This window comes from Salmo salar, chromosome ssa17 (genome assembly GCF_905237065.1).
Source record: "Salmo salar chromosome ssa17, Ssal_v3.1, whole genome shotgun sequence".
Classification (NCBI taxonomy): Eukaryota; Metazoa; Chordata; class Actinopteri; order Salmoniformes; family Salmonidae; genus Salmo; species Salmo salar.
In genome coordinates this window covers 67,899,557-67,971,645 of record NC_059458.1, presented here as the reverse complement: position 1 = coordinate 67,971,645, position 72,089 = coordinate 67,899,557, and positions in this window count along the sequence as shown.

Genomic DNA, 72,089 nt, shown 5'->3' with positions numbered 1-72,089 from the left:
TCACAATTACTGTGTAAGTCTAAAGAAGGGGGTGAGAACCATGAGCCTCCTAGGTTTTTGAAGTCAATGTACCCAGAGAAAGATGGAAGAAAGCTGTCCTCTGGCTACACCATGGTGCTACCCTACAGAGTGCTGTTGAGGCTACTGTAGACCTTCATTGCAAAACAATGTGTTTTAATAAATTTTTTGGTGATGTGAATATATTTAGTATAAGGATAACTTTTTAAATGTTTCACCATTTCAATATCTCTGAAATTCACTGGAGGAGGATGGTCCTCCCCTTCCTCCTCTGAGGAGCCTCCACTGTCCTCAAACAGTGGTTGATGTGTGGAGTGAAATGTCTTGTTATATTTATTTCTCAGTTGCTCACATTAAGCACAACTCAACTATAAAACCCAAGTAGCCTATCCAGCATCATTGAAAAACGTACCGGCGGAAAAGCACGCGGCCGCCATTCTGTTATTCGAGTGCATATGGAATACATGTGTTACGGGCGTTGTATAGAGGAGACCAGGGCGCAGCGTGTAGAGTGCTCATCGTTATATATTTTATTGGAAACAAACACTTGACAAAATAACAAAATGACAGCCAACAGTTCCGTCAGGTTTACAAACTAAACAGAAAGCAACTACCCACAAAAAAAGGGAAAAACAGGCTGCCTAAGTATGGCTTCCAATCAGAGACAACGATAGACAGCTGCCTCTGATTGGAAACCATACCCGGCCAAAACATAGAAAACAAAACATAGAATGCCCACCCACCTATCACACCCTGACCTAACTAAACAGAGAAAACACAGCTCCCCTAGGTCAGAGCGTGACAACATGTCTTTTTTCCCTGCCACTGCTCCTGCCCATTTGATAATGCGTAATTCTAAATCGACACATTAGTAAAGACGACATTAAATTGAGAATAGTCTGATGGTTGAAAATATGATAATGTGATGACAGAACAGCTGTGAAGCCTGAGCCAATGAATGGAGTGCAAGCTTTTTTCCCCGACTTTCTCAAATCATCAATAGCCTATAGGGCATCATGCAGCCCATATATGTTTTGATTTCTAAGACATTCTAAGATTTGTATCATTCACAACTAAAGTTGCCAAGTAACTTTAAATCTAGCATATAAGACCTGTTTCAAATGATCACTTTTAGGACCAGTTTCTAAGTATCATGTATTATGCTCAACATAGCCACTTGCTCCGGAATGAAAAATGTCCTTTCTATATGATTCAGCTAAGTTCAATGATATTCTTCTCACTATAAAATCATATAATATAAAATAATGGCATGGGATTTATAAGCATATCTTGTCAGCTAAATGAACAAGCCTACAGCCTATGGCATGGAGCATAGCCAGATAACATACAGTAGGCCAACTCATATTCTGTTCTTCTATAATGCTATTCATATCATGTTTCTTTAGACCTGACAAAAATAAATCATGGATTTTTTGTGATGGTGTATATTAAGTTGATTCATCAGACTTTAAATGTAGATGAACCAATGGCGCATATCAGTGGCTTGAATGCAGCTTGTATGCGTGGAGGCCTTGTTTTATAGTAGGCAGCAGGCCTATGTGGATTTTTTCGACAATCCATTATGTTTTAAATGCCAGGATGTTATACTCATCTTAGCTCTTCATCTAGTACAATTAGATGCTCACTTTTCCCCAACGCTTTGGAAGAGGTGGGCTGCAGGCTGCGAGCCATAGGCCCTTGTTCTCTTCAAGTTGCAAACAACAAAACTACTCTACGTAATTGGGAAGATGCCAAATAGTAAAGTTTCAGCGGTGGTGTTCAAATGTAGGCTAAGTAGTTTTTGTTCTCTTTAAAAGGATCACAAGTATTGCTTCGTAGTCTACATGTTTGAAATCAGAAGTGTTTTCTTAATTTTTTAAGGTGATTTCTTTTTTTTCATTGAAAAGTGTTTCCTGTTCTCTTGGCCTTTGTTAGAGCTTAAACCATAATTTGATTTCTGAATGTGTCAGCACCGGGGACTCGGGATGTGGCTGTGTTACTGATGTCATGTTAATCAGGTCTTTTGATTTGAACACATGGATTGTTTTATTTTGTAGACTAGGCTCCCAATTTAATTATTGCATTTATGGATCAAGACTTAGCATTCATTTTGATCTCGTTTCCAATGATCAGTGCTTTAGTTTATTATGTTGCTGTCCAGCTGTTCTGAATTTGTGATGCACCCAACTGTCCACATTCTTCTGTGCAATAGGCCTTTTGATTGAACATTTGAAAGGTTTTGGTGTACTTGGCTATTTGATTTAATGTACAGTTAAAGTCAGAACATACACCTTAGCCAAATACATTTAAACTCCGTTTTTCACAATTCCTGACATTTAATCCTAGTAAAAATTCCATGTCTTAGGTCAGTTAGGTTCACCACTTTATTTTAAGAATGTGAAATGTCAGAATAATAGTAGAGAGAATTATTTATTTCAGCTTTTATTTCTTCATCACATTCCCAGTGGGTCAGAAGTTTACATACACACAATTAGTATTTGGTAGAATTGCCTTTACATTGTTTAACTTGGGTCAAACGTTTTCACAAGCTTCCCACAATAAGTTGGGTGAATTTTGGCCTATTCCTCCTAACAGAGCTGGTGTAACTAAGTCAGGTTTGTAGGCCTCCGTGCTTGCACACGCTTTTTCAGTTTATGGGATTGAGGTCAGGGCTTTGTGATGGCCATTGCAATACCTTGACTTTGTTGTTCTTAAGCCATTTTGCCACAACTTTGGAAGTATGGTTGGGGTCATTGTTCATTTGGAAGACCCATTTGCGACCAAGCTTTATCTTCCTGACTGATGTCTTGAGACGTTGCTTCAATATATCCACATCATTTTCTTTCCTCATGATGCCATCTATTTTGTGAAGTGCACCAGTCCCTCCTGCAGCAAAGCACCCCCACATGATGCTGCCACCCCCGTGCTTCACGGTTGGGATGGTGCCCTTTGGCTTGCAAGCCTCCCCCTTTTTCCTCCAAACGTAACGATAGTCATTATGGCCAAACAGTTCTATTTTTGTTTCATCAGACCAGAGGACATTTCTCCAAAAAGTACAATCTTTGTCTCCATGTGCAGTTGTAAACCGTAGTCTGGCTTTTTTATGGCAGTTTTGGAGCAGTGGCTTCTTCCTTGCTGAGTGGCCTTTCAGGTTATGTCGATATAGGACTCGTTTTACTGTGGATATAGATAATTTTGTTTCCTCCAGCGTCTTCACAAGGTCCTTTGCTATTGTTCTGGAATTGATTTGCACTTTTCGCACCAAAGTACGTTCATCTCTAGGAGACAGAACGCGTCTCCTTCCTGAGCGGTATGACAGCTGCGTGGTCCCATGGTGTTTATACTTGCGTACTATTGTTTGTACAGATGAACGTGGTACCTTCAGGCTTTTGGAAATTGCTCCCAAGGGTGAACCAGACTTGTGGAGGTCTACAATTTTTATTCTGAGGTCTTGGCTGATTTCTTTTGATTTTCCCATGATGTCAAGCAAAGAGGCACTGCGTTTGAAGGTAGGCTTTGAAATACATCCACAGGTAAACCTCCAATTGACTCAAATGATGTCAATTAGACTATCAGAAGCTTTTAAAGCCATGACGGAATTTTCCAAGCTGTTTAAATGCAGTCAACTTAGTGTATGTGAACTTCTGACCCACTGGAATTGTGATACAGTGAATTATAAGTGAAATAATCTGTCTGTAAACAATTGTTGGAAAAATTACTTGTCTTGCACGAAGTAGATGTCCTAACCGACTTGCTAAAACTATAGTTTGTTGACAAGAAATTTGTGGAGTGGTTGAAAAATGAGTTTTAATGACTCCAACTGTATATATATTACAACACTTTGGTTTCACTAATAAATATGTTGAAATGGAACCAAATGATCTGTTCCCTTCCTCAGTCCTTTTTAAATAGCATATATGGGCTTTTGGGCTGCGGTATACAGTGCCTTCAGAAAGTATTCACAACCTTTGACTTTTTTCACATTTTGATGTGTTACAGCCTGAATTTAAAATTGATAATATTCAGATATTTTGTGACTTGCCTACACACAATAACCCATAATGTCAAAGTGGAATTATGTTTTTCGAAATGTTTCCAAATTAAGTGCAAATGAAAAAAAAGCATTAGCCTACTGGAGCTAGTTTCATTCATATACCCAAGAAAGCATATAGCTAGCTACATCTATGGGCTTTTATGTTTTTCTGTCGTGTAGTAGCCTATATCAGCGGTGGAAAAAGTACCCAATTGTCATACTTGAGTAAAAGTAAAGATACCTTAAGTAAACGTGAAAGTCACCCAGTAAAATATTATGTGAGTAAAAGTCTAAAAATATTAGGTTTTAAAAATACTTAAGTATCAAAAGTAAATGTAATTCCTAAAAGTAAAAGTACAAATCATTTCAAATTGCTTATATTAAGCAAACCAAACGGCACCATTTTCTTTTTTTTCTTTATATTTACAGATAGCCAGGGGCACACTCCAACACTCAAACATATTTTACAAATGAAAAAGCATGTGTGTTTAGTGAGTCCACCAGATCAGAGGCAGTAGGGATGACCATGGATGTTCTCTTGATAAGTGTGTGAATTAGATAACCCCATACAAAACAAACATACCTCTGCCACGCCCTGACCAAATAATACAAATAATCCTCTATACTGGTCAGGACGTGACACGGGCAGAGAATTTCAAACACAGATTGAACCACAAAGACCAGGGAGGATTTCCAATGCTTCGCAAAGAAGGGCACCTAATGGTGGATGAGTAAAACAAACAACAACAAAAAAGCAGACATTGAATATCCCTTTGAGCATGGTGAAGTTATTAATTACACTTTGGATGGTGTATAAAATACACCCAGTCGGTACAAAGATACAGGCGTCATTCCTAACTCAGTTGCCGTAGAGGAAGGAAACCGCTCAGGGATTTTACCAAAGGTGACGTTAAAACAGTTACAGAGTTTAATGGCTGTGATAGGAGAAAACTGAGGATGGATCAACAACATTGTAGTTATTCCACAATACTAACCTAATTGACAAAGTGAAAAGAAGGAAGCCTGTACAGAATAAAAATATTCCAAAACATGCATCTGTTTGCAATAAGGCACCAAAGTAAAACTGAAAATAATGTGGCTAAGAAATCAAATTAAATCAAATGTATTTGTCACATACACATGGTTAGCAGGTGTTAATGCAAGTGTAGCGAAATGCTTGTGCTTCTAGTTCCGACCATGCAGTAATATCTAACAAGTAATATAACCTAACAATTTCACAACAACTACCTTATACACACAAGTGTAAAGGAATCAATATGAATATGTACTTAAAAATATATAAATGAGTGATGGCCGAACGGCATAGGCAAGATGCAGTAGATGGTATAGAGTACAGTATATAAATATGAGATGAGTAATGCAGGGTATGAAAACATTATATGAAGTGACATTGTTTAAAGTGGCAAGTGATACATTACATCAAGATGCAGTAGATGGTATAGCGTACAGTATATACATATGAGATGAGTAATGTAGGGTATGAAAACATTATATAAAGTGGCATTGTTTAAAGTGGCTAGTGATACATTTAATTATATCAAGATGGCAAGATGCAGTAGATGGTATAGCGTACAGTATATACACATGAGATGAGCAATGTAGGGTAAGTAAACATTATATAAAGTGGCATTGTTTAAAGTGGCAAGTGATACATTACATCAAGATGGCAAGATGCAGTAGATGGTATAGCGTACAGTATATACATATGAGATGAGTAATGTAGGGTATGAAAACATTATATAAAGTGGCATTGTTTAAAGTGGCTAGTGATACATTTAATTATATCAAGATGGCAAGATGCAGTAGATGGTATAGCGTACAGTATATACACATGAGATGAGCAATGTAGGGTAAGTAAACATTATATAAAGTGGCATTGTTTAAAGTGGCAAGTGATACATTACATCAAGATGGCAAGATGCAGTAGATGGTATAGCGTACAGTATATACATATGAGATGAGTAATGTAGGGTATGAAAACATTATATAAAGTGGCATTGTTTAAAGTGGCTAGTGATACATTTAATTACATCAGATGGCAAGATGCAGTGGATGGTATAGCGTACAGTATTTTCATAAGAGATGAGTAATGTAGGATAAGTAAACATATAATATAAAGTGGCTAGTGATAAATTGATTACATTAATTTTTACCATTATTAAAGTGGGTGGAGTTGAGTCAGTATGTTGGCAGCAGCCACTCAATGTTAGTGATGGCTGTTTAACAGTCTGATGGCCTTGAGATAGAAGCTGTTTTTCAGTCTCTCGGTCCCCGCTTTGGTGCACCTGTACTGACCTCGCCTCCTGGATGATAGCGGTGTAAACAGGCAGTGGCTCGGGTGGTTGTTGTCCTTGATGATCCTTTTGGCCTTCCTGTGACAAATGAACTTCATGTCCTGAATACAAAGCGTTATGCTTGGGGCAAATACAACACAACACATAACTGAGTACCACTCTTAATATTTTCAAGCATGGGGTTATTGGAATGCCTGTCACCAGCAAGGACTAGGGAGCTTTGTTATGATAAAAGAAACAGAATAGATCTAAGCACAGGTGAAATTCTAGAGAAAAACCTGGTTCAATCAGCTTTCCAACAAACACTGCGAGACAAATTTACCTTTCAGCAGGACAGTAACCTAAAACACAAGGGCAAATATACACTGGAGTTGTTACCAAGATGAGATTGAATTCCTGAGTAGCCTAGTTACAGTTTTGACTTAAATTGGCTTGAAAATCTATGGCAAGACAGGAAAATGGCTGTCCAGCAATGATCAACAACCAACTTGACATAGCTTGAAGAATTTTATAAAGAATAATGGGCAAATGATGCACCATCCAGGTGCGCAAAGCTATTAGAGACTCACCCAGAAAGATTCACAGCTGTATTAGCTGCCAAAGGTATTGACTCATGGGGTTGATTACTAATGTAATCAAGATATATTAGTGTTTTATTTTTCATAAATGTTTTACCAAATGTTAGAATTTTTCTTCAACTTTGACATTAGAGAGTATTTTGTGTAGATCATTTTAATACCACATTTTGTTACGTTACAGCCTTATTCTAAAATGTATTAAATAGTCCCCCCCATCAATCTACACACAATACCCCATAATAACACATATAAAAAACATGTTTTTAGACATTTTTGAGAATATATAAAAACTACAAAACTGAAATATATGACATTTACATAAGTATTCAGACCCTTTATTCAGTACTTTGGTGAAGCACCTTTGGCACACACTATAGCCTCAAGTCTTCTTGGGTATGGCACTACAAGCTTGGCACACCTGTATTTGGGGAGTTTTTCCCATTCTTCTCTGCAGATCCTCTCAAGCTCTGTCAGGTTGTATGGGGAGTGTCACAGCACAGCTATTTTCAGGTCTTTCCAGAGATGTTCGATTGGGTTCAAGCTGGGGATCTGGCTGGGCCACTCAAGGACATTCAGAGACTTTTACTGAAGCAACTCATGCGTTGTCTTGACTGTGTGATTGGGGTCATTGTCCCTTTGGAAGATTAACATTTTCCCCAGTCTGAGGTCCTGAGTGCTCTGGAGCAGGTTTTCATCAAGGATCTCTCTGTGCTTTCCCTCAATCCTGACTAGTCTCCCAGTACCTGCTGCTGAAAAACATCCCCATAGCATGATGCTGCCACCACCATGCTTCACCGTTGGGATGTTGCCAGGTTTCCTCCAGACGTGACGCTTGGCATTCAGGCCAAAGAGTTCAATCTTGGTTTCGTCAGACCAGAGAATCTTGTTTCTCATGATCTGAGAGTCTTTAGGTGCCTTTTGGCAAACTCCAAGCGGGCTGTCATGTGCCTTTTACTGAGGAGTGGCTTCCGTCTAGCCACTACCATAAAGGCCTGATTGGTGGAGTGCTGCAGAGATGACTAAGGCCCTTCTCCCCCGATTGCTCTGTTTGACCGGGCGGCCAGCTCTAGGAAGAGTCTTGGTCATTCCAAACTTCTTCCATTTAAGAATGATGGAGGCCACTGTGTTCTTGGGGACCTTCAATGCTGCAGACATTTCTGGTGCCCTTCCCCAGATCTGTGCCTTGACACAATCCTGTCTCGGAGCTCTACGGACAATTCCTTTGACGTCATGGCTTGGTTTTTGCTCTGACATGCACTGTCAACTGTGGGACCTTATATAGAAAGGTGTGTGCCTTTCCATATCATGTCCAATCAATTGAATTTACCACAGGTGGACTCCAATCAAGTTGTAGAAACATCTCAAGGATTATCAATGGAAACAGGATGCACCTGAGCTAAATTTGTAGTCTCATATCAAAGGGTCTGAATACTTATGTAAATAAGGGTTTTCAGAGTTTTTATACATTTGCCAAAATGTAAAAAAATCTGTTTTCGCTTTGTCATTATGGGGTATTGTGTGTAGATTGATGAGGGAAAAAAACAATTTCATTTGTTTTAGAATAAGGCTGTAACGTAACAAAATGTGGTAAAAGTCAAGGGGTCTGAATACTTTCCAAATGAACTGTAACTCCATTCCTATTATATTCAGAGTTTAGAGAAATTAACTGAATTGGTAAGGAGCTATTATCAGGCTGATTAATGCAATACATGTCTGTTGAATTTGGAAAAATCCACCTGCACTAGGTCCCGCCCCACATACTCAGCCAGTTAGGAGCCGCTACTGTAGTGCGGCCGTGGCATACTGCATACTTTTAACTAAACGGTACGTGCTAAATTGTATGCTATGACGAGTACATATTATGCAGTTTCAGTATGTAGTACGCTAGTATGGACATTCGGACACGGCCTCTGTCTATATGTGTACAGTGGGGGAAAAAAGTATTTGATCCCCTGCTGATTTTGTACGTTTGCCCACTTACAAAGAAATGATCAGTCTATAACAAAAAAATACAGAAAAATGCATGTCAAAAATGTTATAAAATGATTTGCCTTCTGCAAAACATGACTTAGTACTTGGTGGCAAAACCCTTGTTGGCAATCACAGAGGTCAGACGTTTCTTGTAGTGGGCCACCAGGTTTGCACACATCTCAGGAGGGATTTTGTCCCACTCCTCTTTGCAGATCTTCTCCAAGTCATTAAGGTTTCGAGGCTGGCGTTTGGCAACTCCAACCTTCAGCTCCCTCCACAGATTTTCTATGGGATTAAGGTCTGGAAACTGGCACTCCAGGACCTTATTGTGCTTCTTCTTGAGCCACTCCTTTGTTGCCTTGGCCGTGTGTTTTGGGTCATTGTCATGCTGGAATACCCATCCACGACCCATTTTCAATGCCCTGGCTGAGGGAAGGAGGTTCTCACCCAAGATTTGACAGTACATGGCCCCGTCAAATGATGCGGTGAAGTTGTCCTGTCCCCTTAGCAGAAAAACACCCCCAAAGCATAATGTTTCCACCTCCATGTTTGACGGTGGAGATGGTGTTCTTGGGGTCATATGCAGCATTCCTCCTCCTCCAAACATGCCAAGTTGAGTTGATGCCAAAGAGATCCATTTTGGTCTCATCTGACCACAACACTTTCACCAGTTGTCCTCTGAATCATTCAGATGTTCATTGGCAAACTTTAGACGGGCATGTATATGTATTCTTGAGCAGGGGGACCTTGCTGCAGGATTTCAGTCCTTCACGGCGTAGTATGTTACCAATTGTTTTCTTGGTGACTATGGTCCCAGCTGCCTTGAGATCATTGACAAGATTCTCTCGTGTAGTTCTGGGCTGATTCCTAACTGTTCTCATGATCATTGCAACCCCACGAGGTGAGATCTTGCATGGAGCCCCAGGCCGAGGGATATTGACAGTTCTTTTGTTTTTCTTCCATTTGCGAATAATCACACCAAATGTTGTCACCTTCTCACCAAGCTGCTTGGCGATGGTCTTGTAGCCCATTCCAGCCTTGTGTAGGTCTACAATCTTGTCCCTGACATCCTTGGAGAGCTCTTTGGTCTTGGCCATGGTGGAGAGTTTGGAATCTGATTGATTGATTGCTTCTGTGGACAGGTGTCTTTTTTACAGGTAACAAGCTGCGGTTAGGAGCACTCCCTTTAAGAGTGTGCTCCTAATCTCAGCTCGTTACCTGTATAAAAGACACCTGGGAGCCAGAAATCATTCTGATTGAGAGGGGGTCAAATACTTATCTCCCTCATTAAAATGCAAATCATTTTATAACATTTTTGACATGTGTTTTTCTGGATTTTTTTGTTGTTATTCTGTCTCTCACTGTCCAAATAAACCTACCATTAAAATTATAGACTGATCATTTCTTTGTCAGTGGGCAAACGTACAAAATCAGCAGGGGATCAAATACTTTTCCCCCCCACTGTACTCTCCTTTGATAACAGATAGACTACTTGTCTCATTCTCCCACTAATGGGCAGAAGAGGTGGTCTCTCGTATGAAGAGTGTATGTGAGCACTGAATCTGCTCTGGTTAATCAAGGACAGATACAGTTAGGAGGACCTTCTGCCTGTGTGCGTAGTGTTAATCACACTCAATACTATTAATTATAATCTCCATCATGTCAGACTGTACACCCTGCTGTTTTGTATAAGTGTCAGTGGATCCAGAGTGGACGCGCATGCATTCTGACACTCACATGCTAATGACGACATACGGAGTTTTGAGAACACACCGATACATGTGTGTATGCGCAGGTAATGTAGACCAACACCTGATGGGCAAATAATGCATGCACACTCACGTATGACACACACACACACAAACTGCCCTTTTGCATAGCTGCAATTCATATTCCAATAAGGTGGAAATATACACTGAGTAGACAAAACATTATGAACAGCTGCTCTTTTCATGACATAGACTGACCAGGTGGATCCAGATGAAATCCCTGATCCCATATTGATGTCACTTATTACATCCACTTCAATCAGTGTAGATGAAGGGGAGGAGACAGGTTAAAGAAGGATTTTCAAGCCATGAGACAATTGAGACATGGATTGTGTATGTGTGCCTTTCAGAGGGTGAATGGGTAAGACAAAATATTTAAGTGCCCTTGAACGGGGTATGGTAGTAGGTGCCAGAGGCACCGGTTTGTGTCAAGAACTGTTTTCACATTCAACAGATTCCCATGTGTATCAAGAATGGTCCACCACCCAAAGGACATCCAGCCAACTTGACACAACTGTGGGAAGTATTGGACTCAACATGTACTAGCATCCCTGTGGAACGCTTTCCACACCTTGTAGAGTTTATGCTTCAATGAATTGAGGCTTTCTGAGGGCAAAAGGGCGAGGGGTGCAACTCAATATTAGGAAGGCGTTCTTAATGTTTTGTACGCTCAGTGCACATCAGATAGCAGTACATCCTCATTTGGTATGCGTCACGCATGCATGACGTTGTGTCCAAAAAAACAACTCCCTTATCTCGCCCATTGGTACAAGACCCCGCCAATTATTTGTGCTTTCTGTCATCTCTCCAAGTCAGACATTATGGAAAGCTGACACCGAAATACAATGTGGGCTCTCTCAAAATTGAACCAATTGTCTTCGGGGCGATGTGGGGGCTATGTGGGGGAAAAGCATTTGTAAGCCACTTTTTAGATAAAAAAAAAATATATAAAAAAATGTTCAATGTAGCCGACACTCTCTTACCATCAAAGTAAAAGACACTTTCACCGTGGGTCATTACAGCTAGCAGCTCCTGTCAATAGCAGCCCTTAATCGTATTTGATAGAGGGCCACAACTTCAGTCAAAAGCTATCCTCTCCACAAGGACTAATGGCCCACTCTTCCTTTGAACTCCAACTGAGTGAGAGAGCGCGAGAGAGGGAGAGAGGGAGAGTGTGTGTGTATGTGTGAGAGAGTATCTGTGTGTTGGTGTGTGTATCTCTGTGTATGTGTGTAAACGTGTATATGTGTTTGCGATAGTGTGTCTGAGTGTATGTATGTATGCACGCGCATGATAAGGCAAGAAATCAACACAAAGCACTCGAACACAAGACATTAGAACACAAGGCACTAGAACACAAGGCGTTATAACACAAGGCATTATAACACAAGACATTAGAACACAAGGCATTAGAACACAAGACATTAGAACACAAGGCATTAGAACACAAGGCGCTAGAACACAAGGCACTAGAACACAAGGCACTAGAACACAAGGCACTAGAACACAAGGCACTAGAACACAAGACACTAGAACACAAGGCACTAGAACACAAGACACTAGAACACAAGGCACTAGAACACAAGGCATTACAACACAAGGCATTAGAACACAAGGCATTAGAACACAAGGCACTAGATTACAAGGCACTAGAACACAAGGCACTCGACCACAAGGCACTAGAACACAAGGCACTCGACCACAAGGCATTACAACACAAGGCATTAGAACACAAGGCACTAGAACACAAGGCACTAGAACACAAGGCACTAGAACACAAGGCACTAGATTACAAGGCACTAGAACACAAGGCACTAGAACACAAGGCACTAGATTACAAGGCACTAGATTACAAGGCACTAGAACACAAGGCACTCGACCACAAGGCACTAGAACACAAGGCACTCGACCACAAGGCATTACAACACAAGGCATTAGAACACAAGGCACTAGAACACAAGGCACTCGACCACAAGGCACTAGAACACAAGGCACTCGACCACAAGGCATTACAACACAAGGCATTAGAACACAAGGCACTAGAACACAAGGCACTAGAACACATGGCACTGGAGCACCAGGTACTAGGAAACAAGACACTAGAACACAAGGCACTAGAACACAAGGCACTAGAACACAAGGCACTAGAACACAAGGCACTAGGACACAAGGCACTAGGACAGAAGGCTATGTGGGCCTTTGATGCAGCTCGCTAGCTCTTCTGTCATGATCAAAGTGGTCCAACACTGCAACCAAAATACATTGACTGTGACTGATTGACTGGATGGGTGATGCTTAGTTTAGCCGTCCCGTCTCCTCGGGCTCTTAAGCCAGGCACCCCACACCTCGACCATCACAACCTGGCCACCACTGGGTCCCAGTCAGCCTGTCTGTCACTAGTCCACCCACAAACAAAGCCCTGGGAGACACTAATGCGATGTGACCACTATCAGCCCCTCACGTCGTTCTACGTAGCGCCACTACCTCTCTGTCACATCAAGGGCAGATATTCTCCTGGCTGTCAGGGGAAAAGCTCACTCAGCCTCCCTTCTTCCTGACTCCGGACTCCCTCAGTCCTCTCACTCCTCAGTCCCCTCTCTCCTCAATCCCCTCACTCCTCAGTCCCATCAGTCCCCTCACTCCTCAGCCCCCTCACTCCTCAGTCCCCTCTCTCCTCAATCCCCTCACTCCTCAGTCCCATCAGTCCCCTCACTCCTCAGACCCCTCACTCCTCAGTCCCCTCAGTCCTCAATCCCCTCACTCCTCAGTCCCATCAGTCCCCTCACTCCTCAGTCCTCTCACTCCTCTGCCCCCTCACTCCTCATTCCCCTCACTCCTCAGTCCCCTCACTCCTCACTCCTCAGCCCCCTCACTCCTCTTCCCCCTCACTCCTCTGCCCCCTCACTCCTCATTCCCCTCACTCCTCAGTCCCCTCACTCCTCACTCCTCAGTCCCCTCACCCCTCAGACCCCTCACTTCTCAGTCCCTTCACCCCTCAGTCCCCTCACTCCTCAGTCCCCTCACTCCTCACTCCTCAGCCCCCCTCACTCCTCTTCCCCCTCACTCCTCTGCCCCCTCACTCCTCATTCCCCTCACTCCTCAGTCCCCTCACTCCTCACTCCTCAGTCCCCTCACCCCTCAGACTCCTCACTCCTCAGTCCCCTCACCCCTCAGACCCCTCACTTCTCAGTCCCTTCACCCCTCAGTCCCCTCACTCCTCAGTCCCCTCACTCCCCTCACTTCTCTGTCCCCTCACTTCTCAGTCCTCTTATGCTTAATTTAGATGGTATGAGGTAGACGGTAGATGGAAAACTGGATGTCATTGTTTTCACGGTAGACAGGACTTCCCGCCAGAGATCAAATATTTAAACCATACTGTTGTTTTCTAACGGATGTTGATTTGCACTGTTTGTTTACTGAAATCACCACAGCAATGCATACCTTTGGTGCTGGCTTGCTTTTGCCGTCACCATCTTTCTTACTTTCTTGTCCCACTATGCCGACTGGTATGACGGTTTTTGCGTCACTCGTCTAAATGCAGCATTACACCCTACTCCCCTCACTCCTCAATCCCCTCACTGCCTACTCCCCTCACTCCTCAGTTCCCTCACTGCCTACTCCCCTCACTCCTCAATCCCCTCACTGCCTACTCCCCTCACTCCTCAATCCCCTCACTGCCTACTCCCCTCACTCCTCAATCCCCTCACTGCCTACTCCCCTCACTCCTCAATCCCCTCACTGCCTACTCCCCTCACTCCTCAGTTCCCTCACTGCCTACTCCCCTCACTCCTCAATCCCCTCACTGCCTACTCCCCTCACTCCTCAATACCCTCACTGCCTACTCCCCTCACTCCTCAGTTCCCTCACTGCCTACTCCCCTCACTCCTCAATCCCCTCACTGCCTACTCCCCTCACTCCTCAGTTCCCTCACTGCCTACTCCCCTCACTCCTCAATCCCCTCACTGCCTACTCCCCTCACTCCTCAGTCCCCTCACTGCCTACTCCCCTCACTCCTCAGTTCCCTCACTGCCTACTCCCCTCACTCCTCAGTTCCCTCACTGCCTACTCCCCTCACTCCTCAGTTCCCTCACTGCCTACTCCCCTCACTCCTCAGTCCCCTCACTGCCTACTCCCCTCACTCCTCAGTCCCCTCACTGCCTACTCCCCTCACTCCTCAATCCCCTCACTGCCTACTCCCCTCACTCCTCAATCCCCTCACTGCCTACTCCCCTCACTCCTCAGTTCCCTCACTGCCTACTCCCCTCACTCCTCAATCCCCTCACTGCCTACTCCCCTCACTCCTCAGTCCCCTCACTGCCTACTCCCCTCACTCCTCAATCCCCTCACTGCCTACTCCCCTCACTCCTCAGTTCCCTCACTGCCTACTCCCCTCACTCCTCAGTCCCCTCACTGCCTACTCCCCTCACTCCTCAGTCCCCTCACTGCCTACTCCCCTCACTCCTCAGTTCCCTCACTGCCTACTCCCCTCACTCCTCAATCCCCTCACTGCCTACTCCCCTCACTCCTCAGTTCCCTCACTGCCTACTCCCCTCACTCCTCAATCCCCTCACTGCCTACTCCCCTCACTCCTCAATCCCCTCACTGCCTACTCCCCTCACTCCTCAGTCCCCTCACTGCCTACTCCCCTCACTCCTCAGTTCCCTCACTGCCTACTCCCCTCACTCCTCAATCCCCTCACTGCCTACTCCCCTCACTCCTCAGTCCCCTCACACGTCAGTTACAGTTCAGGACCCTTTCAGGCACAACAGGTCATTAAGGATTAATTTCAGTGACAGCTTGATGGCCTAGTAGCAATGGGAAGGCTGCTGACTAGGAGACTCTGCAGACTTGAAGACGATTAAAGGCTCATGTTGAAGCTTAGTTAAAAGAGATTCTGATGATGGGTATGTGTACTGTGCAGTGACACCTTGAACAAGTTGGATTTTTATATAACTTTATTGGGAATTGAACCACACAGAGGTTTTATAAAGAATTGCATTTTAGAATTTGGGAATGCTTTTATTAACTGACATTTTTGCATATACACTACATGACCAAAAGTATGTGGACACCTGCTCGTCGAACATCTCATTACAAAATCATGGGCATTAATATGGAGTTGGTCCCCCCTTTACTGCTATAACAGCCTCCACTCTTCTGGGAAGGCTTTCCACTAGATGTTGGAACATTGCTGTGGGGACTTGCTTCCTTTCAGCCACAAGAGCATTAGTGAGGTCAGACACTGATGTTGGGTGATTAGGCCTGGCTCGCAGTCGGCGTTCCAATTCATTCCATCGGTGTTCGATGGGGTTGTGGTCAGGGCTCTGTGCAGGCCAGTCAAGATATTTTTTTGAAACTTTTTTTTAGGGGCTAGATTTTATATTACAGATAGATTGTGGCTTCCATCAATGTAATTGTCTGCGTCATTTCCTATCCCACATATAAAACATTTTGTAAATATACAGCATATATAACATATATATAAACGGTGCCTTCTGAAAGTATTCAGACCCCTTGACTTTTTCCACATTATTCTAAAATGTATTAAATGAATACAAATCCTCGGCAATCAACACACAATACCCCATAATGTCAAAGCGAAAACAGGTTTTTAGAAATCTTTGCAAATTTATTAAAAAGAAAAAACTGAAATACCTTTTATTTGCATACTGTAAGTATTCAGACCCTTTGCAATGAGACTCGAAATTGAGCTCAAGTACATCCTGTTTCCATTGATCATCCTTGAGATGTATCTACAACTTGATTGGAGTCCACATGTGGTAAATTCAATTGATTGGACATGATTTGGAAAGGCACACACCTGTCTATATAAGGTCCCACATTTGACACTGCATGTCAGAGCAAAAACCAAGCCATGAGGTTGAAGGAATTGCGTATAGTATGTAGTAGTATGCGTAGACCTCCGGGACAGGATTGTGTAGCGGCACAGATCTGGTGATGGGCACCAAAACATTTCTGCAGCATTGAAGGTCCCCAAGAACACAGTGGCCTCCATCATTCTTAAATGGAAGAAGTTTGGAACCACCAAGACTCTTCCAAGAGCTGGCCGCCCGGCCAAACTGAGCAATCAGAGGAGAAGAGCCTTGGTCAGAGAGGGGACCTAGAACCCAGTGGTCACTCTGACAGAGCTCTAGAGTTCCTCTGTGGAGATGGGAGAACCTTCCAGAAGGACAACCATCTCTGCAGCACTCCACCAATCAGACCTTTATGGTAGAGTGGCCAGACGGAAGCCACTCCTCAGTAAAAAGCACATGACATCCTGCTTGGAGTTTGCCAAAAGGCACCTAAAGACTCTCAGACCATGAGAAACAAGATTCTCTGGTCTGATTAAACCAACTCTTTGGCCTGAATGCCATTTGTCACGTCTGGAGGAAACCTGGCACCATCCCTACGGTGAAGCATGGTGGTGGCAGCATCATGCTGTGGGGTGTTTTTCAGTGTCAGGGACTGGGAGACTAGTCAGGATCGAGGCAAAGATGAAGAGAGCAAAATACAGAGAGATCCTTGATGAAAACCTGCTCCAGAGTGCTCAGGACCTGAGTCTGGGGCGAAGGTTTACCTTCCAACAGGACAACAACTCTAAGCACACAGCCAAGAAATCACAGGAGTGGCTTCAGGACAAGTCTCTGAATGTCATTGAGTGGCCCAGCCAGAGCCTGGACTTCAACCTGATCGAACATCTCTGGAAACCTGAAAATAGCTGTGCAGCAATACTCTCTATCCAACCTGACAGAGCTTGAGAGGATCTGCAGTGAAAAATGGTAGAAACTCCCCAAATACAGGTGTGCCAAGCTTTTAGCGTAATACCCAAGAATACTTGAGGCTGTAACTGCTGCCAAAGATGCTTCAACAAAGTACTGAGTAAAGGCTCTTAATACTTTTGTAAATGTGATATTTCTGCTTTAAATTTTTTATAAATTACGCAAACATTTATAAAAAATAGATTTTGGTTTGTCATTATGGGGTATTGTGAGGGAAAAAATGAGGGAAAAAACGATTTAATCAATTTTAGAATAAGGCTGTAATCTAACAAAATGTGGAAAAAGTCAAGTGGTCTGATTACTTTCCGAAGGCACTGTATATTTGTTATATATTTTCCTTTATTATTTTCCCATAACCCTACCACCCCTCCACTAATTGGAGTAAACTAATGGACAACAACACTTAGGCTTCTACTTCCAGCTTATACATACTATATACATTTTACGGACACAGTATATTTTACAATATCTATATTTTGTTTGTTTTTAGTCCCACCCTTCAGCTCCACTCATCCCTTCCCAACTATCTCTGAACACAATCCAGTTTTGATTTTTAGTTGCCATATTTTTCAACTGTGCTGTGATGTTTCACAAAAGTTCTGAACCTTTCTATTCTCATAGTTTCTACAGATTGTTTTTGCTAAGAGTATTATTATATTATTGATAGATTGACTCTTACTTTTTTAAATCACCCAGCAGGGTTATATGCGTTAGCTCCAGGTGCCACCAAAAACAAGCTACATATGGACAGTACCAAAACAAATTATCTAATGATTCTGTCTTTTCGCAGCAAAATCTGCAGAGCTGGGATGGTTGTATCCCCCATAAATATAACACTCTACACAATTTTGTATGATAATTTAAATTGAAAAACTCTAAGTTTTGAATACAGCGTTGTATGGTGTATCAGTTCATAAACTATGTGCCATGGTATCGGTACATCGAAAATCTCTTCTCAACTATTTTGCAAGCCAGTCCAGTTGTTCCATAATGATCTCGACAAACCATTTCTGTATGGACCTCGATTTGTGCATGGGGTCATGCTGAAACAAGAAAGGGCCTTCCCCAAACTGTTGCCACAAAGTTGGAAGCACAGAATCGTCTACAATGTCATTGTATGCTGTAGCATGAACCATGAAAAACAGCCCCAGACCATTATTCCTCCTCCACCAAACTTTACAGTTGGCACTATGCATTCGGGCAGGTAGAGTTCTCCTGGCATCCGCCAAACTCTGATTCATCCATCGGACTGCCAGATGATGAAGCGTGATTCATCACTCCAGAGAACGCGTTTCCATTGTTCCAGAGTCAAATGGTGGCGAGCTTTACACCACTCCAGCCGACGCTTGACATTGCGCATGGTGATCTTTGGCTTGTGTGCGGCTGCTCGTCCATGGAAGCCCATTTTATGAAGTTGCTGTTTCTCCTAGACGTTTCCACTTCACAATCACAGCACTTACATTTGGGTGGGACAGGTCTAGCAGGGCAGACATTTGATGAACTGACTTGTTGGAAAGGTGGCATTCTATGATGGTGCCACGTTGAAAGTCACAGAGGTCTTCAGTAAGGCCATTCTACTGCCAATGTTTGTCTATGGAGATTGCATGGCGGTGTGCTCGATTTTATACACCTGTCAGCAACGGGTGTGGCTGAAATAGCCAAGTCCACTAATTTCAAGGGGTTTCCACATTCAGACCCCCTGGATTTCTTAACATTTTATTGTTTTACAAACTGGGTTAAATTATATTGAATTTTTGTCAACAATCTAAACAAAATACTTGAATGTCAGAGCGGAAGGAAAAATTCGAAGAATTTTTCAAGATGAATAAAAGTGTAATAACTAAAATAGTCATTGCATAAGTATCCAGCTACATGAGCTGTTAGAAAAACCTTTGGCATCGATTAAACAGCATGATCATTAAACAGGTGCACCTTGTGCTGGGGACAATAAAAAGGCCTCTCTAAAATGTGCAGTTTTGCACACAACACAATGGCACAGATGTCTCAAGTTTTGAGGGAGCGTGCAATTGGCATGCTGACTGCAAGAATATCCACCAGCGCTATTGCCAGAGAATTGAATGTTCATTTCTCTGCCATAAGCCACCTCTAACATAATTCTAAAGAATTTGGCAGTACGTCCAACCGGCCTCACAGCCGCAGACCACGTGTAATAACCATGCCAGCCCACGACCTCCACCTCCGACTTTTTCACCTGCGGGATCGTCTGAGACCAACCACCCGGACAGCTGATGAAACTGTGGGTTTGCACAACCGAGGAATGTCTGCACAAACTATCAGAAACCATCTCAGAGAAGCTCATGTGCATGCTTGTCGTCCTCAACAGGGTCTTGACCTGACTGCAGTTCGGCGTCGTAACCGACTTCAGTAGGCAAATGCTACACCGCTTGCACGCTGTAGAAGTGGGCTCTTCATGGATGAATGCCAGTTTCAACTGTACTGGGCAGATGGCAGACAGCGTAGCATGTATGGCGACGTGTGGGCGAGCGGTTTGCATGTCAATGTTGTGAACAGAGTGACCCATGGTGACGGTGGGGTTATGGTATGGGCAGGCATAAGCTACAAACAACAAACACAATTGCATTTTATCGATGGCAATTTGAATGTACAGAGATACTGCAATGAGATCCTGAGGCCCATTGTCGTGCCACCATCACCTCATGTTTCAGCATGATAATGCACAGCCCCATGTCGCAAGGATCTGTACACAATTCCTGGAAGCTGAAAATGTCCCAGTTCTTCCTTGGCCTCCAAATTCACCAGACATGTCACCCATTGAGCATGTTTGGGATGCTCTGGATCGACGTTTATGACAATGTGTTCCAGTTCCCGCCAATATCCAGCAACTTCTCACAGTCACTGAAGAGGAGTGGGACAACATTCCACAGGTCACAATACACAGCCTGATCAACTCTATACGAAGGAGATGTGTCATGCTGCATGAGGCATACTGACTGGTTTTCTGATCCATGCCCCTACCATTTTTTAAGGTATCTGTGACCAACAGATGCATAGCTGTATTCCCAGTCATGTGAAATCTATAGATTAGGGCCTAATGAATTTATTTCAGTTGACTGATTTCCTTATATGGACTGTAACTCAGTAAAATCTTTGAAATTGTTGCGTGTTGCATTTCTATTTGTGCTCAGTGTAGATGATTATGACAGCAGAGAAATAGTGCAAAAGTCATGAAAGAAATGAGGCCCATGGGAAGCCGGCCGTAGCCATTTTTAAACTGTATATATACACCTTTCACTGACCAGGTGAATCCAGGTTAAAACTATGATCCCTTATTGATGTCACCTGTTAAATCCACTTCAATCCGTGTAGATGAAGGGGAGGAGACACGTGAAATAATTATTTTTAAGCCTTGAGACAATTGAAACATGGATTGTGTATGTGTACCATTCAGAGGGTGAATGGGCAAGTCAAAAGATTGAAGTGCCTTTTATTGGGGTTTAGTAGTAGGTGCCAGGCGCACCGGTTTGTGTCAAGAACTGCAATGCTGATGGTTTTTTCACGCTCAACAGTTTGACGTGTGTATCAAAAATGGTCCACCACCCAAAGGACATCCAGCCAACTTGACACAACTGTGGGAAGCATTTGAGTCAACATGGACCAGCATCCCTGTGGAACTGTAATGAACACAATGGGATACGAAGAGCTGGTTTCAAGCGCAGGGCACAGCAGGTGTTTATTGTAAAGGACCACAGGAGGAGGCAGGTAGCTGGGTCCAGGGGCAGGCAGAAGGTCATACACAGGAGGAGGCAGGTAGCTGGGTCCAGGGGCAGGCAGAAGGTCATACACAGGAGGAGGCAGGTAGCTGGGTCCAGGGGCAGGAAGAAGGTCATACACAGGAGGAGGCAGGTAGCTGGGTCCAGGGGCAGGAGGAAGGTCATACACAGGAGGAGGCAAGTAGCTGGGTCCAGGGGCAGGCAGAAGGTCATACCCAGGGGGTCCAAACAGGCAATAGTACAGGCAGGTAAAAGGCTAGTAACGTCGTCCAGGAAATCAGGCAATAGGTTGATAACAAGAAATCCGATTGGCTAAAGTACAGGCAGGGAATAGACAAAAGGCATCATTAGTGAGGCTGGCAAAAACGATCACACGGGAGGAGTCAATTACGCGAAAGTGTGTCACAAAACAAACAATTTCTCACAATGATGGGGTGTGTGATAATGACATACAGGTGTGTGAACAGGTGATCAGAATTCAGGTGATTGGGATCTGGAGAGTGAACTGTGTTCAGGGGCTCTATGTGTTTGAGAGTGTGAGCTGCAAAGTGGGCTGGAAAGTGAACTGCGTTCAGGGGATCTACGTGTTTGAGTGTGTGAGTTGGAAGCAGATGTTACAGGAACGCTTTCTATGCCCTGATAAATTGAGGCTAAAATGTTTGGTATATTCAGTGTGTCTGTATATACTGTGTGTGTGTGTGTGTGCGTATATACTGCTCAAAAAAATAAAGGGAACACTTAAACAACACAATGTAACTCCAAGTCAATCACACTTCTGTGAAATCAAACTGTCCACTTAGGAAGCAACACTGATTGACAATAAATTTCACATGCTGTTGTGCAAATGGAATAGACAACAGGTGGAAATTATAGGCAATTAGCAAGACACCCCCAATAAAGGAGTGGTTCTGCAGGTGGTGACCACAGACCACTTCTCAGTTCCTATGCTTCCTGGCTGATGTTTTGGTCACTTTTGAATGCTGGCGGTGCTTTCACTCTAGTGGTAGCATGAGACGGAGTCTACAACCCACACAAGTGGCTCAGGTAGTGCACCTCATCCAGGATGGCACATCAATGCGAGCTGTGGCAAGAAGGTTTGCAGTGTCTGTCAGTGTAGTGTCCAGAGCATGGAGGCGCTACCAGGAGAAGGCCAGTACATTAGGAGACATGGAGGAGGCCGTAGGAGGGCAACAACCCAGCAGCAGGACCGCTACCTCCGCCTTTGTGCAAGGAGGAGCAGGAGGAGCACTGCCAGAGCCCTGCAAAATGACCTCCAGCAGGCCACAAATGTGCATGTGTCTGCTCAAATGGTCAGAAACAGACTCCATGAGGGTGGTATGAGGGCCCAACGTCCACAGGTGGGGGTTGTGCTTACAGCCCAACACCGTGCAGGACGTTTGGCATTTGCCAGAGAACACCAAGATTGGCAAATTCGCCACTGGCGCCCTGTGCTCTTCACAGATGAAAGGATGTTCACACTGAGCACATGTGACAGACGTGACAGAGTCTGGAGACGCCGTGGAGAACGTTCTGCTGCCTGCAACATCCTCCAGCATGACCGGTTTGGCGGTGGGTCAGTCATGGTGTGGGGTGGCATTTCTTTGGGGGGCCGCACAGCCCTCCATGTGCTCGCCAGAGGTAGCCTGACTGCCATTAGGTACCGAGATGAGATCCTCAGACCCCTTGTGAGACCATATGCTGGTGCGGTTGGCCCTGGGTTCCTCCTAATGCAAGACAATGCTAGACCTCGTGGCTGGAGTGTGTCAGCAGTTCATGCAAGAGGAAGGCATTGATGCTATGGACTGGCCCGCCCGTTCCCCAGACCTGAATCCAATTGAGCACATCTGGGACATCATGTCTCGCTCCATCCACCAACGCCACGTTGCACCACAGACTGTCCAGGAGTTGGCGGATGCTTTAGTCCAGGTCTGGGAGGAGATTCCTCAGGAGACCATCCGCCACCTCATCAGGAGCATGCCCAGGAGTTGTAGGGAGGTTATACAGGTACGTGGAGGCCACACACACTACTGAGCCTCATTTTGACTTGTTTTAAGGACATTACATCCAAGTTGGACCAGCCTGTAGTGTGGTTTTCCACTTTAATTTTGAGTGTGACTCCAAATCCAGACCTCCATGGGTTGATAAATTGGATTTCCATTGATTATTTTTGTGTGATTTTGTTGTCAGCACATTCAACTATGTAAAGAAAAAAGTATTTAATAAGATTATTTCATTCATTCAGATCTAGGATGTGTTATTTTAGTGATCACTTTATTTTTTGAGCAGTATATATATATATATATATATATATATATATATATATATATATATATATATATATATATACACAGGTTGTACATGTATTTGTATATATATATATATATATATATATATATATATATATATATATATATATATATATATATATATATATATATATATATATATATATATATATACACAGGTTGTATATGTATTCGTATGTATTTGTACGTATATAAATTCAGCAAAAAAAGAAATGTCCCTTTTTCAGGACCCTGTCTTTCAAAGAAAATTTGTAAAAATCCAAATAACTTCACAGATCTTCATTGTAAAGGGTTTAACCTGTTGGGGCTAGGGGGCAGTATTTTCACGTCCGGATAAAAAATGTACCCGATTTAAACTGGTTACTACTCTTTCCCAGAAACGAGAATATGCATATAATTAGTAGATTTGGATAGAAAACACTCTAAAGTTTCTAAAACTGTTTGAATGGTGTCTGTGAGTGTAACAGAACTCATATGGCAGGCCAAAACCTGAGAAGATTCCATGCAGGAAGCGCCCTGTCTGACAATTTGTTGTCCTTCTGTTGCATCTCTATCGAAAATACAGCATCTGTGCTGTTACGTGACACTTTCTAAGGCTTCCATTGGCTCTCTAAAGCGTTCAGAAAGCGGAATGACGTGTCTCCTGTCTCTGGGCAAAGTACAGCAGCAGAGTTTGTAAGTAGCCTGCCTGGGGACAGTGAGACTGAGATGCGCGTTCACGAGACTTCTCCATTTTTTTCTTTCAGTCTTTGAATGAATACAACGTTGTCCGGTTGGAATATTATCGCTATTTTATGAGAAAAATAGCATAAAAAATGTATCTTAAACAGCGTTTGACATGCTTCTAAGTACGGTAATGGAATATTTTGAATTTTTTTGTCACGAAATGCGCTTGCGCGTTACCCTTCGGATAGTGACCTGAACGCATGACCAAAACGGAGGTATTTGGATACAACTATGGATTATTTGGAACCAAAACAACATCTGTTGTTGAAGTAGAAGTCCTGGGAGTGCATTCTGATGAAGAATAGCAAAGGTAATCCAATTTTTCTAATAGTAATTCTGAGTTTAGGTTGCCCCAAACTTGGTGGGTGTCAAATTAGCTAGCCTGTGATGGCCGAGCTATGTACTCAGAATATTGCAAAATGTGCTTTCGCCGAAAAGCTATTTTAAAATCTGACATAGCGTTTGCATAAAAGAGTTCTGTATCTATAATTCTTAAAATAATTGTTATGTATTTTGTCAATGCTTATCATGAGTAATTTTGTAAATTCACCGGAAGTTTTCGGTGGGTATGCTAGTTCTGAACATCACATGCTAATATAAAAAGCTGTTTTTTGATATAAATATGAACTTGATTGAACAAAACATGCATGTATTGTATAAGATAATGTCCTAGGAGTGTCATCTGATGAAGATCATCAAAGGTTAGTGCTGCATTTAGCTGTGAATTTGGTTTTTGTGACATATATGCTTGCTTTGAAAATGGCTGTGTGATTATTTTTGGCAGGGTACTCTCCTGACATAATCTAATGTTTTGCTTTCGCTGTAAAGCCTTTTTGAAATCGGACAACGTGGTTAGATTAACGAGAGTCTTATCTTTAAAATGGTGTAAAATAGTTATATTGTCACGTCCTGACCAGTATAAGGGTTATTTGTTATTGTAGTTTGGTCAGGACGTGGCAGAGGGTATTTTGTTTATGTGGTTCGGGGTGGTGATTTATTTAGTAGGGTGTTTGTTTAGTTAGTTCCGGGTTTTTGGGGTTATGTTCTATGTTTGTATTTCTATGTGGTCTCTAGTCTTTTGTATTTCTCTGTCTAGTTTATTGGGGTTGGACTCTCAATTGGAGGCAGGTGTTTTCTACTTGCCTCTGATTGAGAGTCCTATATATGGGTATGTGTTTGGTTTAGGTTTTGTGGGAGATTGTTCTTGGATTGCTGTGTTGCCTTCAAGACTGTTATTTTGTCGTTCATCGTTTTGTTATTTTTGTATACGTGTTTGTTAGTTTTTTTTCCTTCTTTTCCCATCAATAAAGAAGATGAGTATACATGTCCCTGCTGCGTTTTGGTCCTCTCCTTACGACAACTGTGACACATATGTTTGAGAAATTGAAGTTATAGCATTTTTTAGGTATTTGTATTTCGCGCCACGCGATTCCCCTGGCTGTTGACTAGGGTGGGACGCAAACGTCCCACTGGCCCAGAGAGGTCAAACACTGTTTCCCATGCTTGTTCAATGAACCATAAACAATTAATGAACATGCACCTGTAGAACGGTCGTTAAGACAGCTTACAGACGGTAGGCAATTAAGGTCACAGTTATGAAAACTTAGGACACTAAAGAGGCCTTTCTACTGACTCTGAAAAACACCAAAAGAAAGATGCCCAGGGTCCCTGCTCATCTGCGTGAATGTGCCTTAGGCATGCTGCAAGGAGGTATGAGGACTGCAGATGTGGCCAGGGCAATAAATTGCAATGTCCGTACTGTGAGATGTCTGAGACAGCGCTACAGGGATACAGGACGGACAGCTGATCGTTCTCGCAGTGGCAGACCACTTGTAACAACACCTGCACAGGATTGGTACATCCGAACATCACACCTACGGGACAGGTACAGGATGGCAACAACAACTGCCCAAGTTACACCAGGAACGCACAATCCCTCCATCAGTGCTGACTGTCCGCAATAGACTGAGAGAGGCTAGACTGAGGGCTTGTAGGCCTGTTGTAAGGCAGGTCCTCACCAGACATCACCGGCAACAACGTCGCCTATGGGTACAAACCCACCGTCGCTGGACCAGACAGGACTAGCAAAAAGTGCTCTTCACTGACGAGTCGCGGTTTGTCTCACCAGAGCTGATGGTCGGATTCACGTTTATCGTTGAAGGAATGAGCGTTACACCGAGGCCTGTACTCTGGAGTGGGATTGATTTGGAGGTGGAGGGTCCGTCATGGTCTGGGGCGGTGTGTCACAGCATCATCAGACTGAGCTTGTTGTCATTTCAGGCAATCTCAACGCTGTGCGTTACTGGGAAGACATCCTCCTCCCTCATGTTGTATCCTTCCTGCAGGCTCATCCTGACATGACCCTCCAGCATGATAATGCCACCAGCCATACTGCGTGATTTCCTGCAAGACAGGAATGTCAGTGTTCTGCCATGGCCAGCGAAGAGCCTGGATCTCAATCCCATTGAGCACGTCTGGGACCTGTTGGATCGGAGGGTGAGGGCTAGGGCCATTCCCCCAGAAATGTCTGGGAACTTGCAGGTGTCTTGGTGGAAGAGTGGGGTACCATCTCACAGCAAGAACTGGCAAATCTGGTGCAGTCCATGAGGAGGAGATGCACTGCAGTACTTAATGCAGCTGGTGGCCACACCAGATACTGACTGTTACTTTTAATTTGGACCCCCCCGTTGTTCAGGGACACATTATTCAATTTCTGTTAGTCACATGTCTGTGGAACTTGTTCAGTTTATGTCTCAGTTGTTCAATCTTGTTATGTGCATAGAAATATTTACACATGTTAAGTTTGAGGAAAATAAACGCAGTTGACAGTGAGAGGACATTTATTTATTTTATGTAGGTTTTAACTCCAACCCTGTTCCTAGAGAGCTACAGTCCTGTAGGTTTTAACTCCAACCCTGTTCCTGGAGGGCTACAGTCCTGTAGGTTTTAACTCCAACCCTGTTCCTGTAGAGCTACAGTCCTGTAGATTTTAACTCCAACCCTGTTCCTGTAGAGCTACAGTCCTGTAGGTTTTAACTCCAACCCTGTTCCTGTAGAGCTACAGTCCTGTAGGTTTTAACTCCAACCCTGTTCCTGTAGAGCTACAGTCCTGTAGGTTTTAACTCCAACCCTGTTCCTGGAGGGATACAGTCCTGTAGGTTTTAACTCCAACCCTGTTCCTGGAGAGCTACAGCCCTGTAGGTTTTAACTCCAACCCTGTTCCTGGAGAGCTACAGTCCTGTAGGTTTTAACTCCAACCCTGTTCCTGTAGAGCTACAGTCCTGTAGGTTTTAACTCCAACCCTGTTCCTGTAGAGCTACAGTCCTGTAGGTTTTAACTCCAACCCTGTTCCTGTAGAGCTACAGTCCTGTAGGTTTTAACTCCAACCCTGTTCCTGTAGAGCTACAGTACTGTAGGTTTTAACACCAACCCTGTTCCTGTAGAGCTACAGTCCTATAGGTTTTAACTCCAACCCTATTCTAGCGCACCTGATTTCCAACCATATTATGTTATTGACGCTCTCGTACACAATCCATTTCAGTTTGTACAACTCTACTATGATTACCTTGATTGACCTTTGACACACTACAATAACCTTGTTTATTAATGCATTTCCTCCTCTGCTGGTTTCAAAGCAACCTCAGGCAGCTGACGGTCTCCAAAGATGGAGGGAGTCATTTCCCTGTCATTATGTTTTTTTAAAGGCATTGTTGGAGTGTACATACCTTCTCCCTCTCATCCAAAGGAATCTCTGAAGAGAGAGTGTGTCTGCGTGTCTGTGTGTGGGAGAGAGAGACATGTTATCCGACTCCACAGTGCTGCCACAGCAGGTCTCACAGCGTCACAGCTCCAGTCTTACTCATCTCATTTGAATAGGAGCCTTTGATGAAGGGAAAGAGTGCCCCAGAGACATCACTAGGAGAGAGAGAGGGCTTCTTTCCTCCCCCTTTCTCCCCTTCTCCCTCCCCCTTTTACATTTAAACACCCCGGTTATCACCTTTATTTTACATCTCTCAGATTTGCTCTTTGAGCAGAGGACACATTTGCCTCCTCGACATGGCCTCCCCTGTGAACGGAGTGTATTCTTCTGATTAACCCCCTGCAGCGACGGTGACCACACACACATGGGTTCACACACACACACACACACACACACACACACACACACACACACACACACACACACACACACACACATGGGTTCACACACACTCACATGCATGCGGGCATACACACACACGCACACACACACACACACACACACACACGTACACACACACACACACACACGTAAGTGTATATGGACACACATTGACACTCATGCACACACACACACATGCATGCAGGGATACACAGACACATAGCCCCCCCCCCCTTCCCCATACACACACGTGTCCCCTCACATTTGACCGCGAGCGCCACCCGCCAACCCACTGCATGTGCGTTTTAACATGTGGCTTGTCCGTTAGCGGGAGAAGGGATGGGATAGTCCTGCGTGCCAGCTGTGCTTTCACCCCCACCCCAGGGCGAGATGTACTGAGAAAGCAGAAGAGAGAGCGGAGGGGGTGGGGAGGAGAGGGAGTCACACAAGCGTTTTACTCAATAGCCCCGCATCCTCCGAGGATACTCTCTCCTTCTGTTTATCTACACAAACAGCTACCAGAGCTGGAAGTGGAAGAATCAAAATCAGACTTTCATATGGAGATGGAATATCGGTGAGGAATTGAGTCAGTCTTTAGCCTAAAGGCTGTTGACTCTGTTGGCTGTGTGGTTAGTGTGATGTGTAGAAAGTAACATGCTACCTTGTTTTATTTGGTGCGTCATGCATTGGTTATGTAAAACCAACTGCAGTGCTTATGCTTTTTTTCCCTTAAAATGCAGTGCGCTGACCAGCTGAATGTAGACGTTAAAGCCCTTTTCAATTTTTTTCTTCTCTTAAATACCTCCTCTCTCCAAGAATGGAACGTTAAGTGGCCCTGACTCCATTTGTCAGAGACCCTTTGCGTCTCTCTGCTAACGACCTTTCAGTTTAAATAAGTAAACGTTTCTTTTCTCCCGGCGCCGCATCTCATCGTCTGAAAATGACCCCTCGGATGTCTTCGGCCCGTTTTCTGAACGCATTAGGGGCCCGTTGGTTTCTCAGACAGGACAGAGGGGCCGGCTTCCCCCGGCCTGACCAGGCAATGTGTGTGGCCCAACCTCGGCCATGCTGCTTCGGCCCGGCGATTATTCGCTGCGGCTGCTCCAAGTAGGAACTGACAGGGTGGGAGGCAATTACCGCCACTCAGCCAGCCATTTAGGCTCGGAACTAGGGGGCCAGACACTGCTCACTTAGGGTTGAGCTCAGACTGGCTTAAGCAGGAATGACACTCCTGTCTAGAGAAAACAGGGGGGAGGGAGTTGAGGACACACACAGACACTGGGGGATGCACCAATGCAGGCATGTATGCACACACACACACACACACACACACACACACACACACACACACACACACACACACACACACACACACACATGCAAGTGTGTTTATTCACTTACATATAAACACACTCATACTTCAAAAGACACTCAAGTAGAGGTTAACACACATGGTCAGGTATACTATTTAATCATACACTCTTCTACATCTGATAATTGTATTGTACATTAATATCCACACTCACCCATACAGACACTCAGAGATACAGTATAAACACTCACAGACACAATGAACAGCTCTCAAGCCTCTAACGTTGCTCATTACTAAGACTAATGTGCTTTTGTTTGTTGATTCATTATCCTATAAGAAGGCATGTCCTCTCAATGTTATATAAATGAATGATCAGCATGTCCTCTCAATGTTATATAAATGAATGATCAGCATGTCCTCTCAATGTTATATAAATGAATGATCAGCATGTCCTCTCAATGTTATATAAATGAATGATCAGCATGTCCTCTCAATGTTATATAAATGAATGATCAGCATGTCCTCTCAATGTTATATAAATGAATGATCAGCATGTCCTCTCAATGTTATATAAATGAATGATCAGCATGTCCTCTCAATGTTATATAAATGAATGATCAGCATGTCCTCTCAATGTTATATAAATGAATGATCAGCATGTCCTCTCAATGTTATATAAATGAATGATCAGCATGTCCTCTCAATGTTATATAAATGAATGATCAGCATGTCCTCTCAATGTTATATAAATGAATGATCAGCATGTCCTCTCAATGTTATACAAATGAATGATCAACATGTCCTCTCAATGTTATATAAATGAATGATCAGCATGTCCTCTCAATGTTATACAAATGAATGATCAACATGTCCTCTCAATGTTATACAAATGACCGATCAGAATGTCCTTTCAATGTTATACAAATACACAGTAGCCATCTAGATTTTCTTCTGATTTCAAAATCACCCACCTCCTTTAGAACACTGTAGTGACTCTGATGTAATTCTACTGTTCTTTACTTAACAGTAGGGTTAAAACATGACTCATGAAACAGAGAAATACCATTCTGCATCCCAAATGGCACCCTGTCCCCTATTTAGTGCACTACTTTTGACTAGGGCTCACAGGGCTCTGGTCTAAAGTAGTGCACTATATAGAGAATAGGGTGCCATTTGGGACGTAGCCATGGTATTTCTCTGTTTCATGAGCCATGTTTTAACCCTACTGATGTTGGAGGTGTAACTGCGGTATGAGCTGACCAATCGGGGAGCGGCTACTCTTGTGTATCACAAACCACTCTCTTCCTTATTATCCTACTGTGTTAGAAGTCACAAACCACTCTCTTCCTTATTATCCTACTGTGTTACAAGTCACAAACCACTCTCTTCCTTATTATCCTACTGTGTTACAAGTCACAAACCACTCTCTTCCTTATTATCCTACTGTGTTACAAGTCACAAACCACTCTCTTCCTTATTATCCTACTGTGTTACAAGTCACAAACCACTCTCTTCCTTATTATCCTACTGTGTTACAAGTCACAAATCACTCTCTTCCTTATTATCCTACTGTGTTAGAAGTCACAAACTACTCTCTTCTCTATTATCCTACTGTGTTACAAGTCACAAACCACTCTCTTCCTTGACTCTCAAATGTCATTCCATTGATGTTAGGCTAATACATGGTTTCTAACACAGCTGCATGGGTTTTATAGTCAGGTGTGGTTTGTTTTGTTGTATCCAATGGCAGTGTCTGTGATAGCCTTAACTGGCCTTAACGCACTGAGCTGCTTGTGGATTTGTGAGCTCTAACGCAGTTCCGAAACCACCAAAGCAACTGCTATGCGAATGTCGGCTAAAGTGAATCCGATTGAATCGGGCCTTAGCTCTATGAACGGGCAGTAGCTCAGAAGGTAAATGCTGTCATCACCATCACCACAATAATTGCAGCCATCTTTCTTGGAAATGCCACTCTTCCATGAGAGTTATACCCTGTCATTAGCAATGTCTATCTATGGCAGTCAGAAGGGTGGAACAATTTCTCTCACAGCTCTAGAGAGTGTTTTGTGTTTTGCTATCATCTGCAATAACTGACTCATGGTTCAAAACCAGGGAGCGTAAAATAATATATTATCTTGGTCTTGTATTGACAATAGAACCTGTTGAAGCTTGAAGGTTTTTGACATACGCTTGTTCCCGACAAAAAAGACTGTTACAACAGGTGAATATGGTAAGTCATCAACTTAAAGGTGCAATATGCTCTGCCATTTCCTTCAAATAGTTTGCCTAATTTCCGTTTCTGTGACCAAACAAGCACTGTGTTGAGAATCCTTGTACCATATAAACCACTGTGAAATAATCTTTTCAATATATATATTTTTAAATACTTTTTCAGCTGTTTGAAGCTGGCGTACAAAACCGAAAGTAAAACAAAACTTAAGAATGGGAAGCATAGAAATAGCACACAGAGAACAGATCTACAGCTTCTTAGACTTGCATTCAATTTGAATGACAGATCTATAACTCACATTTCTATGTGAATTTGGTCTTGTCATCCAAAAAGTTACATTGCAGCTTTTTTATTGCTGCTATTTCATATTTTTTTTCACCCAACTTTTAACCTAAATCCAATGACATGGTTAAATGTTTTGTTGATTTCATGTTGAATTCACGTTAGTTGAAAACTCAACCAAATGAAAATTAAATCTAGATATTGAACTGACTGACTGACTGGGCCCGGTGGGCTGATTTCCCTTCTAAACTGTCAAATTCAAACCGTGGTTATTGATATAGGTTCTAATGGTGGGCTTTGACTCCAGATGGTTAGGAGCCTGATAATTGGGTTTGTGATAGCACACGTTCTTTAGAGCCACTCAAGATGTTTAGAGGCTACGGCTACGACATGTCATTATTTAAGAGCTCACATTAGCATCATGTTGAGGTGTTGTTATACATAGCAAGAGATTGCAGAGATGGGACTTGTCATTGCCAGGTTGGTGACCCTTGTACATATGCTCGGAGACGTTTCAGAGCCGTGACACCACTGGCTCCCTCCCCATCTTATAGCTATTAAATGACAGATACGATTGAACTCACATTCCTGTCACACAAAACATCAGATGGACTCAGAACTCAGGGTGTATTGATAATGTATGATCAGTTTGCACTGGTGAGAAAGCCATGAACAGAGAGTGCTCTGCCGGTCTTCCCAACAGGTGAAATCCATTTATGTCTTGTTTGTTGAAGTTTTGAGTTCATAACTTGATGTTATTGATCAAAACCATAGATTTAAAACATCACATTCCTGATAATAATCAATCGCCATAGGCTCTCAGTTGCATAATAATGACCAGTGTAGAGCCAAGAGCCAGGCTTGAACCCACCTAGCCGGGAAACCCGACCTGGAATTTCATTGAATTCTACGTCAGGCAGAAATGAGCATTTGGATCAGGAAAGTTTCCTCATGACCTCTACAAGCCAGCATGTTGAATACAATTATATTTGATCTTTACCGGTTGTCTGTGCGGTTGGTCTGTTTGCAGGTCGGAATGTGGGACAATATATTGACGGAAAAATATAATTACATTCACTTTTCAAAGCGCTGGTAGTGCATTTTAGATTTTTATCACCTGAGTCATGCGCACAAGATACAAATACATTCACCAGTTGTATGAATACTTGCTGAACTCGTGCACATGTTTACATGGTTCTGCACATGATTCAGGTGATAGAAATCTGAACGCACTACCAGCGCTTTGAAAAGATGATGTAATTCTATTTCCTGTCGATATATTGTCCCACAATCCGACCTGCAAAAGGACCAACTGCACAGCCAATCGGTAAAGTAGGTTTAAAATATAATTTTATTCAACATTCTGGCTTGTAGAGGTTGTGAGAGGAAACTTTCGTCATCCAAACGCTCATTTATGCCCAACGTTGAATCCACTGCAATTCAATGTTGGATCTCCAGGCTAGAACCCACCATTGCATTTCCATTTGCTGGGTGGGTGTGTCGTGACGTTGTATTAGTTAATGTGACGACTGTTGCTCATCGAATGATTAACGGTTTATAATTTGCGTGATTAAATGAATTAAGCAATGAATCAAGCAATTATTAACTCATCAACCTGGGGCACCATGGGAACAGTATTTTGATTGAGTTTCTATTTCCCAAATGAACTCAAAGGATATCAGAATATCGATTTTACAACAGTCGCTAAATTAATCAATTTCCTCTACAGTCTCATTCTGAACGTCGCATAATCCGGGAATCTGCACGGACCCGGGCTTCACCAATGACTTTACCAGACCAATCTTAGTTGATTATTTATTTACTAGCAAGCTAAAATGATGATAAAAATACACATACACAAAACACAGTCTAGCTATTGATTAGGACTTAGTATAACGGGCCAACACACTATGGCGCGTGTTACCCAAAATGGGGATTTAAAAGAGAGAGAAACCAAGAAAGTACACGAGAGAAATATACATTTGGGTTCATTTGTCAGCCATGCTTATTTAAACCTAGCCTTGCCCCGAACTGCCGCTCTTATGGGTCAGAATATAAGGATGTAATTACGTGTTGGAGGTCTCAGGTGGGAAGCTCCGCGTGTGTCGTTTAGGCTTCTCAATGACGCACTTCTCCGGCGCAACTCTCTGGTTGTCCTCACGATGTCAGTGTCCTTCTTGGCTAAGTGGTCTGATCCCTCGCCCTTGATCTGAAAGGGGTCTTCTGAGGACAGACAGCTCTGTAGCTCAGAGCTCACAGCTTCGGACTCGAACGGTGTATATACCAAGATTCAATGGAGAGTGGAGGCTGGGTGGTTCGGCTTGAATTCACCCGCTTAGACACAGCTACTCGTCCGTAGCTCCTGTAGAAAAAGATTTCTTTGTCTTCAACCTTGTGTTTAGTTTTGGGGTTCGTTGACTTTGTTAGACCTTCGCTGCAGCTTGGGGTCAATTAGTCTCCTATGTTAATTCTTCACTCTCCTGTCTTATACCCTCGGGTCAGAAGTGGGTGTAACCGCCTTTAGGGCAATTCTCTGGGCGGACCAAGTTAAGGGGCAAGGCCTAGATTTGACTAAAATCCTATTTTAGACACTACCTTCACATCTCATCTTTACCAAAACATTCTCTTTGATTTGGATATTTTCCACACAACGTACAATGTATAAACATCAGGCATATACTGGGAAAACTCTTAACGGTACAATGTTTTCATAATAACGTCATCTCTTAACCTTTAATAACAATTCAAAAGTTACATACATTTTCATATTCCACCTCTCGTCATGACCACCGTTGTGGCTGACGGAAACCATTGTTCCAAAGTCCCTTTATTGCATGTTTAATGTTCTGAGGCCAGAATTCCATTGTGAGGACAAAGGAATTTCTCTGTGGCCTAAGGTTTATTATGGCGTGAGGGGTCATAAACCCCCCACATCTTCAGACCCCTAGATCTCTCCTCCTCTGTTGGGGTTTTGGGAGATAATCTGTAGGGTGGTGGTCTCCTGTACCCTGACCTGATCAGGACAGTCATGACAGTCCCCCTCTGGTAGGTTCAACTTGGAATGATTCTGCATGTTGCAACCCACCATAAGAATGACCATCGGATGTCCTGGTCTGTGGATCATCAGAGCAGCCCCCCCCCCCTTTGGTGGTTCACCCTGGTAGGCTTTCCGCAAGCTGTGGATCACCACCAGAATGGACCTAGGAGGTCTGGCAGTGGCTCTGTGTTCCGGCCCGTCGTCCGGTTATCCCGGCTAGTGGACCTAGGCAGTAACTTGGCAGACGTTAATAATGCACAACACTCAGGCAATACATCATTACATTTCCTCCCCAAACGAGCGGTGTCTTGGCTCTAAGGCTTCCTAAGTGTCAAAGGTAATGAAACAAAAAATTTGAATAAAAACATAAAAGTATACAAAATATGTCTACCACACCTTAATCATCTAATATGGACTATGTTCTATATATGTCCAAGGTCTAGGCTAAATAGCTCTATCATGGCATTGTCTCTAATGTCATGTCTAGGGTGATCCTACTTGCAGGTGGGTAGTTAAGGCACTTGGAAAAACTTGGCCCCTGAAGGCCAAAGCTTACATTAGGGACATTACTGGGCTGACCTAGCGAGTTCGGGAGAGGAGGCTGGGACTGGGCCCTGTAAGAGGGTTTCCGGATCCATTGCCAAATTTCAAAAAATCGGGATCGCTTCCGTCCCACGGGTGATCCTAGTATAAGACCTCATTAGGTCCAAGGGAAATGAGACCAAGGATCATAGTCACAGTCTGGATACTGTCCGGCACCGTCCAAGAGCGGGCGACAGACCAATCTTTTGGTCTGCAGTCAGTCGGGTCGACTAACAGTGCCTCATCCAGTACGCTAAGATCAACAGTCATGGGTCCCTCGTACTGGATTTGGTATTGAATGGCTTGTGGTAACTCAAGGGAACGTTTAGCAAAAGCGTCCGGCATTTCAATCTCTGTGTCTATCCGGTCGTCGGGAAGGTGGTATAGAGCGAGGTCGTCTACGTGAATAATCGCCCCCTCTGGTACCGTAACAAAAACAGTCTGGTTGGGGAGGTTCAATTGGGTGATGGAGTCATGGCGTTCGTAAGTCATAGTGGCGGACGCGATCGGTATGTTGACCAACCATCGGTTCCCTACCACCTCCACTTGTGTGGTGGTGGCCCCATCCCTGGCTGTTAGTTTGGCTCTACAGCGTTCTTCGCTGGTGATAGCTTTAATACCACAAAGACGCTCGGTGTTATCCCTGACAAATTGTTTGCTAGGACAAAGGTAGTGGACATCTTTGGTTAGAGTACACATTAGCAGGTTAGGGGTGAGATAGAAATCTGGGTTGTTTTCCTGGTAAGCTACAACTGGGGGCGTGGCAATCTTTACGTGGGTACTGTCGCGCCAAAATCCTACATTGAGAACCGTTTTCAATCTATAGATATTCTCCAGTTCAACAACCGGCAGCGTCAGTAGAAAACCCACTTCATTACGATCAACATCAACGTGTATTGGGATGGCCGACCCCAGACTATAGGCCAAATGTGACTGTAACGGCCTTATCGTGGTTGAAGTAGCTGAGGTCAATATGTCGTGCACCATTGAGAGGGGCACTAGATATGAGGGCATTCTATTCATGGCCAAGTGGTCCATAGAAGAGCTAACTTCACGGAGAAAATCCTCCAGTAACAATCGAACCAATTAGACATGGGCATAGTCATGGTTCATGACCTCTGCTAGCTTTCCTACAGACAGGATAGTTTTGTTCAGGAGAGTAGCGTGTGTGTTGACCACCAGAATAGTGTCCTGGAGAGACTTTCCCACATGTTGCAACCTAAGGGCTTGTGCCTTCATCTGTTGCTGGATAAGTGGCATTTCTTCAGTAATCTCCCTAACATTCCTCTTGACTGTGGCTAGACTGACTGCGTTGACGGCAGTGGTACCTAGGGCAAATAGTGACCCTACGGCTGCCCCTATCGATAGTAGCGCCCCGACGAATCGTTTTTCTCGCCTGGGCTCAGCTAGTTCTGACTGTGTTACTGTGAACTTTTGGAGTTGGGCCAACATATGGGCAGTGTCTAGCTGGGCGTGCTTAATTGCCTGGCTGGTCCAGTCAGCCCCGGCCCAACTCAAATGCGCCGCAGGTGGAATGTGTTGGCGGTACACATTCTCTGCATCTAGGCGGACATATACCCTCTGCGTGTGTACTCGGCAGTTAGTTATGAGGAGTCCTGGATCGTCACGGAGAACGATTCCCGTAGGGGGTCCGTTCGTGATTACGTCTGCTGGGTTGGTTTTGACCAGGGCGCAGAGTGTCAGGATCATCCAAAGGAACTCCATCCTACAGAAACGCATAATCAGAGATTGTTGGATTATTTCAGTTATTTGTATTCGTAAACAAAAATTGTTTTGACAACTATTTTTCTGTTTTTCTTATTTTTAATCAGTACAGCGCAGGACGATATCACTAGTGACAACAGATGTATATCTGGTAGCTGGGAAGAGAATAAAAGATATTAGGTGCAACGTACTGGTCTCCTGGAAGGGATCAGCTGAGGGTACTTAAGAATTTTCTTAGTACCTCTGGTTTTGCTAGGGTTTTTATCTATTCGGTGCTGGCTAGCACCCCTTCTATTCCCATGGGGGAGTGTACAACTTGATTTGGTTCCGGTGGACCCACTTTAATGTGGCGTTTTGTCGACCTTTGCTGATTTTGATCTGGTAAGCTACAGGTGATAGCTTCACCACAATCTCGTGTGGCCCCGTCCAGTGGGGCAGGAACTTTGTTGCGACGCCCGCGGGTTTGGTGTATATGTAGTACCACACCTTATCTCCGACCTCGAACACCTGGTGTGAGGCTTTTTTGTCGTAATAGGTCTTGTCACCTTCTGCACTTCTTTCCAATTGTCCTTGAGCGTACGCAAAGGTAGTCTGGAGATGGTTCCGCAAGTCGGTCACGTATTGATGAGCCGTGTAGGCGGTGGCTGCGGCGACATCTCCCGGTTGGTACAGGAGATGCAGTGGAAGGGTCATTTGCCGGCCCGTCATCATCTCAAAGGGTGTCATTCCCGTAGACCTGTTGCGTGTGGCTCTGATTGCCATCAGTACCAATGGGAGTTTGAGGTCCCAATATTTGTGGTTGGCTGCCACATATTTCCTCAAGATTCTGCAATTGATTGGTTGCTCCTTTCTACCCCCCCCGAGCTCCTAGGGTGGTACGCGATGTGGAGTTTACCTTTGACTCCCAAGAGTTTCCACAGTTCGGTCATTACAGCTGCTGAAAAGTGGGTTCCTCTGTCGCTGTCCACGGTTTCTCCTGGCAGGCCGAAACGACTGAAAACGTGGTTTAGCAAAAGAACGGCAGTGGTTTTCGCTGTGTCATTGGTCGCCGGCAGGCACTCCACCCACTTTGTGAATGCGCAAGTCACTGTGAGGAGGTACTTGTTGCCTCTGGCCGACCTGGCAACTGGGCCGACCCAGTCGATCTGGATCGAGCTCCAGGGGTAAGACACACCCTTGCGTTGCAGGGGTGCTCTGTGAAGTGGCTTGGTGGGGTGAAACTGGCAGCAAACTAGACACCCCCTCACGTATCGTGCCACGTCTTGTTCCATGTGAGGCCAGTGGGCCACCTGTCGCAATGTTTCACATGTAGCCTTGACCCCCCTATGGCCTCCACATGGCTCGTCGTGTGCATGAGCTATCATTATCCCCCTCTGTGTTTTAGGAACCACCCACCTTCAAGCGGTGTCGGTTTCTGAAACATACACCAATAGGTCATCTACAAGTGTGAGGTGCTGTTTAGTTGCGTACAGCGAACGCAAGTCGTGTGAACCTGCCAAAGCCAGTTCGGACACTGGGTGGTTGACAGGATCCGACAGGAATGCCATCAAAGTGGCGAGGGACTCATCTTGGTGTTGCATTGCTACCAGGTCGCCATTCATGAATGAATGCGTTAGCAGCACATTATGTTCGTGCGAAGACGTTTTCCGTGGTGCTACATGGCTACGCGTTACCGCAGACACCATAGCTTCCTCAGTGGGTTTCTCGTCTCGAGCATCAAACACCCAAGGGGTGCCGTGAATTGCACCAGATTTCGCCATGCTGTCAGCATGGTCGTTGCCAAGTTTGTCACGACCAGGTGATTTGGAGTGTCCCTTGACTTTCTTCCAATACACCTGTGTGTCGTGTTTGGTGATTAGGTCATCACAAGCTAGAATGAGCTCTTTGTTTTTCACCTCTTTACCACTTGAAGTAGTCATGTGCTTTTGTTTCCAAAACGGCAAGTGGCATAAGAAGGTGAGTCTCGCATAGTTTGAGTTGGTGCAGATCGCCACTTCTGCCAATTCGTGTTTTACCGCTGTTTGCAGGGTGATCAGCACGCCAGCCACTTCTGCAAACTGGCTGGTCTTGTTGCCAAGCTGAAATTGAAGTGGTTTGCACGGAATGTCGTTGTGCCATACCAATCCCACCCCAGCTTGCAAGTGGTCTAGATGGCGGTAAGAACAGCCATCTACAAATGCCATCGGCATGTCGAGACACACGTTCTCTTCGAAATAGTGATGGTTCGAAGGCAATGGCGGAGCGATGTCACGCGGGGGTGGTCCGGAGTCGGTTTCATCGTCACCACAGTGTTGACACACCGCCAAAGCACTGCCCAAAGGCAGGTTTTTTCTTTTGCGTAGTTGATTACTACATCATGGCTCTGCAGCGTCATGAGCCAAGCCGCTATCCTGCTGTTGTGTACAGCACCCTCACGGATTCGTTGGCTTTTCAGAAAAGTCACAGGCTGGTGACATGTTTCTATGATCACCTTTTGTCCGCCGACATAACTGGTGAAGTGTTTGATTGCCCAGACTGTCGACAGCAGCGCTTTTTCACAGTCTGAGTATTTGTGTTCGGCGGGGTTGAGTGTTTTGCTCGCGTAAGCAACCACACGTTTGTCTTGGTCGTATTTTTGGTACAACCCAGCGCTAAGGCAGTGCTCTGAGAAACCGACTTCCAAAAAGAATGTCTTGTCTTTGTTGGGGTATACCAGGCAGGGTGCCTCGCAAAGCAGGTTTTTCAAGGAAGCCACCGCTTCGTTGTGAGTGGCATCCCAAACGAATGGGGTGTCTTTCTGAAGAAGGTGAGTCAACGGTTTTGACAAGTCGGCGTAGTTTTCGATGAATTGACGGGAGTAATTACATACTCCCAAGAAGCTGCGCACCTCGTGAAGGTTTGTAGGTGTTTTGATGTTGCGGACTGCTTGGATTCGGTTAGACTGTGGCAGGATGCCCTCGGCACCCACCAGAAGCCCAACGTAGTTTACCTTGGTCCTGCACCATTGTCCTTTCGTGATGGCCAACTTAGCCCCTGCAGTCCCGAGTTGGGTGAGAACGTGGTCAATTTCATTGAGGTGATGTGACCAAGTCTCACTTCTCATGAGAACGTCGTCCACGTAAATTATCATCCCCCTAGAGGCTGCGTCTGGCATCGCCTTGTGCAGGAAGATGTTGAACTCTGAGGGGGAGTTCGCATACCCGAATGGGCAACGATTGAACGTGAAGAGCTTGTTCGAGAAAGAGAAAGCCAACTTGTGTTGGTCACGCGGGTCGACTGTCATGGTCCAGAAACCATTTGCCACGTCGACGGTGGAGAAGTACTTGGCGTTTGCCACCTTTGGCAACTCTTGGTCGAGCTGTGTCATTGGCCAACGAGACAACGGAACCAGTTTGTTGAGTTGTCTATAGTCAATGGTAAGACGCCATTTACCCGTTGGTTTCAGAACGGGCCACACGGGAGCGCTGTACGTACTGTTACATTCCCTGATTATCCGTTTAGCTAATAAGGAATCGATAATCTCTTGTACTGCTGCGTATGCTGCGAGCGGGATTTTGTATTGTCTAACAAACGTAGGAGTTGCTCCGGGTGGCGTAGGAATACGCACCACATGGATACCCGTAACCCCGCAATCCAGCGAGTCTGTCGACCAGATCTCACTGTGTTTATTAAACAATTCTCTCAACTGATGGCGTTCAGTGTCATTGACAAGAGCATCAGCCTCCGACAGTAGTTGTATTACCTGTGCATGGAAACCAGGATATGGTTCGGCGACATTGTACAGGTCTTCATCGGGTGGTGACGGCATGTCACTTTTGGAAGAGTCATCGGTTGTTACCTCACAATAGTGTACTTCGCATGCCGGAGGAGACGCAATATCATCCTCCGTGACGATGGAGTATATTAACAGGTTGCTGTCAGGATCGACATCCAGCCGGAACGCCGATGTGTCGTCCAGTGGCAATACGGGAGTTAGTGCTATTGCTTTTGACTGACAAGTAAACAGTGTACCTCCCTCGCCATCTAGGTCTAGGGAGGACGGAAGAGGCCCAATCACGGGAACAACTAGTTCAAAATCATGGAAGGCGTAATCGATCAATGTTCATAGCTGAGTGTGCCGAGGAATGGAAATATCCGCTTGAGTCAGATTTTGTACCAGGAGGTAATCGGATCTAGCGGTTAGTTCCAACAGTGGGTTGCCATTGATAGTTAGCCCCAAGTCGAATAGTTTTGGAGAGGGTTGGAAGAACGCAGTGGTGCCTTCCATCCGGTATCCGGGCGCCAGGTTCAGTCTTACAGAAACCTCTGTTGTTCTTGCCGGTATCAACATGGCGGACTCAGTTATCGCCTTGCAAGCTTCAGGAATAGTCTGCCCGGAAGCCATTCGCATCGGGTCGAAAGACAAGGCATGTTGGTTTGGCTGCGCCAAAGACCAAAGAACTTGGTGTATGGTATCAAGTTTAACACCCAATCTTACCAAGATATCCGCTCCCACATAGACTGTATGTGGGAGGTCCGCGACAACCAGTAGGTAGTGGGATAATTCCTTGGTTCCAATGCGGATTGATAGCGCACACACCCCTATTGCGGTGAGTGTTGTCTGGGGAGTCGTTCCCAGTGGAAATCTAAAAGTTTTCGGCACAAGGGGATGGCAGTTAGCTGTTTTCGAAATTTCGTTGAACATTTCCAAACTGATTGCGGATTTTTCTGACCAGGTGGCCAGCCTGGTATCCTCAGCCCTAGTGCCGTTCAGGCACACGCCCCCTATCAGAGGAGGGCGGTAAGTGTCGGCTGGTGAATCACCCAAGCCGCACAAGAAAACCTCATGTTCGGTTAAGTTCCGAGTCGAACTCACATTGTCATTTGCCACAAATGGCGGGCTCATGGCCAAGTTCACCGGGTTTGCGTCAGATGCTGACGTCGGACCCACGTCGTTGCACAATGTATGGCAGGTAGCCTTGGAAGAATGCGGCGAAGTCAACGGAGTTGGCATAGGTATTTGTGACCAGATTTGATTGGTTTTCCAATCCATTAGTGGTACCAAACGGTCAATTAAATCACTCCCAATCAGCATCCGTTCGATTTCGATGCTAGTCACATACACGGGGTGTATCAGTGACACGCTTTCGAAGTTGAGTTTAAGTAGGAGACGTTTGGTTAGGGGCGAGGTAGCTTGAGTGAAACCTCGAAGATTCGTATCGCAATGTTCCGTTTTCAACCAACGTTTTGTTGGGTCCACTGCCCTTTTTAGTTCATCCAGCAAGGTTTCGGATATGAGGGAAATTGTCGAACCCGAATCTATCAGACCGTGACAGGTCACACAGTCCTCCAGGACTGTTCTAAGGTATGGCCTGTTCGAGTTGGTTTTTCTCGTCATATCCCCAACAAAATGGAGTGGGTTGGGAGAACGGAGCGGTTTGTAATCTGCGTCGATTTCCAAGACAGATAAGTCACCTACGTGACCCAGTGGGTCCTCTATCGGAATGGGAGAGGAATCATCTGTTGCAAAGCTGCTTATCTCGTGTATCTCCACCTCCATGTCCAAGTCTGTAGACAAAACCTGCGGGCTTGTGTCTAGAACGGGCGGTACCTGGACAGGGATTTGAGTGGGGGCGGGGGTAATGGAAATGTTTGCGTCCTCTTGAATTGCATGAATTTCGGCGGACTCGGTTTCCAACGATTTTACGCCTAGTCATGAGGACTTATCCTTGTCCTCTTTCTCAAATTTCTTACGATGCAGTACATCTTTTATCAGAGCTTCTATATCATTTCGGTTAGCGTTTAAATCATTGTTGAACACTTTGTTGCCCTTGTTACGCTTGTTACCCTTGTGTCCTGACCCTTTGTGAGAGTTAGGCGGAGGGGCATGTCGGCTAGGTTGATCTCTACGGGACCTGTTAGATTGGGGACGTTCATCGTAGCTATTGTTACGGCGGTGGTTGTCGGGGTGGTGGTTACTTGGTAGCCACCCCCTTTGATCGTCCTCTTTTACCACATATGTCCCTGATGCAGCCCCTTCTAATTCGAGTGATGGTTCCCGCCTAAGCTTGAAAGTCGAGGGGTCCGGGCTCTTAGCCCGGCTTGCTTTTGATGCTTCAAAAGCGGTGCTTGCCAGCTCTCGGAGCGTCGAGATTGGCAACCCGACGTGGGCAGTAGGGCCCAAGTAGTTAATGAAGTTGGGAGACATGTTTGACAGAAAAAGTTGTTTGAACGGTAATAGGTCTTCCATTCCTGTTTCAGTGAGCATGCCAAAGTAAGCTGAACGAAGCCGGTGATAGTAGGCTTGTGGGTGTTCATTTCGAGCTTGTCTGATATTGTTAGCCAACGAACTATCGTGTTTGCGAGTCGCAGAACCACTGAATTCTATTTTCAAAACCGTGGCAAGTTTAGCATAGTCGTTTTGCACGTGTTGCTCTTGTAGACGGATGAACCTTGTCACGTGTCTGTTGGACTTTCGCTTCAAAAGATAGAGCCTATCTGCATTCGTAGCGTTTGGGTAGCCATCCAAGGCGTCCTCTATGTCTGCTAAGAATGTCTCAGTGTCGTTTGGCTTTCCCGGAACGGGGTCGAAGAGGCAGAAGTTTTTGACGATTTTGTCAAGGCAATCCCCGCCAAGTGCGCGGGGAGCATCTGCACTCTCCCGTGGAGAATTGTGGGCCGAGAGGCCAAGAGGAAAAGTCAAGCTGTGGTTGTGTTGGCGAGGAGGCCCCAATTCACTGTGGGCCGAATGGCCAAGAGAAAGGGGCTGAAATCTCCTGTCATCTACCTTCCCTTGTTCTCTTAGCTCCGGATGTGAGCTAGGTTGCTTGGTTTGGTTGTCCCGCGATAGCGCGTGACTGTTCTGGAGTTCCTCCAGATGATACCTAAGGGTGGTGTTATGCTGCATCGCAGAGTCCACCTGGGAGTTGAGGGTGTTTATTTTCGACACGTAGGTGTCGCCCTTGCTTCGCTCGGCCTCATACTTATCTGTCATGGTTTGCAGGGAGAGGTCGCGAGTGTGGAGTGAGAGATCCAGTGATGCGATGTCCTCCTTTTGTTTAGAGGTCACATTTTCCAACTTTCTCACCTGGTCTTTCTCATCCTTCATTAAATCAGCGATTTCAATGAGTTCTGCTGTTTTGTCCTCCAACTTGGTCATTTTGTTCATTAACTGATCGTCTTTGGTCTGCAGCTATTGGAATAGAGCATTATTGCTTTGAGTGGTTTCATTCACAACCGCTTGCAGGGCATCAATTTGCTCACCCCGTTTTCTAGCTAGCTCGTCCGACTCATCTAGTTTCGCGTGGACTTCATCGTATTTAGTTTTAGCTAAACCGAGTTGTTCTTTTAGAATACGGACTTGGTCAAGAGTTTGTTCGCGTTCTTTGTTATAAGTGTTAGACAGATCTTCCAATTTATCTGTTCTCACACACAGTTCCTCGGCTAGCAGTAGCTTATCTTTTTCGGCTTTCGATGCCAGCTCCCTGGTTCTCTCCACCTGTACCTTGAACTCCCCAGCTTCCTGCTCGTGCCTCTGCTGGGCACTGAGGTACTGGTGCACTGTCCATCTCTGCTGGTGGGCATAGTTGAGGGCTAAACTGGAGAGAACCTTCACAAGGCCTCTGCCTGATGGTCTATTTTGAAGAGCGTCTGTCGCAATGTCTGCATTTTTCTCGCTTATGGCATTGAAATCTAACATTTTCAGCCCGTCGGCATAGTTAGGATTTGCATCGTTGCTGAGGTCCGCGATCAATCTTTCCGTGGGTGAAGGTCCGCTGATTAGAGGGGAAATGGGTGGAAACCCATCTGATGGATTGCTCATTATTATGATTGTCAGTTATTTCAATTTACGTAATGTTTGGGTTTTTTAGTTGGAGGCTGCAAACACGATTTAACTCAGTTTGTAAACGTCAATGAATCATCAAGACTGGGTCAGTAATGTGAGTTGGTTATTACTTAACTTGCCAAAACAGGTTTAATTGATTAAATCGATTTTAATGATAAATCTAACCTGTATAGGCTATTTGGGAATTTAAATTTTAATTCACCTGAAAGAGTTGCTATCTCTAAGTTAACGTTGAGAAGTTTAACTATGTCTCATTGGTTAGAACACATTAGTTTGCGTATTATTCCAATAACCAACCTGGACAGGTAGTGTAGCAATTTAATGTATATTAAATTGAACGAGACAATGATATCCAATCAGTTGAGACTGGTTAGATATCGTACAGCATAACCTGAATTATTTAAAAATAATTACTGGTGATTCTTCACCACCGGAGGTCACTGTTAACACAAGCTAAAATCGACAGGGTTCCAGTGAAAATAGAATTTTACAATACTGTTAAAAAGTCTACCTAAACACCATTAAGCTGGTAAAACAGCTTTAATCTATTAATCAATTTGAATGATTAGTCAACCCCGTATAGGCTAAAGGAATTAGCTTTAATTAACCTGAAATAGTTGCTATATCTAAGTTAACGTTGAAAAGTTTAACTATGTCTCATTGGTTAGAACACATTCGTGTGTGTATTATTCCCATAACCAACCTGGAAAGGTAGTGTATCAATTTAATATATGTATAAAATTGAACAAGACAATGATATCTAATCAGTTAAGACTGGTTTGATATCCTACAGCGTAACCTGACTTATTTCACGAAAAATGACTGGCGATTCTTCGCCAGAGGTTACGGATAGCCCCAGCTGAGATCTCACAGGATTCCTGCCTAACGCGGGAATTCACTATGAACAAAGAGGAAAACAAAAATGGCTGCTCCCCTTTGTTAGCCTAGCATCTGGCGCAATGCTTAGCTTTCCTTGCGCGAGGTTTCCCCCTCGCCGCACAAGGGAAGTTCCCTCCAACAAGGGAACAGGTTTACTTGGTGACGTCTCACGTTCAACCCTTAACCTCTTCCCGTTTACCAAACGCGAGAGGTAGAGAGATAATAACTTCGCTTCGGTCAAACGAATAGATCTACTCTAATTTCCGTAATGGCTGGCTCATATGTCCTCTGCTCTAGGAATTACTTATGACCGAGTCAGATCACTCCTGAAAGCGATCGACAGAAATAACACTACGTTAGGCCCAAAGAGTATTATTTCTCAGAATGCCTACATCGGCTGGTACATATGTCCTAGCTCGTAGCATTCAGTAGACCCCCCTTCACACTGCTTTGGTCAGATAAACAACCGGGGTCTTTCTATTCCGACAAGTATCTGGGTGAAATGGAACAACACACACACTTCTCTCCCGCACTAGTCCTGCCTATAGCTATTAATGGAATGTATGTATCTTGCTACACAATTGATATGGAATAACCCAACAGTGCGGCCTAGTCCTATCTTAGACTCCTCACAGGGGGCGCCATATGTCGTGACGTTGTATTAGTTAATGTGACGACTGTTGCTCATCGAATGATTAACGGTTTATAATTGCGTGATTAAATGAATTAAGCAATGAATCAAGCAATTATTAACTCATCAACCTGGGGCACCATGGGAACAGTATTTTGATTGAGTTTCTATTTCCCAAATTAACTCAAAGGATATCAGAATATCGATTTTACAACAGTCGCTAAATTAATCAATTTCCTCTACAGTCTCATTCTGAACGTCGCATAATCCGGGAATCTGCACGGACCCGGGCTTCACCAATGAGTTTACCACACCAATCTTAGTTGATTATTTATTTACTAGCAAGCTAAAATGATGATAAAAATACACATACACAAAACACAGTCTAGCTATTGATTAGGACTTAGTATATCGGGCCAACACACTATGGCGCGTGTTACCCAAAATGGGGATTTAAAAGAGAGAGAAACCAAGAAAGTACACGAGAGAAATATACATTTGGGTTCATTTGTCAGCCATGCTTATTTAAACCTAGTCTTGCCCCGAACTGCCGCTCTTATGGGTCAGAATATAAGGATGTAATTACGTGTTGGAGGTCTCAGGTGGGAAGCTCTGCGTGTGTCGTTTAGGCTTCTCAATGACGCACTTCTCCGGCGCAACTCTCTGGTTGTCCTCACGATGTCAGTGTCCTTCTTGGCTAAGTGGTCTGATCCCTCGCCCTTGATCTGAAAGGGGTCTTCTGAGGACAGACAGCTCTGTAGCTCAGAGCTCACAGCTTCGGACTCGAACGGTGTATATACCAAGATTCAATGGAGAGTGGAGGCTGGGTGGTTCGGCTTGAATTCACCCGCTTAGACACAGCTACTCGTCCGTAGCTCCTGTAGAAAAAGATTTCTTTGTCTTCAACCTTGTGTTTAGTTTTGGGGTTCGTTGACTTTGTTAGACCTTCGCTGCAGCTTGGGGTCAATTAGTCTCCTATGTTAATTCTTCACTCTCCTGTCTTATACCCTCGGGTCAGAAGTGGGTGTAACCGCCTTTAGGGCAATTCTCTGGGCGGACCAAGTTAAGGGGCAAGGCCTAGATTTGACTAAAATCCTATTTTAGACACTACCTTCACATCTCATCTTTACCAAAACATTCTCTTTGATTTGGATATTTTCCACACAACGTACAATGTATTAACATCAGGCATATACTGGGAAAACTCTTAACGGTACAATGTTTTCATAATAACGTCATCTCTTAACCTTTAATAACAATTCAAAAGTTACATACATTTTCATATTCCACCTCTCGTCATGACCACCGTTGTGGCTGACGGAAACCATTGTTCCAAAGTCCCTTTATTGCATGTTTAATGTTCTGAGGCCAGAATTCCATTGTGAGGACAAAGGAATTTCTCTGTGGCCTAAGGTTTATTATGGCGTGAGGGGTCATAAACCCCCCACATCTTCAGACCCCTAGATCTCTCCTCCTCTGTTGGGGTTTTGGGAGATAATCTGTAGGGTGGTGGTCTCCTGTACCCTGACCTGATCAGGACAGTCATGACAGTGGGTGACACAATCACTTGGCCTATGAGCAAAACAAGTCATTCAAGAGCAGCTGAAACAGTCAGTTTCCATCCACTTCCTACAGGCCCTGCGGTATAGGATAACAGTGACATGGTTATTTCTGGCTCTCGTGGGTTTGAATCCCACAGTTCAGGGATGCTGCTGTTTTCAAAATTGCTGTGTGGGTGGTACCTGCAGCCAGCCTTTAGCCTTTGAGTCACAATGGAGCTACTGCTGACTACTGTACAGCCACTTCCATCAAAGTCAAATAATCAATAATACTCCGTACAATTACCAGGAGTGGGATTTCAACCAGTATATCAGCGAAATACTGTTGGCCTATTTTTCAAATCATATTCATACTATTGTTCAAGTTGAATACATATTTTTAAAAATATTTTATTCAGCATAACTTGTGCTGCTACAGTGGCAAAGGTCTCTCTTGTTGGAGAGATCCCACTGGTAAAATGCATGTTAAATAAATTATACAATAAAATATAACTGTGGTTGTGTTGTCCTTGTTTCTACCAATGCCCTTGATCCACCTCTCCATTCTCCATCAGCTGTCAGCCTTTACACTGATGGGACGACTTGGAGACTATCAATCATCATCAATCAGGGTGCCCTCTGATCGCCAAACAGAGAGCAGTGATGTCTATGCACTGCCCTATGGGAACCAACTAAAGCTGCTGTCTTTATCAATCAGGTCAATGAAACAGTTCTCCATCTAACGGGGAATGTTCCCAGAATGTTTTTGTCCAGTTACTGTTCAGTTGAGAGCTGTGGAGAAAATATACTCTGAACATTGTTGGAATGTTTTCTTAGTCAAGGATGAATGTTCCAGCAGCTTTCTGAATTTTTTTTTTTTTTCCTTGATAAAAGCTTCAACATTAAAGGACCCTCCCAGCAGAGTACTGAGAGTCTTTCTAGATGGTACCAAGAGTGTCTGTAAAAGTAACATTCTTAAAAATACTCAAACAAGTAGACACATCGACGTTAACCTATCCGACACAATTTGGCAACTAAGTAGGGCAAGACAGGAAGTTATCCCATATCTCCTATTCGGGCCAAAGCCACTCTTTGCAGGCCAGGCCACTCACAGGATGACATCTCTTCAGTATTTGAGTGGTGTAATTCTGGTTGTGCCCCCCTCACACACCTCTAAAAATTCCCGGTCCCTCCTCTGCTGTCTGAGTGTCAGGACGTGTTAAGGTTGCCCTCCGTCTCGCTCTCGTTTTGATCTCACTCCGCATCCAAAACAATTTGGCTTCCTCGCATCACCGTGTTCCTCGCCCGTTGCCATCTCTCATTCGTCTGCGAGGTGTCGGAGTACTAAAACTTCATGGTCAAAAGTCCTCAGTCATTTCTGAAAACACCGGCAGAGGAGAGGAGAGGAGGAGCGCTGTATGGGTGCTTAGACTGTGACAACAGAATCTGAAGGTGCTCTTGGGTAAAGGATCTATTCGTGTCAGTTCATAATTCCGGAGAACTTCAACCAGGTCGTTATTGTAGAGCATAATTGGTTCTTAAAGAGATATGGCTTAATGAAGGTTTAAATAAGGAAGTGATAACATCCTGTGTGAGTCAATTGGTAAGAGCATGGCACTAGCAATACCAGGGTTGTGGGTTTGAATTAAGCAGGGGACACACATACAAAAAATATCCTCTCTCTAATGTAAGTCACCTTGGATAAAATAGTCTTCAAATGGCATATATGAAACTAAGCTCTTAGCTTGAGGATGATAGAAAGCCTTTATTTATAAAGTATTACACATCCTCAGAGTGATGATTACATCAAAAAGCACATGGCGCACGTTTTGGCACACTTGACTATGCACGTTTAATTGGCTCCTCTTGCAGCTTTCTGCTGTTCATTGAGGGATCTGGGCTGAGGGAAATACATCATGATCCTAAACATAGCATTATACTCTGTCATCATCATCATCTGTTTTCACATGCATAGACCTACACACATGGTGATGAAGATGTTGAAGTGGTGCTTTGAGAGAGAGAATCATTTATAGCACCTGCTGTGGTTCTACAGCGTCTTTGACTAGCTGCTGGAGCCTTTGTGGTTATGGTGGTGAAGAACCCACAGGTGACCATAGACAGGAAAAGGGGCTTTTTGTTTTTGGTCAGCCTCAAAGCCACAACTGATCACTCACATAACAGAGGACAACAGAAAAATGTCTGATAAAAATCCTGATGGATTTATTTTTTTGGTCTGAAAAGAAGAAAATTAAAAACTATTGTTACTAAGCCCCTGCAGAGAAACCACATGATCAAATTCACATCACTTTTTTGGTGTGACATCATACGTGGGGGCAGAGCTTGCTTCAAACAGGAAGCTCACCCTGCAAAGCACATAGTAAGATCAGTGACAGATATTTTTCTGTTTTGATGTTAAGGTTATAAAACTGTCATAACTAATACACTGTGCCAAATTGTGATATAAATGTGTATTTTGCAGTCGTCCTACTTTACACCATACTGTAGCTAGCTAAAGTAGGACAACATGGAGTAGCAAAATTCAGACAGTCTCATAGACTTGTCCAATGGAGGAAAGAGATCCAGTTTACATTAGGTACCCCCTGTACTTAGGTTAGGTAGGGCTCTGGTTCTTGTAGTACTATATCCTGTAAATGTGTTCTTGTAGTACTGTTATTAGTACTGTTATTAATACTGTCATTAGTACTGTTATTAATACTGTTATTAATACTGTTATTGGTACTGTTATTGATACTGTTATTAATACTGTTATTAGTACTGCTATTAATACTGTTATGAGTGAATATGACTGAATTCAGAAAACGTGGGAGACTTTTTGAATTTCCATCCTGTAACCTCTTCAGACATCTATCCAACATATTAGCCCAATACATGATACATTTCTGAAATCCTCAGATGTTTCCTAATCACAATCACAATTATCATTGTGGTACAATTAGGACTATAATAATGGTGTCCCAGTTTATCTAACCTGCTGTACTCAGTCTACCAAATGTGAACTGAAAATATGGTTTTGACTTAAAAGGGTGTGTCATGCCTCCTGGTGAATATATCAACATTTTTGGTGTTCGATTATGAAACATCTTGAGGATTTCGGATATGTATTATGTGTTGGCTAATATGTTGGTTAGATGGTGAAAGAGGTTACAGAAGACAGGAAATGGAAAACACTTTCCCACTGAATTCTCCTCTGTATGTCTGTTTACCATGTGTTGTTTCTTCATCACTAGTATTCAAGGCATTCAAGATTTAGTCTGTTTTAACCATTGTGTTCACAAAATTATGTTTTTGCAATTATTATTATTTCACTTTAATCTCGGAGAATACCAGCCTTCCCCTGCTGTTTTATGTATCGCTTTTGATTCAGCGTCTCAAACGTTTAATTGGAAAACATTTCACAAAAAACCGCATCCGGCTATAAATTTGAAAAAGGGCTGTTTTTGGAAGTTAATTAAGATGTATAACTAAGCGATTGCAATTAATACTTTCGCACAGTTCATTGGTCTGACGGATGACAAGCAACGCTAGCAGTCGCCGGGATTATAATGAACAAACTCAATTCATCCTAATTAACACATGTTTTCTTTCTTGCTTTACCCAACCCATGGGACAGACAAAAATGGAGAGATGGAAAGAGTAGAGTACAGCCCTCCAGGTCATTACACAGATGAAGACACTGGGGGTTATACGGACGGTACGGTGTGTGACGCTGAGAGGCTCCGTTGCCGTGGGACCGCTGTGGGGTGTATGAATCAAAATGTACCCCTGCAATTCGTCCTTCACTTTGACGCCCGGCTGTTGGAATTACGTCTGTCGCAGCCGGTTTGACGGTCACCGAAATGAATGAATGATCTTATGTGAGAACGAACGGTGGGTGGGGGACAGAAAAGACTTCAGGGCGGTGTGTCTACTACGTCATTTGTGTCACATTGTGTTGGATCTAACACACGGAGAGTGTTGTCTTTTGAAAATAAATAAACGTTTTATGTCATATCATTTCAATTCCATTTCCAATTAATGAAGGTTTTATATCACATGATTTCAATTCCATTTCCATAGGTAGTTGTTTTGACCAAAAGACACATTTGCTCCCAAATGGACTCCTTCCCTTTTCCTCCTAGGCCTTTAACCAAAATGGGTCCATTATCATATTACTCATACCTGTTCCAATCCTCTCAGATCTACACAGGTGCCTCAGGGTAGGGGCTGGGGGTTGGTTTAGGATTCCTAAATGTTTTTTTCCCTATTCCCTATTTTCTCCTCCACAATCCACCTAGACCTGATTATAGACCTACATCAACACCATTATCTATTGTAGCGATACTAGTGATAATGCATTAGCGAATGGCACTGACGGAATACATTTCATCATATAACTCTAATAACTCTTAACTCTATGGTTCCTTTAGTGTACCTGGTTTAGTGCCGTCACGGTGTCTGGGTTCGTCTGGGCCTGTCTGCCAGCGTAACCTATCTATCAAGGCTGCTCTGTCAGTCCCACCGGGAGCACTGGTTACTCCAAGGTCTTCTTAGACATGAGTGAGTGACCACATCTCACTCCTTTTCGTCTCACTTAGAGGAGCGGGGCGAAGACGGGAGTAGAGAACTGAATAATATCTCCATAAGAAAGCATACAGATCTAGAGGAGAGATGCTAGACCGTTTTGCAGTCGTATAATCCTTGACTGCGGTACTGGGTTTGGAGAATGTTATTTATAAATGACAGTGATCTTTTCCCTAATCTCCTCTTTGAGATAATGTGTATTGTGAGTATTCTGGAGCAAAATGACAAGAGAGCATCACCCAGGTGGGTGCTACACATTGGTAATGGAAGGAGTGCTGTGAATTCCCCTCATGCAATGCAAAGTACTATCAGTTAGAGAAAAGGCGCTATATAAATGCAAATCATTCTTCTGGGGTGGAAAATAAGTCCCTTCAACAGTGGCATATTCTTGTTCTTTCCCCATGATACAAGCTTGATTAGTGGGAAACTCAAAAGCCCTTCGTTTTAGCAGAACCCGGCTCAGGCCAGTTAATTGTTGACATTTGATTCTAGAGGGCTTCTTTTTATGACAATTAAAACTTTACATGGCATGGGCACCTCACACAGTTTCTATGACAACCCAGTTTTTAGATGTATTACTGCATGGTCCTCTCACTCTGCAAATGCACTCTGATTGACACAGAGTAAAGAATTCATCATGCTTCGCTGAGATGCGCAGATGTTGACTCGTGAGCTTGCCAAAAGCTCCTCTCGCCACTGTTTCCTTGGCCCCGAATCAAATTCTCAATTTGTTTATGCTATTATGTTTATAAAGGGTAGCATTTCCACATGAATATCAATATTTCAGGCGCAGGGGAGGGAAGGAAAGCGGTATACGTTTGTTAGTATTGGTGTGGCTCACGTGCACCGTGGGCCAGTAGTGTATAGTATGGAGAGTAGATGAATGGTCTCCATTTTGAATGCAATTTCACCCATCTGTTTTTTCGTCTATCACAAAAGGGGTATTTTTAGAGGCCGCTGCTTATCCTCGCCTCGCTCGGGGCTAATGTTAAATGAACAGATCCATCAACAGGAATTTGGGAGGAGAGCAGAGGACACAGAAGCAGCGTCGACTCCCTCCTGCCAAATGCGAGATTCCAAAGCCGTTCCCATTAGTACAACTGACTGTAGCTGGAGGAGAAACAGCAGCATTTTAACATAACAGCGCTTATTAGGGAGGGAGCGGCTCTGTAATCGCTATGGTACAGTAAATACATCTATAGCATTTGTAGAGTTTAATGGACAACATAAAAAATGAAGCTAGATAAAAGTCTTAATAACTACTTAGTTTAACTAACTAAGTACAAACTACTAATTCTAAATGTTCTACATCCACAGGAGGTTGGTGGCACCTTAATTAGGGAGGATGGGCTCCTGGTAACGGCTGGAGCCGAATCAGTGGAATGGTATCAAATACATCAAATACATGGTTTGATGCCATTCCATTCGCTCCGTTCAAGTCATTATTATGAGCCATCCTCCCCTCAGCAGCCTCCACTGGTACAGCTACATGGACATGTGTAGTAGATGGAGGGGGGATAATGTGGATAATGTTTGTGTATGGTTAGGTGGAATACCATAGGGATGTAATTTAGTATACTGTAAACATTAACCAAGTTATTCATTCTAAGTACATTTACTGTGTACACAGTGCTAGATCACAGCTCCTCCATCTGCCTTTGATGACCTATTTAGATCAGATGGGAGAACAAACTCGCAGGTTAATTACTCACAATACACCTTGTCTTTGAATAAATGAACTAAGATGGAGGCGGGGGGAGCGGCGCTAAGTTAAGTGGCTAATGACGTAATGATATAAATAAACAAAGTCATCATCGTTCACTATTTCTCCAAACACAAATCCCCCTATACCACAATTCATCAGTGGTCTAAATCACTGCAACGGAGGCGTGTTTGGTCTTTAATGCCTGCCTAATTTACGACGTGCACTCTTACTACCGCCATTAGATGCCCGTTTGCCATGCGAAATGCTATCATCAGTTATGAGAAGTCGCACGGCTACATGAGAGATACGGGCCTATCCGTCGTGCGTGGCGCACGTTAGCGTGGTCCTCGCCATCGGAGACTGACAGAAACACAGCTGTGATTTAAGCCCCAGATGGACAGGACCAGCCATTCCAATCATTCCCAATATAAGTCCTAGTCATTCCCGCCAGCGGGATAGATAGTGGGAAATGAGAGAGGGAGCAAGGGAGAGAGTACATGGCCTGTGGAGAGTACATGAAGAATAATGCAAGTAATTTAGAGATGGAGAGACAACGTAGATATAACGTAGAGGTCCCCTTACTAGTGATGCATCTCAATTATCTAAAATGGCTTCCTCTCTTCCATCCATCATCACTAACCTAAGACAAGTGAACAGATGAGAGCAAACTTGGTAGGCATCCCCCATATTGCTTTCACCAAGCAGTTCTTGCTTGTGTTTTCATATTAGAGGAAGGTGTAAGGGCACAAGGAAAGGAGGCCACGTATGACTATTGAGATACATCCCACGTAGAGTTGAATATTTTCCCGATATTCTATTAATGTTCCATCCGAGAATAAATCACTTTTCTCCTGGGTTAACTCGGTATTTCCTGACAAATCCAGAAGTGTCATTGAAAAGAATTATAAAGCATATAAATAGGCCTATGTCTGGATTTGCTTAGAGCTTTGATTGAAAATTCAAGCCTGATGCTACCTGAGCCTGATGAGCCCATACATTGAAGACATTTTATGAGCCCTACATTAAAGACATTTAATAAGCCCTACATTAAAGACATTTAATAAGCCCTACATTAAAGACGTTTAATGAGCCCAAGCCCAAAAAGCCCAAACAATTGTGCCGTTATCCAATACATATATGATATAGGCCAGTGGTGTAAAGTACTTAAGTAAAAATACTTTAAAGATCTACTTACGTCGTTTTTGGGGTATCTGTACTTCACGTCACTACATTCCTAAAGAAAATGTTATACTTTTTACTCCATACATTTTCCCTGACACCCAAAAATACTAGTTACATTTTGAATGCTTAGCAGAACAGGGAAATTATCTAATTCACACACTTATCAAGAGAACATCCATGGTCATCCCTACTGCCTCTGATCTGGTGGACTCACTAAACACACATGCTTTTTCATTTGTAAAATATGTTTGAGTGTTGGAGTGTGCCCCTGGCTATCTGTAAATATAAAGAAAAAAAAGAAAATGGTGCCGTTTGGTTTGCTTAATATAAGCAATTTGAAATGATTTGTACTTTTACTTTTAGGAATTACATTTACTTTTGATACTTAAGTATTTTTAAAACCTAATATTTTTAGACTTTTACTCACATAATATTTTACTGGGTGACTTTCACGTTTACTTAAGGTATCTTTACTTTTACTCAAGTATGACAATTGGGTACTTTTTCCACCGCTGATACAGGCTACTACACGACAGAAAAACATAAAAGCCCATAGATGTAGCTAGCTATATGCTTTTTTGGGTATATGAATGAAACTAGCTCCAGTAGGCTAATCTTTTTTAGTGTGAACTGTATTATTATACTGTATTGTATTATACTGTATTATATAAGGACTGGAATTACGCACATCAGTCAAACCATGATAAAGCAGGGCGAGAACATGCGATTCTGGTCTAGCACATTCGGCCTACAAAGTTACAAGTATAGGCTCGCAAATTGTATTTTATACTGAACAAAAATATAAACGCAACCTGTAAAGTATTGGTCCCATGTTTCATGAGCTGAAATAAAAGATCCCAGAAATTGTCCATACGCACAGAAAGCTTATTTCTTGCAAATCCCTGTTAGTGAGCCTTTCTCCTTTGCCAAGATAATTAATCCACCTGACAGGTGAGGCATATCAAGAAGCTGATTAAACAGTATGATCATTACACAGGTGCACCTTGTGCTGGGAACAATAAAAGTCCACTCTAAAAGGAGAAGGTTAGTCCCACAACACAGTGCCACAGATGTCTCAAGTATTGAGGGAGCGTGCAATTGGCCAGCTGACTGCAGGAATGTCCACCAGAGCTGTTGCCAGAGAATTGAATGTTAATTTCTCTGCCATAAAACGCCTCCAACGTCATTTTACAGAATTTGGCAGTACGTCCAACCGACCTCACAACCTCAGACCACGTGTAACCACTCCAGCCCAGCACCTCCACATCCGGTTTCTTCACCTGCGGTGCAGAATCATTTCTGCTCAAACTGTCAGAAACAATCTCAGGGAAGCTCAGGTGCCTGCTTGTCGTTCTCACCAGGGTCTTGACCCGACTGCAGTTTCTGCGTCGTAACCAACTTCAGTGGGCAAATATTTACCTTCACTGGCACGCTGGAGAAGGGCGCTCTTCATGGATGAATCCCGGTTTAAATTGTACCGGGCAGACAGCGTGTATGGCATCATGTGGGTGAGCGGTTTTCTGATGTCAATGTTGTGAACAGAGTGCCCCATGGTGGCGGTGGGATTATGGTATGGGCAGGCATAAACTTCAGACAACGAACACAATTGCATTTTATCGATGGCAATTTGAATGCACAGAGATACTGTGACAAGATCCTGAGGCCCATTGTCGTGCCATTCATCCTCTGCCATCACCTCATGTTTCAGCATGATAATGCACGGCCCCATGTTGCAAGGATCAATACACAATTCCTGGAAGGTGAAAATGTCCCAGTTCTTCCATGACCTCCATATTCACCAGACATGTCACCCATTGAGCACGTTTGGGACGCTCTGGATCAACGTGAAAAACAGCGTGTTCCAGTTCCCCTCAATATCCATAAACTTCGCAAAGCCATTGAAGAGGAGTGGGACAACATTCCAAAGGCCACAATCAACAGCCTGATCAAGTCTATGCGAAGCAGATGTGTTGCACTGCATATCAGTATTCCCAGTCATGTGAAATCTATAGATTAGGGCCTAATTCATTTATTACTATTGACTTATTTCCTTATATGAACTGTAACTCAGTAAAATCTTTGAAATTGTTGCATGTTGCGTTTATATTTTTGTTCAGTGTCATTTAGAAATATATTAGGGCCTATTTGTATAATTAGTAGGCAGATGCATATATACCTTTCATAATATTTTTCCTTCCATGTTATTAGCCTACTGTACCTCCTCTTTCTCTCTCATTGTTGCTTCATTCCTTCTTCGCTATCAACAGTTAAATGAAATACGTTTAGTTGTCCTTATCTTCATCATTCCAATGACATCGTTGAATAATATAGGACTAGAATTAGATGCAGAAGGCTTTCACTTCTCTTCACAAAGATTGAATGTTTATGGGTCTGAATAAATACCTGCTATAACCTACAGCCAATGTGCATTCGCTCTTCTTTCAAACTACCTGTGAGATCTGTTGGCTGCTGTATTTAACATTCAGCAAAGAGCTTGCATCCCTCTTCCAATAGTCTATTGGTATAAGAAATGACAAAAAAAATCATGTCTAGCAAGCTATTCTCGTCTAGCTTTTCCTGCATGGGACTCCAAGAGCTAAGGAGTGTTTTTTAAGGAGCCAGTCCAGCTGAGCATAGGTGTGTGCGTATTACGCGAGAGACAGAGGCTATAAGTTAGAAGCTAGTATGCATCATTAATTATCTAAATATAAGGCTAACACTGCATTGAATGTTTTACCTGAAAGAGTTAGGCTAGGACATCTATATATAGGCCTATATATCAATCTAGAACAGGATTATCTATTTTGGATGCAATTTCAATAGAGTTGATGGAGAGTGACCATCCAATCTACTCATCACATTAGTAATAGTAGGCTTACATTAGTCTGCAAATGTGATAATAGATGCATTCAATCATTTGTTATAAAGGTAAACGTTTTTGGTGAAAAACTTGCTTCCCCAAAACTTGAAACTCACATGACACATGCTAATACCTAGACTAGAAGCTATCTAGCTAGCTAATGTTGGCAAACTTAGTCTAGTTGCACCTGGTTAACGTAACAGCTAAACTAAACTCAAAATCGACTTTCCAGTGATAAAATGACCGGAGCATACCCTGTACTGATAGCTGTCTGGGTTCAGGTCTTGATGTGCAAAAATATTTATTCGCGTTCTGACACTTCTTGAGTCTTCTCTTTTTTAGAGAAGCCAAATACTGCACAGAAAATAACCGTGGTAATGAATCAACTACTTTTAAGCACTGTTATCATGAAGCTTGGGGTTGCCACTCAGCTGTTGTTGTCGAAATAATTGATGCAGTGGTCTTCCAACATGGCCGCCAGGAGGTGTCGTGCGTCAACTGGCAACCCTCCATAACGGGGCTCTCATCCATTTCTTCAATTACTCACTCTTCAGCTTGACTGAAATTGTCATACAATTTACAAACTTTTCAAGCTTATGAAGGCTACGATATTCGGCTCTGACTTAGCTGTCCGTTAGTGGGGAGAGAGATAGCCAGTGGTAAGAGTAAGTTAAAAAAGCCACGTTTGAATCTCCGACTGGACTGTGACCTAGGGTATATGGTTTTTCAATGGAAATGAAATATACTCACGAGTGCTGTCCTGTTGCCTGGGGTGGAAAGATGCTCAGGAGGCCTTGGCCCGGACCAGTTTGTGTGACCATTGTCTCCGGCTGGGTTCAACTTCCATTGGGAGTCGGGCTAACTTTGTGAGGAAGATTGGTGGTCAGAGCTGATAGGGGTGTCATAACAGCCGAGTGAGGCTCATTCCTGTTTCTCTTGCGGTGTTCAGAGTCCGTATTCCGGGGATGATATACTATCCCAGATTGGCTCTGGAAGGTTTTCAGAGTGTGAATCTGATGACATCAGCCTGGGGGCATCCTGAAGCCCTGTCTATGGATTCGGTGGGGGAGAGTTAACCATTGGTGGTGAATGTACCTTTAATGGCGTTTTCTCCCCTGCAGCGGACTTCCTCCAGGTTTGGGGGAAAGTATATACACTGCTCAAAAAAATAAAGGGAACACTTAAACAACACAATGTAACTCCAAGTCAATCACACTTCTGTGAAATCAAACTGTCCACTTAGGAAGCAACACTGATAAATTTCACATGCTGTTGTGCAAATGGAATAGACAACAGGTGGAAATTATAGGCAATTAGCAAGACACCCCCAATAAAGGAGTGGTTCTGCAGGTGGTGACCACAGACCACTTCTCAGTTCCTATGCTTCCTGGCTGATGTTTTGGTCACTTTTGAATGCTGGCGGTGCTTTCACTCTAGTGGTAGCATGAGACGGAGTCTACAACCCACACAAGTGGCTCAGGTAGTGCAGCTCATCCAGGATGGCACATCAATGCGAGCTGTGGAAAGAAGGTTTGCTGTGTCTGTCAGCGTAGTGTCCAGAGCATGGAGGCGCTACCAGGAGACAGGCCAGTACATCAGGAGACGTGGAGGAGGCCGTAGGAGGGCAACAACCCAGCAGCAGGACCGCTACCTCCGCCTTTGCGCAAGGAGGAGCAGGAGGAGCACTGCCAGAGCCCTGCAAAATGACCTCCAGCAGGCCACAAATGTGCATGTGTCTGCTCAAACGGTCAGAAACAGACACCATGAGGGTGGTATGAGGGCCCGACGTCCACAGGTGGGGGTTGTGCTTACAGCCCAACACCGTGCATGACGTTTGGCATTTGCCAGAGAACACCAAGATTGGCAAATTCGCCACTGGCGCCCTGTGCTCTTCACAGATGAAAGCAGGTTCACACTGAGCACATGACAGACGTGACAGAGTCTGGAGACGCCGTGGAGAATGTTCTGCTGCCTGCAACATGTGCTCGCCAGAGGTAGCCTGACTGCCATTAGGTACCGAGATGAGATCATCAGACCCCTTGTGAGACCATATGCTGGTGCGGTTGGCCCTGGGTTCCTCCTAATGCAAGACAATGCTAGACCTCATGTGGCTGGAGTGTGTCAGCAGTTCCTGCAAGAGGAAGGCATTGATGCTATGGACTGGCCCGCCCGTTTCCCAGACCTGAATCCAATTGAGCACATCTGGGACATCATGTCTCGCTCCATCCACCAACGCCACGTTGCACCACAGACTGTCCAGGAGTTGGCGGATGCTTTAGTCCAGGTCTGGGAGGAGATCCCTCAGGAGACCATCCGCCACCTCATCAGGAGCATGCCCAGGCGTTTTAGGGAGGTCATACAGGCACGTGGAGGCCACACACACTACTGAGCCTCATTTTGACTTTTTTTAAGGACATTACATCAAAGTTGGATCAGCCTGTAGTGTGGTTTTCCACTTTAATTTTGAGTGTGACTCCAAATCCAGACCTCCATGCGTTGATAAATTGGATTTCCATTGATTATTTTTGTGTGATTTTGTTGTCAGCACATTCAACTATGTAAAGAAAAAAGTATTTAATAAGATTATTTCTGTCATTCAGATCTAGGATGTGTTGTTTAAGTGTTCCCTTTATTTTTTTGAGCAGTATACTTTCTGTCCCTGCGGCGGTGAAGCATCGCTTACCCCTGTTTAAAGATTTTGCCACTTGTGGAGATTGATGGCTCTACCCCAGGTTCTCATCCTCTGGAGGTGCACTTCCTGAAAGGCGTGTGTCAGCTCAGACCAGTGTCTAAGCCTATGGCATCGACCTGGGACCCAGCTTTCGTCCTGAACGCTCTGTGTGAGCTTCCGTTTGAACCACTGGAGTTCGAACCACCTGAAGGTCCTTTCTTACAATACTGCCCTGCTCAGGGCTTTGGCGTCGGCCAAGTGCATTGGGGATCTGCACGCTTTGTCAGTACACCCTTCCTGTTTGGAGTTTGTACCTGACGACTCCAGAGTGATGTTACGTCCTAATTCAGCTTTTGCTCCCAATGTCATGCCTATGTCTTACAAGTCCCTGGCTTTCGAGCTGTTCCCTTTCTCACCTCTGTTTGCTTCCAGTCAACAATGAAGGTTGCATAGCCTGTGTCCGGTGCACGCTTTATGCTGATATATGGATTGGCCAAGGATATCCGCATTTGTGACCAGCTTTTTGTCTACTTCACCAATCCAGCTCAGGGTAGGGTGCTTCTAAGCAAATTGGGCTGCCATGGTTCGTCGATGAGGCGGCGAGCGAATGCGCAAGTCACAGCAGGTGCCCTGTTGTTTTTAATTTGCGGTTCCTTGTGTGAGTTCTGGTATTCCAGTCTCCTCAGGTCTTGGGCTGCCGGGGTTGAAGTTAGGCTGCATTTGGTCTGGGTTACCACAGTTTCCCTGTGGGTTTGAGCTTTGGGTGCCTTGATGTGCGGCTGCGCACATTTATCAGGGTTACCAAAGTCCCCTGCCACAGTTCCCTGTTGGTTTACCAAGTCCCAACAGGTGTTCTGTTGTTTTGGACTTGCGGTTCCTTGTACGACATTTCAGGGTTGCAAGGTAAGTATCATTCTTGCAACCGTGGGGTCTAGGGACTTGGGCTGCAGTGGCAGTGTGTCAGTGCGCATAGCCAATTTGCAGCAGCTTCTGGTTCCCTATATGGGGCTCTGACAGTTCAGGCTTCTCGGGTCGGTATTAGGGATAACTTTGACTTCTGTAACTAATTTTTGGAGCTGGTCGAACCTGTGTGTGCTTGGGCTACTGTGGGCTCCTAGTTTGGTGCCTTCTGAGCTGGGTTGGGTGTGATTGTATGTCCCCGTAGTATGTTATACTGACTGAAATGGAGCATACAGTTATGATTAAAGCTACTGTTCCCTGAAGGAGGGAACAAGGTATAACATTGGGCTAGCTGAAGAGTGGTACTGAATTAAGCAAATGGATGCGAGCCCCGTTATTATAGCCAGGAAGGCGTGGCTTCCAAGGGTAGGCTTGGGCGGGATTTCAGTATGCTTCAGCTGAACAGGATTGGTCATTGACTACTCATAGTATGTTAGACCTTGTTCCTTCCTTCAGGGAACAGTAGCTACATTCATAACTGTTTGATATTTCATCATCTGCGGATATAGGCTTTTCAGATGTGATTTATCCCTGTTATATCTACATTCTCTAATTACCACAATATTGGAAATGATTTGCCAATATCAAAGCTATTGATCGGACCGGATGTCATCAGCCACCCATCGTACCAAACTGCCTGTGTATGGAACCAATCAGTAACCATGGACACAGTCAAAACTGACAGATGTATTGGAGCCCATAGTGTGAAACCATCACCTCTGACCTCACTATGAACTGTGGAGTGGTGGTGCTGGAATCGGAATAGGCTGAGCACTCTACCCACTTCCTGTACAGAACTGTTCAGCCTAGGGGGGAGGAAATGAACACTACCCCTCCGTGATACCATTCATTCATTAAACTGTTAGGGCTCAGGCCTGGGACTTGCTGCTTCGGTTGCCCCCATCAATTTACAGGACGTTAGTGTTTCGGTGGGTTCAATTGGGTATTGATTTGCAGCCTAGAGATATTTGACTTTGTCAAGTGTGTCACGCTGGCGTTGGGATTGTACCACCGCCACACAATAAAGACCAAAGGTGATTTTGCTTTGTCACTTATACGGTGGTCATGTATACGCCAAATGATACATTCAGAGGTACAGTATGGCATGTTGTGTGTGAGTGTGGGTGTGCGTGTGTGTGTGTGTGTGTGTGTGAGTGTGTGTGTGTATTTGATACTCCAGTACAATACTGGATTTGAAGGTTGCCCATGTAACTGTATCTTTCCCTTTATATAAAATAGAGAACAAGATGTTTAACAAGGACAGAGTTCTGTCCTGCGTTATTTGTTTGTTGATTGTCCTTCTCTATTCTCTATCCACTTCTAAAGTCAGTCCACTTCTAAACTCAGTGGCCTGGTGGGTATTCAGGATTGCTCAAATCTTTACATAAGAAATAACAATATATATATATATATATATATATATATATATATATATATATATATATAGTTAAATCAGCATCGTGAATCAAGATTTACAATAACGGCACAGTACACTCTGTAACGGTGGTGCATCATCTCAATCACAACCCATTGATAGCAGCCCTGCCTTAGCCTCCATCTAGCCTTCAATTTACTGCACAGCTTTTCAGTCATCTACCCCAAGATGGATAGAGAGCTAGTATTGGGCGGCAGATGCAAATATGGACAGTTCACCTTGAACAAAGCGTTCGATAAGGCAGGGCCGATGATTAATAGATGGCTAAGCAGTCAATATCCCTTAGCCTGCAGCCCGGGCCATTTAGTCGGGTTAAGCACGACACAAACACTTTGTTATGATAACAAATGATGCAGTCGTGGTAATGGAGCTTTTATTTGCTGTATGGAGCGATCTGTGCTGTGAACTCTTTTGAAATACGATTCATTCCGCTCAAGGTTGACAAATAAAGCCTTAATTGAGGGAAATCTACATTTCAAAAGCCAATGTGTGCTTCCGCTAATGGACCTTGTGATGGTTGTTGGTAGAAGACAGTCATTTACAAGCCATATTTTGACATTAGTAGGAAAAATGGAAAGCGTCTGTTTCTGTGTTAATCCAACCATTGAATAAATAGGAAACAAGTAAATTGAGTTTTATTAGGAACAAAGTGACGAGAACTAAAACATTGCATATTATTGCATTGTATTATAATCAATATTGAGTGGGAAAAATGTTGTTAGTTCATGAATACTGTTGATGTAAAAGTAATAAAACAATAAAGGGAGTCTATTTCCTTGGATATCAGGGGCTTGGTGCAGGACCATACGTGTGGTGAATCTTCCCAGGCGAGGTCACCTTAAACACATTATGGTTTAATGTGGATGACCGGGCGGTTTTAGCCAGGGATTAGCATTGTGATGTTGACTGTACGTTGGTTGAAAATGAACTTAATGTTTCTAGATATATAAATAAAAAAGTGAAACATGAACTATCAGGACAGCTCGATAATGGCGCCACGGCTGAAAATGCACTGGTAATGAGTTAATGGTCGAGGTGCGGTCGTGCATCTCGACCGTCCAATTGGAGGATGAGAATCCTATTAGGTTGAAAAAGTCTGAGGTGAATTTGATGAGCTGTGGGGGCTCGATAATACTCCCTTTCTCTCCCCCCACTCAGGGTCAAGTATGGCTTTATAAATGTTATCTGATTGGTGAGAGCTTTTCCAACACTTAAATTCTACAGTGAAATTAATCTCTGACTAAAATATTGATGGTACACAAAACCCATCAAGTGAGGCGAAGCAATCAGGCAATAAGGGAGGAGGCCATGGACAGAAATAAAAAAAGCTTTGTAGATAAGCACAATCAATCGGACGGCATCACCCTTGGGTAAAGGTGATGTTAGCAGGATGGAGGGAGAGAGAAGAGTTTTCTAAATAGGCCTACCGTTACAGGTGCAGACTGCAAAACTTGAAGTGTGGATGCTCTTAGGGGACCTTTCACCTTGAGTTTGTTTTGTCTCATCCAATCATATTCTACTTACTCCCTGGATCCCTGAGCTAATTGTAGTTATTTCCTGATACTGTTTACTCTTTAAAACTGAAATGAGTAGCGTAATCTTGACCAATCAAGTGCTGGATTGCTGGAAATGAGGGATTTGTTTATAAATTCCCTTGGTTTAATTTAATTTAAGAGTGTTAATTTTTGATTAAACGATTACAAGCCAGTTAAAACACTCATTCATCTGTATGCCTACTCCAAAGCACCATTTAACACTTATAGCACTGTCGTGTCTTTGGCTATGCCGGATTAAGTGATATGACATGCTATTCTATAAAATAATTTCTCTGTAATTCATATTACCTGATTAAGCTAATCAGTAATGATTAAGCTAATCAGGTGAATGTAATTAACTAGAAAGTCGGGGCACCACGAAAGAATGTTTATAGAGCTGTTATCTTCCGAATAAACTCTTAAAGACCTTGTAATTTTTTACATCAATAGCAGTCAATATTTAATCGTCACCTTGTTTAGTCTCATCTGAAAGTTGTAAATGTTTGGTTCACAAACCCATCTTCACAAACCCTGGCTAACAAGTTCAATCAGCAATACAAAATTTGGTTTAATTATTTATTTACTAAATACCTAAATAATCACACAGAATTACATCCACACAGAATGGATCATACGTTGATTACAAATTATGTCATAAAGAAATTGTCCCTGTTGGACGGAGCCGACATGACGGCTGGTTACACAAAGGAAAGGGGGTTGGGTTTGAATGAAAGAGCGGGAAGACTGAGTAACAAAGGGAGAGGCTATGCTATCGTAAATACAGAATCTTATGCATTCTAAATAACCGCCCATTTGAAAAAGGAAAATGCAATAAATATTTACTCTGAGCTGCGCTTCGGTAGATTGGTCATAGATGGTAGGCCGGGTTGTCCAGTATGGATCTCTGGTCCTCTGAAGACTGTCTAGTGGTGCACTGGAGCGTGTTAGAATGGATAGTCTGTCTGTCCTCGCCTAGCCCACGTTTACAGCGACTGCTGCTAACTTAACGGCTAGGAGGTATCACTTCTGGAGTGAATAAGAGTTCAAAGTTCATACCAAGTTGTCATACTTTTAAGCTCATGCTATATTCTGGCTGGTATAGTCGAAATTCATCCTTTCGGCGTGTTGACCGTCATCTTCACGTTGAAATTCGATGCTGATTTCATTAGGTTATCTGAGTCCTTTTAACGTTGGTCCGTCGCCCTACGTCCTCGGAACAGAAAGTTACATTTTCGTCAAGGGGTTTATATAGGATTGGGAGAGAGGGCCGTGTTTCATAGTTTACAACCCATGTCTGTTCACTTGGGCGGGGCCTCTGAGTAAGCAGAGTGGTGTTCTTCTGACAAACCGTTCTCTCATTAAGAAGCTAAATTACATTTCATCTTTTCACAAATAGTTTCATATTTAAACATTTAAATTGCACAACAATTCCATGTGAATCTGATAACTAGAATGTGTAGACTTTCCAAGATACAGTTTATGTCATCCTGTCATCAGTAATCATGTCTCAGACGCCAACTGATCTGACATCATATTCATAAAATACCAACGCATATTTTCAACTGGTTGGATTACCCAAATATGGTTCCGTTTCCCACCTTTTGATGTCACCAGACTCTCTCTCAATGTTAACAAAGGGATTTTCAATAGTCACATCAGTAGAGTAGAGAGAGGAAAAAGGGGAAAGGTATTTATGGGGGTCATAAACCTCCACCCCCCCAGGCCAACGTCATGACAGCACTGTGACCAAATAAGGAACCGTAGTTAACAGTGGTTCACGGAGTGTGTCTACTCAATTATGTACAGTATAACGTCATCTTGGATGTGATTTTCTCCATTTCCAATTAGTCTTTCCGTGATTCCTGGCATCTTATCTCCTCGCCTCCTTCTCAACTGTATTGGAGGAGAAGGTCTGAGAGCCCTCCCCTTCAGATGTTCACCAATGCATTTTAAGAAGGAGGCAACAGGGACATGTGGTAATCCTCCATAAAGGAGGCAGTACTTACCTTCCCTACAGAGCTCACCTTCTGCATTCACTTTCCAGGGGTTAAGGGAATAACATAAAACAACCAGTCAATAATTTTCCTTCAGTACGCTTCAATCCCATAAGCCCTAGGGGAATGCCATAAAGAAGCCATCCAAAACCTGCCGTATATAACTCTGGGAGCCGGGGGAAAATTATATATTATAAAAGATGACTCATTCCTTTTGTAATGCTGAGGTAAAAAAAAAAAAAAAAAAGATAGGAAGATATCTGCCTTGATATACGTAACAAAGACTGACAGGCACTTTCAAGTGGAAAAACAGTGCTAATTCATTCCCTCATAGGGAGTCTTGCGGTTCTGCAATATTCATGTCACCTAGCGCAATAAAAGGAGATAAACCCCTGCACCGCAGAGTGTCTAAGAATAGCATCCGTATCCCCCTTTGTTTTGGAGGAAGCTAGCTGGGGAGCACTGGCGCTCATGACTGACCCAGATAATACTTGCTATCAAACTGGAGGGGAAAACAAATCGGCCTGCAAGATGGAGAGAAAAAAACACAGCAATGATAAAAAACTGTTCTCCTGACTAAAAGTTAGATGAGAACTTGAAGGGAGAAGAAAAAGAGAAAACTGTAGAGCAGGGGTGAATATTTTAAGATGTGGGGTGCTCTCTCACAACGAGAGATAACATCAAATCAAATCAAATTTTATTTGTCACATGCGCCGAATACATCTGTTATAGACTTTACTGTGAAATGCTTGCTTACGAGCCCTTCCCGACAATGCAGAGCTTAAAAATAAAAATAAAATAGTAAAACAAGAGGAATAAAATAAATACACAGGAAGGGAGCTATATACTGTACAGGGAGTACCAGTACCAGATCAATGTGGAGATATATACAGGGAGTACCAGTACCAGATCAATGTGGAGATATATACAGGGAGTACCAGTACCAGATCAATGTGGAGATATATACAGGGAGTACCAGTACCAGATCAATGTGGAGCTATATACAGGGAGTACCAGTACCAGATCAATGTGGAGCTATATACAGGGAGTACCAGTACCAGATCAATGTGGAGCTATATACAGGGAGTACCAGTACCAGATAAATGTGGAGCTATATACAGGGAGTACCAGTACCAGATGTACATGATCTATGTGCAAAGGTACGAGGTACTTGAGGTAGATATGTACATGAAGGCAGGGTAAAGTGACTAGGCATCAGGATAGATAATAATAAGGTATTTGAGGTAGATATGTACATGAAGGCAGGGTAAAGTGACTAGGCATCAGGATAGATAATAATAATAAGGTATTTGAGGTAGATACATGAAGGCAGGGTAAAGTGACTAGGCATCAGGATAGATAATAATAAGGTATTTGAGGTAGATATGTACATGAAGCAAGGGTAAAGTGACTAGGCATCAGGATAGATAATAATAAGGTATTTGAGGTAGATATGTACATGAAGGCAGGGTAAAGTGACTAGGCATCAGGATAGATAGTAATAAGGTATTTGAGGTAGATATGTACATGAAGCCAGGATAAAGTGACTAGGCATCAGGATAGATAATAATAAGGTATTTGAGGTAGATATGTACATGAAGGCAGGGTAAAGTGACTAGGCATCAGGATAGATAATAATAAGGTATTTGAGGTAGATATGTACATGAAGGCAGGGTAAAGTGACTAGGCATCAGGATAGATAATAATAATAAGGTATTTGAGGTAGATACATGAAGGCAGGGTAAAGTGACTAGGCATCAGGATAGATAATAATAAGGTATTTGAGGTAGATATGTACATGAAGCAAGGGTAAAGTGACTAGGCATCAGGATAGATAATAATAAGGTATTTGAGGTAGATATGTACATGAAGGCAGGGTAAAGTGACTAGACATCAGGATAGATAATAATAAGGTATTTGAGGTAGATACATGAAGGCAGGGTAAAGTGACTAGGCATCAGGATAGATAATAATAAGGTATTTGAGGTAGATATGTACATGAAGGCAGGGTAAAGTGACTAGGCATCAGGATAGATAGTAATAAGGTATTTGAGGTAGATATGTACATGAAGCCAGGATAAAGTGACTAGGCATCAGGATAGATAATAATAAGGTATTTGAGGTAGATATGTACATGAAGGCAGGGTAAAGTGACTAGGCATCAGGATAGATAATAATAAGGTATTTGAGGTAGATATGTACATGAAGGCAGGGTAAAGTGACTAGGCATCAGGATAGATAATAATAAGGTATTTGAGGTAGATATGTACATGAAGGCAGGGTAAAGTGACTAGGCATCAGGATAGATAATAATAAGGTATTTGAGATAGATATGTACACGAAGGCAGGGTAAAGTGACTAGGCATCAGGATAGATAATAATAAGGTATTTGAGGTAGATATGTACATGAAGGCAGGGTAAAGTGACTAGACATCAGGATAGATAATAATAAGGTATTTGAGGTAGATATGTACATGAAGGCAGGGTAAAGTGACTAGGCATCAGGATAGATAGTAATAAGGTATTTGAGGTAGATATGTACATGAAGCCAGGATAAAGTGACTAGGCATCAGGATAGATAATAATAAGGTATTTGAGGTAGATATGTACATGAAGGCAGGGTAAAGTGACTAGGCATCAGGATAGATAATAATAAGGTATTTGAGGTAGATATGTACATGAAGGCAGGGTAAAGTGACTAGGCATCAGGATAGATAATAATAAGGTATTTGAGGTAGATATGTACATGAAGGCAGGGTAAAGTGACTAGGCATCAGGATAGATAATAATAAGGTATTTGAGGTAGATATGTACATGAAGGCAGGGTAAAGTGACTAGGCATCAGGATAGATAATAATAAGGTATTTGAGGTAGATATGTACATGAAGGCAGGGTAAAGTGACTAGGCATCAGGATAGATAATAATAAGGTATTTGAGATAGATATGTACACGAAGGCAGGGTAAAGTGACTAGGCATCAGGATAGATAATAATAAGGTATTTGAGGTAGATATGTACATGAAGGCAGGGTAAAGTGACTAGACATCAGGATAGATAATAATAAGGTATTTGAGGTAGATATGTACATGAAGGCAGGGTAAAGTGACTAGGCATCAGGATAGATAGTAATAAGGTATTTGAGGTAGATATGTACATGAAGCCAGGATAAAGTGACTAGGCATCAGGATAGATAATAATAAGGTATTTGAGGTAGATATGTACATGAAGGCAGGGTAAAGTGACTAGGCATCAGGATAGATAATAATAAGGTATTTGAGGTAGATATGTACATGAAGGCAGGGTAAAGTGACTAGGCATCAGGATAGATAATAATAAGGTATTTGAGGTAGATATGTACATGAAGGCAGGGTAAAGTGACTAGGCATCAGGATAGATAATAATAAGGTATTTGAGGTAGATATGTACATGAAGCCAGGGTAAAGTGACTAGGCATCAGGATAGATAATAATAAGGTATTTGAGGTAGATATGTACATGAAGGCAGGGTAAAGTGACTAGACATCAGGATAGATAATAATAAGGTATTTGAGGTAGATACATGAAGGCAGGGTAAAGTGACTAGGCATCAGGATAGATAATAATAAGGTATTTGAGGTAGATATGTACATGAAGGCAGGGTAAAGTGACTAGGCATCAGGATAGATAGTAATAAGGTATTTGAGGTAGATATGTACATGAAGCCAGGATAAAGTGACTAGGCATCAGGATAGATAATAATAAGGTATTTGAGGTAGATATGTACATGAAGGCAGGGTAAAGTGACTAGGCATCAGGATAGATAATAATAAGGTATTTGAGGTAGATATGTACATGAAGGCAGGGTAAAGTGACTAGGCATCAGGATAGATAATAATAAGGTATTTGAGGTAGATATGTACATGAAGGCAGGGTAAAGTGACTAGGCATCAGGATAGATAATAATAAGGTATTTGAGATAGATATGTACACGAAGGCAGGGTAAAGTGACTAGGCATCAGGATAGATAATAATAAGGTATTTGAGGTAGATATGTACATGAAGGCAGGGTAAAGTGACTAGACATCAGGATAGATAATAATAAGGTATTTGAGGTAGATATGTACATGAAGGCAGGGTAAAGTGACTAGGCATCAGGATAGATAATAATAATAATAAGGTATTTGAGGTAGATATGTACATGAAGGCAGGGTAAAGTGACTAGGCATCAGGATAGATAATAATAAGGTATTTGAGGTAGATATGTACATGAAGCCAGGATAAAGTGACTAGGCATCAGGATAGATAATAATAAGGTATTTGAGGTAGATATGTACATGAAGGCAGGGTAAAGTGACTAGGCATCAGGATAGATAATAATAAGGTATTTGAGGTAGATATGTACATGAAGCCAGGATAAAGTGACTAGGCATCAGGATAGATAATAATAATGTATTTGAGGTAGATATGTACATGAAGGCAGGGTAAAGTGACTAGGCATCAGGATAGATAATAATAATAATAAGGTATTTGAGGTAGATATGTACATGAAGGCAGGGTAAAGTGACTAGGCATCAGGATAGATAATAATAAGGTATTTGAGGTAGATATGTACATGAAGCCAGGATAAAGTGACTAGGCATCAGGATAGATAATAATAAGGTATTTGAGGTAGATATGTACATGAAGGCAGGGTAAAGTGACTAGACATCAGGATAGATAATAATAAGGTATTTGAGGTAGATATGTACATGAAGCCAGGGTAAAGTGACTAGGC